Here is a 60,429-nt window from a genome sequence, read left to right on the forward strand (position 1 = left end):
GTGAAATCACGTTCAGCTGCCTGATGAACATACTAATTGCGTGGCTGTGCTGACTGCCTGTGCTGGTCACTCTGGCCCTGGGAGAGCCCCTGTCTGATGTAGTAGCTGGTACGAGGTGTGGGATCGCGCCGTGAGCCATTCCTTTGCTCTGAGCACGGGCCTGTGCTCCCACCCTCAGCGGTGTCAGGCAGCATGAACGATCTCATCCCGGTGCTCGATATCCCTTGAATACTTCCTAACCGCCAGGGTGGTAAAGGACTGGAATTAATTGCCAGGGAGGTTGTGGAATCTCCGTCATCGGGGATGTTTAAGAGCAGGTTGGACAAACACCTGTCAGGGATGGTCTGGATAATATAGTCCTGCCCTGAGTGTGGGGGACTGGACTAGCCTCTCGAAGTCCCTCCAGTCCAATGAGTCTCTGACTGTGGGGAGTGTACTCTGGGGGGAGGAGAGACAGGGATTTCCCCTCCCCACTCTGCTAGCTGAACAGCGTTTGGGCACTGACCACGCTACCCTCCTCCGAAAGGCTGCCAACCCTGAACCATCTAAAATCATGAGTCGTTCCCCTGCCCCCCTAAGCCCCCATGAGATTGGCCCCCCCAAATCATGAGGCTTGTGAGAAAAGCTGATCCCTTATTTATAGTCTGTCTCCAGATGTGTCACGTGCCCCTAGGCTAGGGTTACAAGACAGCAAATGTGAAAAATCAGGATGGGAGTTGGGGGTAATAGGAGCCTATATAAAAAAAACAGCCAACAATCGGGACTGTCCCTATAAAATTGAGACATCTGGTCACCGTACCCTAGGCTGCCCTGGTGTCTGAGCAAGATGGTTCAGTGAGTACAGCACTGTGGCCCCCGCTCAGGAGCCCTCTCTGGCGGCCTGGGTCCAGCCTGGGGACTGTGCTGTGCTAGGAGCTGTATGGACACAAGGGAAGCAGCAGTCCCCATCGTGCAGAGCTTAGCCTCTAGAGCAGAGCGAAGGGGTGAGTTTGTGAGGTGGGAGCTGGCCCTGGCACTCCCTAGGCTCATCTCCCAGAGGGGCTCCCAGACTGCTACGAGACAGGTGCCTCTGGCCCAGCTGGGGTGTAACAGCTTGAGCAGCCGGCTGCTCTGTCTCCCCCGTGCTGGAGGAGGAGGGGCTCACAGCCAAGGGCGGCTGGGTGGAGAATTCAGACGCAAACCCTCGCCTGAAGAGTCAGGTGAGGCTGCGCAGGGCGAGTTACCCCCGACATGGGTCTGTTAGGTGTAAGAAGTATAAACTGTTTAATATGTTGAATTAGTTGTTTAATAAGGTGTTTATGAAGTAAATCACTGGCTTTAAAATAAGATCCAATATGGAGCATATGAACTATTGACCCCTGGACTCCATCTCTGAGAGGGGACTTGTTTACCATCAGGGGACAGGCTCAAACCAGTCCAAACCGGTTTTTCCCGCCAAAACCAGCCCTCAGCGTTCCATCTCCTCAGAACTTTTCCTGCTACAAAAGTGATATAAGGACGTGTTCAGGGCCTGCGCGGGGCTGTTCCCCCCAGCGACGGCCCATCCACGGTCGGGTCTTCCCAGTGCTCCCGAGCTGGAGAGTGATGAACCCCCTCGGTCCCGCCGTGAGCCTGAGGAACAGGAGGCCTGTCATCACCATTCCTGCCGTCCTGCATTCCTGGTGTCCAGCATCCCACAGGGCCTCCCGGCCAGCGACGAAACCCACCCATCGTCTGGACTTCCCAGTGCTCCTCCTCAACGGCTCTAAACCAGCCGGAGAGTGGAAGGTCCTGGGCCTCGCGCCGGCCCGTGGGATCCACTGCACCTGCACAGTGGGAAAAGGGTTCTGTGCTGGGGCATCATTTAGTGTTTTCCAGTTTCCAAGGGAGGGTTTATGGGCCTGAGCGTTAAGCTCCCAAAGCTAGTCACTTTTCATTGTATTAACAGAGTTTGCATTTTTCCCCTATTCTCCCAGGTTTCTGTACCTTTACCCTGACTACACTTACCTTTGTTTGTGCCAAACCACCTTGTCTCCTCTTTATTTTATTTACACCTCACAAGGAGGGAGGCTAAATCCACTGGTGATAGAGACAGGAGGGAGTCGAGTTTGTATCTTCTGAGAAAAGGGGCTTTTCCTTTCCTATTTCTCCCCTACCATTTCTAACGTTTTCCTTCGAAGCGTTGCTTTATTCCCCTTGAGGTAACAGGTCACTCTAGGAGGGCAGCAGCCCAGGCTCCGCGGTCACTGGCCAGGAGGCAGGGACAGAGCCTGCTGCTCCGTTTCTCACTCAGGTAACAGCCCTGGCAATGCCCTGGGTGCAACCAAACCCTAAATGCACCCCCAGCCGTGGGAATAGGGCCCCTGCCCAACGTCCCCCATGGAGAAGTGGGGAGGGGCTGACAATCTGACCCCACGTCACCCCCCAGCGGGACTTGTGTCTAATCAGCCGGTCGTGGCCCTGCCGAAGCCTCCATGAGCAAAACTGTCCAACTCGCAGGGAGACGTGGCCTTGGTTCCCCCTGGCATGGCTCTGTTACCACGGCGATGGCTGAGGCGGTTTCAATCAGCCCTGGTGAGAGGACTGCCTGGATCCCCCCGGCCGGCTCCAGCCAGAATGGCTCCGGTGTGGAGCAGCGGCACCTGCTGGAAGGGGCGCAGACGTTCCCTGCATGTGTGTGTCCCTCTCGCTCCCTGTGACCCTGCGAGTGTGTGTCCCTCTCGCTCCCTGTGACGCTTTGTGTGTGTGTCCCTCTCGCTCCCTGTCACCCTGCGTGTGTGTGTCCCTCTTGCTCCCTGTGACGCTTTGTGTGTGTCCCTCTCGCTCCCTGTGACCCTGCGTGTGTGTGTCTATCTCGCTCCCTGTGTCCCTCTCGCTCCCTGTGTCCCCACTCCAGTGCTCTCTCTGCACTGGGTGCTTCCCTGGCCCACTGATCATTACATACAGTTCAAAGCAAGTACAATTTATTAAACAGCAACCAATTTTTAAAAAATAAGGAAAACATGGGAAAAGTTAAAGAAAAACCCGTCACCCCGTTCTGTGGCACGGGGACATCACAACTAGCGTCTCTGGAATGTCAGGGCAGTTCACAGTCTGTTCCTCACATGTCCCAGGCCCCTGCCCAGACCCTGGCTGTGCTGCAGGGATGCTGTGGGTCGGACATTTGAACTGGTGGTGGCCACATGCCCTCAGGCTCTAGGTGGCAGGACCCTTCTTCCCAGCATCAGCCCCCCCTGTTGGGGTTACGATCCCCCTCCAAGTCTGGCCTGCAAGGCCTCTTGGCTGGGGATGTCTCTCAGCACTGGACCCGCTGCCCAGGGTCCCCCTTGCTCTGCCCAGCTGCTCCTGGCTCCAGACTTTTCCAGCTCCTGCTCCACTCTGCCTCAGCTCCAGCTCCAGCCACAGCCTGCCTGATGCTGCTGCTCTGCCTCCAGCCCCCCGCCCCCTCTCCCGGGGCTGCTTTTCTGGCCCCTCTGCCTCCGGTTGCTGCACACGCACAGCTCTCCTCCCAGCACAGGTCTGCTCTCTGAACTGCTTCTGCGTCTCTGCTCCCAGCACTGACCTGCTCCCTGGGCTGCTTCTCTGGTTGTTCTCTCTGTCTGGCACAACTCTGCTCCCCAGCTCAGCTCGGGCCCGGCCCTGCTCTCTCCTTAGCTTGGCCCCACTCTGTCTGACCCAGGCAATTCCAGCTCACATGGAGGATGGGACACTCCTGGCCTCATGAATCACTCATTGGCCTGCCCACCCTGTCAATCAGGCTGACCTGGAGCACTGGCCTCTCCCCTTTGCCCCCGGGGACTGTCAGTCTCAGGGTCCTGATTTCCCATCAGCCCTTCCCCTTTCTTTTGGCACTGGGAGCCAGCCAACCAAAAAACCCACTGAGTTTTAGTAAGGGACCAACATTTCTAATCTGCCCCGTGGGGTCCAGGGAACAGCTCTGCCTCTCCGCTCGAGCCAGTACTAATCAGCACAGCATTCTTCTTAGAGTGCCCATGACGGGTCATCCTCCTGGTTCCTTCTCCTGGCAACAGTAGCTCTTTCAGTTCACTAATGATGTTCATCCCTAGAATGCCTGGGACTCCTTCTCCTATATGGTTCCCTTCAGAGGCTTTGTCTTTCAGGATGAAGTTGCATTTTCCTGGCAGTGTCTGGCCCATGTAGTCTATGTCTGCTTTGAGGCATCCCACCACTGGGATTGCCAGTCCATTAACTGCTGTTAGATGTACAAACCATGTGCTGTGCATGGGTCAGCTCCTTCCTGGTCCACCAGGCCTGGACAGTGCTACCAGAACTCAACCAGTAAACCAGTGGGGTGGACCCTATGGATAGGATCCTGTTTGTGACGCCAATTATGTAAGCCGGGGAATGGTCCTGCTGTGTGGCAGAGTCCTTTTAACCCCAACAAGGATGGCCCAAGATACCTGGAGACTCCAACCCCCTGAGGTCCGACTGGCCGAGTCCCAGAACAGCAGGAACAGGAAGTTGCCTGACAACTGGGCTCCGCCCTGTTCTGGACTGTGTGCCTTGTGCTGTTTGCTACCCATTCCTGCTGCTTCCCACCCCCAGCTCATTTTCCTGGCATCCTGACCCAGCTTGATGCCTGGCATTTGACTGGTGGTTCTGATCTCCAGACCCCTGCCTCTGACCAGTGATATCCTGACCCAGCTGACTCTTGAGTCCTGTCTCCTGTTTGCATACTCTGACTACTGGGTAGGCAGGCTCCTTGAGATGATCCAATGAGCGACGGTGGGAGGGAATAAAGGAGCGAGTGATGGAGGTGGGGCCTTTTTTGGGGGAAGAGATGGAAAAGAGGCCAGGGACTTGAGGGAAGAGGTGGGGTAGGCCTTTGGGGAGAAGAGGCAGAGCAAGGGAAGGGTCTTGGGAAGAGGTGGGTCATGGGTGGGGCCTCGGGGATTCAGTTATGAGCAATTATAAAGGTGGAAACTCTTTTACCCTTTTTAAATATTGGCACAACATTGCCTTTCTTCCAGTCTTCTAGAACTTCCTCAGTGTTCCACAAGCAGCAAAGAGTCTTGTGGCACCTTATAGACTAACAGACGTTTTGGAGCATGAGCTTTCATGGGTGAATACCCACTTCGTCGGATGCATGTGTTCCAAAACTTACTGAAAATCAACAACAGTGAGCTCCTCAGTCAGCTCTTTTCAAACTCTTGGATGCAAATTCTCTGGACCTGCTGTGTTAAAAATGTCTAACTTTAGTAGTTGCTGTGTGACATTTCACTGAAATGCTAGTGGAAAGGAAAGAGTGTTGTCACCATAGAATGAGATTACATTGTCTGTTTTCCCCCCAGATACAGAACAGAAATGTTTACTAAACACTTCTGCCTTCTTTAATCATCCATAATGGAAATAAAAAAAATTCTACCTTTGCTATGTAATAAGGGCCAATTAGGATAACCAGATAGCAACTGTGAAAAACTGTGGGGAGTAATAGGTGCCTATATAAGAAAAAGTGCCCAAAAACGGGACTGTCCCTATAAAAACGGGACATCTGGTCACCTAGGACCAATACTGTTGTCAGGATTCTTTTTGTTCCTATGTATAACTAAATCCTTGCATGTCTATGTCTATGATTTGCTTGTCTCTGTCTAGGATTATGAGCACAGAATAAATTGTGGGCAACTAAAGAAAGTGTCTTCTATGGGGGTGGGGAAGAAGACAGCCTATGAACTGGGGTAGAATTTGTGTCTTTTTATATTGTAACAAACCATATGTTTGTATTTTATTTGTATTTTAGAACTGCTGCTACATTGGTAAATAAGTATTGGCTGCTCTTAATGAAACTGAATCAGACAACAGCCTGACAACAGAGACTAAACCCAGGTTATAACAGAGCAAGACTTGACCATTAACGTTCCAGGTACAAACGATGCGTGAGTGCAGGGGTGTCACTCCTGAGTGACACCAACATAACAGACAGTAGATTCAGGCCAGTAACTAGAGGCCAGGTGGGCCTCCCTGCCAAAAGTTTCCTCTTATTTGTTTAATTAAGAAACTCTCCTTCTATTGGCTGCAGTTATAGGTAGTTAATGAGAAACCCTGGAGATTGGGAAAGGTCACTGGCTAGGCCGTATAAGGCTCCTGCTCTTCTAGTTCCATTTCTGCAGCCACACAGGTCAGAGCAAACACCCAGCATTACATAAACTGAACAACCCAGTGCGGCCAGGCCAAGGCATCCCTCTGGCAGGAACGGAACCAGCACAATGTCCAAACTAGTGGAGTGTGTCCCCAACTTTTCTGAGGGCAATAACAAAGAGGTAAGGGGCTGGGTTCTCTCTGTGCCGTGTGACTCGTTTTGTGGAGATAAACTGTGTACAAGGGCCTTGGCTTGTTTGCTTTTCACCTGCCCTGGGTGCTGCTTTGTGTCGATTGCCTCTGGGCCAAAGCGATGGCGTTTGGGCCGGAGTTAATGCTTGTAGCTTGTCCTTGGGTGACAGCTCCTCTGACACATATCAGCGGCAGCTTACAGTGTGGCCCCCAGGATGCATGGCCCAATGACCTTACCTCCCCCGGCGCCTCTCAAATGCTCCCACGGGAATCCGGGGTGAGACTCCCTGACGTCCAGGGGCATGGAGCAGGCCCTGCGGTGCGCATGTCACAGCCATTCTTTCCAGATCACTTCTGCTGCCCCAAAGGGGAGACTCGCGGCTGTGGCTTGGGTCCCACATCGTCTGAGCTGGGGCTGAGCGAGGATGCCATCCCATACCCCCTCTCCTAGTTTCCCCAGTGCCATGAGATGCTGAGAAGACCATCCAGCTCCAGGGGCTTTGGCACAGAGCAGCTCGCTCCGGTTCTCCACTGAGGGCAGGCTTGTGCGCTTGCCATGCCCTGCCCTTGCTCCATTGCTGCTATGAGACGTTTCCTTCACCTGGCCAGCGCTGGCAAGGCCCAACAGCAGCTGGAATCCCCACTCCCTCCTGCTGCCCTCTGGTCCCAGCGCAGCGCTGCTCCTCCTCCCTGAAGCTCCCAGCATTAGTTACAGGTGGGACCGGGAGCACCGGCACTTCCCATTATAACACTCTGATTCAGTGGCTTATAAGTTTGCCAAACTTTAACCATTTGGGCTGAAATTTTCCATGTTGTCCTCAGCCTGATCTTCAGTTTGACTTTACATTTCACCCCGAACAGTTCAGTCGTTTCTGAGAAAATGTTCAGGGGAAAATACATCGGTTTGCCCATGTTAAAAAATTCTGATCCCTTTTCTTATGAGGAGCTCCAGAGACCCTGTGTGGAGTGGAGACTGGAACTGGCAAGGGGAGGAGAATTGGACTGGGATGAGGAGCCAGATGTGGGGAAGAGGCAGGACTGGGACAAGGACAGGTTTCAGAGGATGGGGAAGAAGGGTCTGTGACCTCTAGAGACAGGGCCGGCTCCAGACCTCAGCGCGCCAAGCGCGCGCGTGGGGCGGCATTTTCCCGGTAGGGTGGCAGGCGGCTCCGGTGGAGCATCCGCAATCATGCCTGCGGGAGGTCCAGCGGAGCCACGGGACCAACGGACCCTCTGCAGTCATGCCTGCGGGAGTCCGCTGGTTCCGCAGCTCCGGTGCACCTCCCGCAGGCATGACTGCTTGGGGCAGCCAAATTCCTAGAGCCGCCCCTGCCTAGAGAACATATCCCCCTTCTCCCCCCCCAGCTCCCCTGAGCCTGGGATCTCTGAGTCTCACCCTTCCTCTGCTGCCAGCAAAAATCTGTGAAACCCACTGGCAGAGTGGGTGTCTCTCCCTCCCAGTGCTCCCCTGGGCGCCGAAAGAGGCAGGAGTCTGGTGGAAAAATAGCATGGGATCATGTCATTGAAGGCGGTGCAATCCTGTGTGTGACCAGAAGGCTCTTTTAATGGTCCACAGGCAACCTTGTTTCTGGCATTTCCGAACTTTTGAGTGTTTGACTTTGCAGCATTAGCATTTTTAGCACAACTTCTGTGGGTAACTCTGATGTGTATTTGGTGTATTTGGTAAAGGGGGCATCATAGAATGAAGCATAGAATAATAGAATGTCAGGGTTGGAAGGGACCTCAGGAGGTATCTAGTCCAACCCCCTGCTCAAAGCAGGACCAATCCTCAACTAAATCATCCCAGCCAGGGCTTTGTCAAGCCGGGACTTAAAAACCTCTAAGGAAGGAGATTCCACCACCTCCCTAGGGAACCCATTCCAGTGCTTCACCACTCTCTGAGTGAAAAAGTTTTTCCTAATATCCAACCTAAACCTCCCACACTGCAACTTGAGACCATTGCTCCTTGTTCTGTCATCAGGTACCACTGAGAACAGTCTAGATCCATCCTCTTTGGAACCCCCTTTCAGGTAGTTGAAAGCAGCTATCAAATCCCCCCTCATTCTTCTCTTCTGCAGACTAAACAATCCCAGTTCCCTCAACCTCTCCTCATACGTCATGTGCTCCAGCCCCCTAATCATTTTTGTTGCCCTCCGCTGGACTCTCTCCAATTTATCCACATCCTTCTTGTAGTGTGGGGCCCAAAACTGGACACTACTCCAGATGAGGCCTCACCAATGTCGAATAGAGGGGAATGATCACATCCCTCGATCTACTGGCAATGCCCCTACTTATACAGCCCAAAATGCCGTTAGCCTTCTTGGCAACAAGAGCACACTGTTGACTCATATCCAGCTTCTCATCCACTGTAACCTCTAGGTCCTTTTCTGCAGAACTGCTTCCTAGCCATTCAGTCCCTAGTCTGTAACAGTGAATGGGATTCTTCCATCCTGAATGCAGGACTCTACACTTGTTCTTGTTGAACTTCATCAGGTTTCTTTTGGCCCAGTCCTCTAATTTGTCTAGGTCCCTCTGTATCCTATCCCACCCTCCAGTGTATCTACCACTCCTCCCAGTTTCATGTCATCTTCAAACTTACTGAGAGTGCAGTCCACGCCATCCTCCAGATCATTAATGAAGATATTGAACAAAACCGGCCCCAGGACCGACCCTTGGAGCACTCCACTTGAAACCGGCTGCCAACTAAACATGGAGCTGTTGATCACTACCCGTTGAGCCCGACGATCTAGCCAGCTTTCTATCCATCTTATTGTCCCATCCTCCAGATCATTAATGAAGATGTTGAACAAAACCGGCCCCAGGACCAATCCCTGGGGCACTCCGCTTGATACCAGCTGCCAACTAGACATCAAGCCGTTGATCACTGCCCGCTGAGCCCGACAATCTAGCCAGCTTTCTATCCACCTTATTGTCCAATCATCCAGCCCATACTTCTTTAACTTGCTGGCAAGAATACTGTGGGAGACCGTATCAAAAGCTTTGCTAAGGTCAAGATATCATCACTTCCATTTTACAGATGGGGAAAGTAAGGCACGGATGTGACCTGTCCAAGCCCATTCAGCAGGCCAGTGCAAAGCCAGGAACAGAGCCCAGGTCCCCCCTGTCCCAGTCCTGTGCTCTATTTGCTAGGCCACACTGCTCTGAAAAGAAGCCAGTGTACAAGATGTTACACATGTGACTAAAGACGTAGAAAAAATAGTCTACAGTTGTTTGAACTGCGAATCGGCATGTCATCATGTAATTAAGTATGTACAATGCATGGAGTATTGCAAAAAAGGATCTGGGGCTTTTAGTGGATCACAAACTAAATATGAGTCAACAGTGCAACACTGTTGCAAAAAAAGTGAACATCATCCTGGGATGTATTAGCAGGAGTGTTGTAAACAAGGCATGAGAAGTCATTCTTCCGCTCTACTCAATGCTGATAAGGCCTCAACTGAAGTATTGTGTCCAGTTCTGGGCGCCACATTTGGGGAAAGATGTGAACAAATTGGAGAAAGTCCAGAGAACAGCAACAAAAATGATGAAAGGTCTAGAAAACATCAACTACGAGAAAAGAGTGAAAAAATTGTGGTTTTTTTCCCCCCCATCTGAAGAAGAGAAGAGAAGACTGAGAGGGGACATGATAAAAGGCTTGAAGTATGTAAAAGGTTGTTACAAGGAGGAGGGTGATAAATTGTTCTCCTTAACTTCTGAGAACAGGACAAGAAGTAATTGGCTTAAATTGTGGCAAGGGAGATTTCTTAACTACCAAGGTAGTTAAACTCTGGAACAAATAGCGTAGGGAGGTTGTGGGATCTCCGCCATTGGAGTATAGAAGAGCAGGTTGGACAAACACCTGTCAGGGATGGTCTAGACAACACTTAGTCCTGCCTTAGCACAGGGGACTGGACTAGATGACCTCTTAAGGTCCCTTCTGGTCCTACCTTGCTCTGATTACGCTGAGCAGCTACTTTTCAGTCCCCGGAGCAGGCTGTGATTTGGAGCTGGAGGGTGATGTTAAGGGCTGTGCTCTGAACGTGAATGATTCCTCTGTGAGCTGAAGTTTGGCTCTCGGCTCACTTTTAGGTGTGCATTTGAAGCATTAATAAACCCAGCCATGTCTCTGCTCCTTTCTGTAGCAGACTCCGTGCTGGGCTGCCTATTGAGAGGAAGCGTTAATGGGCTGGACGTAGCTCTGAATGGCGGAGCCCCCTTCTTCAGCTGTGCTCTCTTGCAGGTAATCGATGGCATTGGCGAGGCCATCTCTCAGACACCGGGGTGCGTCCTGCTGGATGTGGATGCCGGCCCGTCCACCAATCGGACAGTCTACACCTTTGTGGGGAGTCCAGATGCCGTTGTCGAGGGGGCTCTGCGTGCAGCCAGAGTGGCTTTTCAGCTCATTGACATGGGCAAGCACAGAGGTGATCAGAGTGGTGGTGGGGCAGGAGTACGTGCTGCTTGGTGGGGCTCAGGGGAGTGAGCTGCAGCACAGCCTAGTGCCGAAGGTCTCAGCTGTCAGGTCCAGCATGGATCTGGCTGAGGTGATTTGCCAAACCCAACACAGAGCAGCACCTTCAGGCCCAAACCGGAGCAGCCATGAGTGCAGGCTGTGCTCGAGTCAGGGAATCTACCTGGGAGCACTATTCAGATTGCTATTGGACGGCTCTCCCTCTCCGGTCTCATGACGTTAAGGGTTTTTCCTCCCCGTGATGTACAATGGCAGCTGTTAGGGGAGCCGTGCATTCCCTGTAGCAAGAGCTACATTGCATAAACACAAAAGGCCTTCACTATTCAAACAGAGCCTCCCCATGTCCTGTGGGAGGCCAACAAATCTACCCAGGGAGGTGCAGGCTGTGATAGGAGCAGAGATTCCACAGCTCCCTCTGACGGCCCTGAACTTGTGGTCGTTTTCTTTTTTGCTGGAATAAACAAGGCAGACAGTTGAGCAAATACAGTATAATCGGTTAGTCCTGTCACGTCAATGGCCCTGACGCAGGAGGGGGGTTAGTCTAGTCCTGAGATCATAAGGAATGAATAGATAAAGTTTGGCCATATCTAAAGTGTCTCATCCTCCGCTCCCCTTATGCCCCACGCACCCCCATGCCCCTCCAGGCCTCTGTGCACATCTCTGGAATGTTCCTTATCCCCTTTAAAAGATTCCTTGTGCTTCTTACAAACATAACACTTTGCTTTCCTAGGAGAACATCCCCGAATGGGTGCCCTGGATGTCTGTCCTTTCATCCCAGTGAGGAATGTCACCATGGAAGAATGCATTAGCTGTGCCAATCTGTTTGGGCAGCAATTGTCAGTGGAGCTGGGTGTGCCTGGTGAGTTGGTGATGGGGAGGTGTAGTCGGTTGCGCCGGGGCTCGACCCTCCTGGGGCAGGAGGGGAGCCACACCGACTCCTTACGTGTCTGCTGTCACCGTGGGCAGTGTAGCAGAAAACGGTATAACAAGCTCAGGCCCTCTGAGGCAGGGGCTGAGCAGTACAATAGTTCAAGAAGCTCAGGCCCTAGGAAGCAGGGGCTGAGCAGCAAAACAGTTCAATAGGCTCAGGCCCTAGGAAGCAGGGGCTGAGCAGCCAAACAGTTCAATAGGCTCAGGCCCTAGGAAGCAGGGGCTGAGCAGCAAAACAGTTCAATAGGCTCAGGCCCTAGGAAGCAGGGGCTGAGCGGCAAAACAGTTCAGTAGGCTCAGGCCCTAGGAAGCAGGGGCTGAGCGGCAAAACAGTTCAATAGGCTCAGGCCCTAGGAAGCAGGGGCTGAGCAGCCAAACAGTTCAATAGGCTCAGGCCCTAGCAAGCAGGGGCTGAGCGGCAAAACAGTTCAATAGGCTCAGGCCCTTGGAAGCAGGGGCTGAGCGGCCAAACAGTTCAATAGGCTCAGGCCCTTGGAAGCAGGGGCTGAGCGGCCAAACAGTTCAATAGGCTCAGGCCCTTGGAAGCAGGGGCTGAGCAGCAAAACAGTTCAATAGGCTCAGGCCCTTGGAAGCAGGCGCTGAGCAGCCAAACAGTTCAATAGTAGGCGTATAGGCCCAGGTCCTTGCACCTGGGTGAGGGGGAAAACTGCCACCTGTGAGTGGGGTGGCAGGGGGGACACAGGCCCGCCCACTCCACTGTGTCCCAGCCCGGGGCCCTAGCAGCAGCTATCACTGCCGCTGGTCAGTGGGGTCCTGACCGCAACACACTGACATCGGGACCTCTGCTTCTGTAGCCGGACAGGGGTCGGCTACCCCCGGGCTACTGTCCATATCCCCCTCGGGGCCTACCTCGTTGGTCACACCGGATGCAGGCCAGTCTAACTGCATAGGTTACTCAGGACCAGGGCTTGGTGGCAGGTCCGGCAGCTCCTCCGGGAAGTCCGACCCGGCGCGGTCAGGCGGCTCCTCCGGGTAGCAGCAGGGACGGGGAAGCTCCGGTGGCTCCTCTTCGTACTGGGCGCGGGGGAGTTCCAGCGGCCTCTCTGGGTACCGGTCACGGGGAAGCTCCGGGGGTTCCTCGTCAGGGCAGCTGCCTCGGGCCCGGGAGGGTTCCCAGTCAGGAACTCCCGCCGGCACGTCTGCTCTCGGCGGTGGCTGGCCTCTGACTGAGCTCTGGCTGCCAGCTTTTCTACTTCCTGTCCCGCCCCTTGACTTCCAGGGGGCGGGGACAGGTGGTGGTAGCTCCGCCCACTTGGGTGTCTGGGAGGGAGCTCCCTCTGCTGGGCAGGAGGGGAGCCACACCGACTCACTACAGGAGGGGAGAGAATTCTGTCTGCATACACCTCTTCTCTGACCTCTTCAGTAATTCCACCATCTCCCCCTGTGCTCACATAGACACAATACATAGTTCCGCTCCGATTCTGCACTGGGACTGTCCTGCCATGACAAAAACAAACAAACCCCTTTTAAAAGAGTTAAGTTCGGCTAAAATGTCTGTCATTAAATTACCCCAGCAAGAGAAGTTTATGAGCTTTGAGATCTGTCACACATGAGCAAGAAGGGCCGAGGTTTTAAAAAATGTCACTAGTGATTTGGGGAGCCCAACTTGAGAGGCAATTGAAAGAGTCTGATTGTAGAGGCGGGCTGGTCAGCTCTTTCAGATCAGCTCACTTGAAGAGTCTCAGGACGAGAGGCACTCAAAATCACTAGTCACTTTTCAAATGTTAAGCCCTAATTAGTAGGCACTCTTGGGCGTCCTAGTAAAAATATATAGGCCCTGCTGAGAGCACTTTGTACATTACCTCTGTTCTTGGTGGCAGGGAAAGTGCCGAATCGTTAACTTGTGACTTGGCTAAGCAAATGAAGGAGAAGCTGGTTTCAGTGTATATTTGTGATTTCCAGGCCTACACAAACATAGTTATTGATTTAGGACCTGAGAACTTTTTTCGCTTTTAAAAGCTTCCATTTTCCCCTTAAGCTACGTGTGATTTCACCGGGGGCAGAATGTGGTGTCCATTGCCTTGGTGCATTATGTTAGAGCTGGCCTGTATTTGAACACCTTGGGAGATATCCAGGGCTTTTCCCAGTTTCCGCACCCACACTAACATGCATGTGTTGGATGGCTTCAGGTACAGTGGTCTGTCACGTATGAATTTCCTCTTGCAGTGTACCTGTACGGAGAAGCAGCGCAGAAGGAGAGCAGGAAATCTCTGCCAGCAATCCGAGCCGGGGAATATGAAGCCCTCCTTGAAAAGGTTAGAGTCCTCGTGGTGTCTAGGAACGGCGGGGAGGGAGCGGCACATGGAACCAAAGGGGTGCTGCTCACATTAAAGTGAGGGAGCCTCCAGGGATGCTCTGGGTGTTACACTTACAGTCTGCCAGCTGGGCGTCAGGTGGGCTTGTGCACTGGACCTGTCTTTGCCTGAGCAGGGGGTTTTGATAGTATCGCAGTGTTAGGGACCAGACAGCTGGCTTCAATACACTTCTCGTTCCAGACAAAACACTGTGTTAAGGCTGAGAAGAATGGCTGTCCTTGGACCTGGAGGGGAGGTTGACTAGAGAGTTTGACATCACCACTGAATCATAGGCGTGTGCAGCACATTTCATTAGGGTGTGCACCCAGGGAATTTCATTTATTTATTTATTTATTTAAAAGAAGAACATTTATTGAATACTCAGTCATAAAGGACATTATTTTTGTTCATCAAACAAACTAAAGAAACTAAAACTTAACTAAACTTATTTTTTTTAAATTAAGAACTAAACTTGACTTAAAAAATGAGACACAAAATATCAAATTTTTGCTGTAGTGATAACCAGGCATATCAAAGATACAGTCAATTTTCATGATCTTTACCTTTAACCATATAATGAGCTAACCCAAATTGACCAAAACAGATTAAGGTTTCTTCATCTTCCTGTCCTAGAGAATGAGACGTCGCTGACCAGGTGTTATGGAATTAAATTCCTCAATCACATCATTGTAATTTACTGACAAAGCCAATTCTTGTTCAATGTACAAAATCATGAGTGAGTTGAGGTGCTGTTAGGACATTGTACTTCTTAGTTTGTTTTTTACATGTGCTAGTTTTGAAAAGGCTTTTTCACATGAACAGCTTGTCTGCTCCTTTTCTTATCTTAACAACAAACCAATCCATATTTTTAAATTAAAAGAGGGTATCATACGATTGAATTAAAATGTAAAGCCACAGGCTTGTTATGCTATTTCAGCAGAGTACACGCAACAAAGATTACAAACACTGTAGACACTGCGCTGGGCATGCCAGATGCGGCCGCTTATATAGGTCAAAGAATTTTCTAGAATAGTAGTCGGAGAGGAGGGGAGGACCAGTGGTAATGTGGTGCTGCAGTAGTGGGGATGCATGCTGCGAGCGAACGCAGGCTTTCTGTATAGAGTATATCATGCGATTAAATTAAAATGCAAAGCTACTGTTTTTTTGAGATGTTAGGGCAGGCGTGGGCAAACTTTTTGGCCCGAAGGCCACATTGAGGTTCCAAAATTGTATGAAGGGCCAGGTAGGGAAGGCTGGGCCTCCCCAAACAGCCAGGCCCTGGCCCTTATCCAACCCCCACCCACTTCCTTCCCCCCAACTGCCCCCCTCAGAATTCCCGACTCATCTTGCTCCTTGCCCCCGAGGCCTCCCCAACCACCACCCCGGGACCCCACCCCCCACCAACCCCACCACTCCCTGTCCCCTGACTGCCCTGACCCCTATCCACCCCCTCCACCTTGCCTCCTGACAGACCCCCGGAACTCCCACGATCCAACTGAGCGCCCCCCCGAACCTCTGCCCCATCCAACCCCTCCCCCATTCCCTGTCCCCTGACTGTCCCCGGGACTTCCTGCTCCTTATCCAACCCCCCCGGCCCCCTTACCATACCGCTTACCCCCGCCTCCCCCCTCTCCCAGAGCCTCAGCGCACTGCGTCCAGGAGTGGCCCTGGACAGCACTGCAGTGGCGTGGCTCCAGTGGGACCAGAACTCCTGCCGCTCGGCCTGCTGGAGCTCGCAGCCCCGCTCCCTTACCATGCCGCTCCGAGTGGGAGGAGCTCAGGTCCTGCCAGAGCCATGCCGCTGCAGTGCTGTCCAGGACTGCTACTGGATGCGGCGCGCTGAGGCGCCAGGGGATGGGGAAAGGTGGGGGTGAGGCCGGGGGGAGCTCAGGCAGACCGGGCAGGACAAGTTTGCCCACCCCTGCATTATGGTGTGCCTGGGCACACCTGGCACATCCTGTACGCACACCTATGACCTGAATGGTGTTTTCCACTTTGCTCTGAAAATGCACAAGCCAAATACGGGTATTGTGACTGGAGGAGACTTTTACCTTAAAAACTTTAAAATTCCTTGGGGAAGGGGAAGGCCTGGGTCTTAGTTTGCATCCTGTACAGCGTCAGCACTCAGTTATTAATGGTAATCACCTCCTCAATACTTTTCTCTTCTTGCTTCTGCTTTGGAAAACTGTGGGAAATATGCATGTGCCGTTGTGTGTGAGAAAGTAGGCAGCTTCCCATTGCCTCACCTGAGCAGAGGAGAGGCGGGAGCTGGCTGGGTGATGTCTACCAGGGCTCTGAGACTCTGGAATTTGCTGCTTGCCTTTGTCCACAATACAGTGTTGCCAACACTTGTGATTTTGCAATGAGCCTCCTGGTATTTGGTGTGTCTGTTAAAGCCCCAGCTCCTGGAAGCATCTGATGAGGTGAGACTCTTGGCTTTCATTTTCTAAACAAAGGAAGTTTCTAGCTCTCTTGATTACAGAGAAAAATGAACATGTGATCTGAGTGCAGCCGAGGTCTGAGAAGCCAGAGGGCAAATAGAAAGAACCTGACATTTCTTATTCAGTCTTTTTATTTTTAAATCTCATGATTTTTAAGGCCATCTCACCACTCTGGGGGTCCTGACTCATGATTTTTAAAAGTTTGGGGCTGGCAATACTGACCGTAGCACCCATATGGTGACTTTTTAGGCTTGCGGCAAAAGGGTGTTTGGAGGGCTGAGGTTGCCTTTCCTAGGCCATGCAGGGGTGGAAAGGAGTTTCTGGAGGTGGCCAGCGGAGCTGCTGCTGAGCTGGTCCTGTTCATGCTGCTGAGATTGTGTTGTATTGTTAAGGTGTGTCGGGGCTTCTAGGGCCAGATTTTTACAAGTATTTAAGTGCCTAAAGATGCAGAAGCACCTAATGAGATTTTCAAATGAGCCTAGGTGTCTTTGGTGCCTAAATGCATTTAACAAGCTGAGCCCTAGAGCCTTGCAAAGGCAGGTTACTGGTTGTTTTAAAAATTGAAATAAATTAAAAAGTCAGTGAACTTGATAAGCCTGAAATGCTTGGGTTATTTTAAGCATAAAAGAGGTTCTTAAAAGTGCTGGACCAGCCCTGGAGCAAGTGGAATATCAACTATTTTTTGTGATATTTCTAGCACTTTAGACTGCTAAGAAAGGGTGAAATCCCATGCTGAAAGCTGGTGATTGGTTACCTTTTCCAGAGCTATTTTTGCCTAATTGCAGTACCTGGAATTGGCATTAGGGGACAGGTTTCAGAGTAGCAGCCGTGTTAGTCTGTATCCGCAAAAAGAACAGGAGTACTTGTGGCACCTTAGAGACTAACACATTTATTTCAGCATAAGCTTTCGTGGGCTACAGCTCACTTCTTCAGATGCATAGAATGGAACACACAGACAGAAGATATTTATACATACAGAGAACATGAAAAGGTGGAAGTACGCATACCAACTGGAAGAGGCCAATGAATTGAGATGAGCTATCCTCAGCAGAAGAAAAAAAACCCTTTGAAGTGATAATTGAGATGACCCATAGAAGGTGTGAGGAGAACTTAACATAGGGAAATAGATTCAATTAGTGTAATGACCCAACCATTCCCAGTCTCTGTTTAAACCTAAATTAATTGTATCTAATTTGCATATTAATTCGAGTTCAGCAGTCTCTCTTTGGAGTATGTTTTTGAAGTTTCAGTGTAACGATTCTCATTAGGAGCTGGCTGTGCTTTGTTGATACAGTTCTGGAAGCAGGGAAAGTCCAGCTCCCACCTTGTGAGTGGCCATGGCTGTGATATGTACAGTATAACCTCAGTGAAACAGGCACGTAATCGTGCCCTGTGGGTTTGCCGGATTCAGATTACAGCTGTATGAATAAGGGATTTTTCAGTTTGCCAGCCATTCTGAACAATTGGGGAAAAAATAGTCTTGGGTCGGTAAATTATCAATGAATTGAATATATATATATACGCATGCACGCATGCACACCCACACACATACACAGATCATTTTGGGCCAAACCAAACATTTTGTTTAACCTGAAACAAAACTTCTTGTTTTGATTTACAGAATTTTTTAATGTTTTCAAATTTTTCAAAATAAAATCAAGGGAAATGTAGAAACAAAAAGCCGACTTAAGTTGAAGGTTTGAATTGTGGTGTTGGGATATTGCATACTTAGCACTGGCTGATCAGTACTGCCCATCCTAGGAGCTTTGCTGGCTAACTCTTACAGTTCTAAAGAAACGTTAATTGACAGGAAAGCTCCCTTACTTTCAGCATAAACACCCATGTTTTAAATGCCATTTTATTTTGGAGGAAATGAAGAGAATGCCCAGTAATCAGAGACCTCTTAGCCTACATTTGTCTTTGCTCGGTTTCATCTGCTATTAACAAATGGAGATGAATAAGCCACTTCTCCAAGTGGTGGTACAAGCTCTGAGCCTGATTCTTCCCTCTGACTCCCCAGTTTCACCCAGGCATAACTGTCTTCATTCCAGTGGAGTTACATGGAATAACACCTGGGTGACGCATGCCACAGTGACCAAGAGATGTTCTGCAGGCAGTGCCTTCATTGCCACAGTGCAAATAACCAAGTCTTTGGTTCGCTGACAAAACTGGAGGGGAAATTTTGTTTAATTTTGAGTTTTATTCAAAGGTCTTCCACATGGTACATCAACTCATCTAGATATTTGCCTAGTTTACAACAGGCTACATAAAAAGCACTTAATGAAGTTAGTACAAACTAAAATTTCAAACAGACAATGACTTGTGTATACTGTGCTCTATATACTATACACTGAAATGTAAATACAATATTTATATTCCCATCAATTTATTTCATAATGATGTGGTAAAAATGAGAAAGTCAGCAATTTGTCAGCAATAGCACGCTGGGACACTTTTGTATTTTTATATCTGATTCTGTACGCAAATAGCTTTTAAGTGAGGTGAAACTTGGGGTAGGCAAAACGAATGAGGCTCCTGAAAGGGGTACTGTAGTCTGGAAAGGTTGAGAGCCACTGGGCTAGATGGACCGTTGGTCTCACACAGTATAGCCATTCTTAGTAGTATGTTCTTATGAATTTGTTTGTGTTCGGTTATTTTTCTATACAAAGTCACTGAATATTTTGGTCAACCCAAATTGGAATTTTTCAGTGAAAAATGGTTGTCCAACAATTTGTGGTACAATTGGTTTTACAAATCTCGCCCCTCAAGCCTGTGCCCCCTTCTGAGATGAATCTAGTAAAACCAGAAGGGTAAACCCAGGGGAGGAGCCTAACCCGGTGCCCAGTGAAGTCGTTGGCCAAACTCCTCCAGAAACCAGGCTTGGCCCTGCCCCAGGACAGTGTTTTCCAGGGTGTGAGTGAAGGATTGTCTATGTGCTGTTATGCTATTGCTGAGATGCCCATTCATCTCCCACGGCCAGAGTCTGAGCCCTATGCCCCACACATACACACAGCACCTCACACAGCCAGAGGGCTGCCAGGATGCCCCGGGTCAGGCTCTGCTCCCTGTGGGGGCATTTCTCCTCTTTTTGCAGTGCCCCCCTGCCTGACACCAGCCAAGCTGGAGCCAGGATGATGGGACAAATGAGCAGGAGCTGGTGGCATCAGTGACTTGCTTCCAGAGAGCTGGGGAAGACAAGCGAGCTTGGGTTTGGGACATCTCTTGATGTCTTCCACTCCAGACTGGATGCCTGTTGAAGAGATTGGCTTTAGCCAAGCACAAGTCATTGGGTTCAATATAGGGGTAACTGGGAGAGTTCTTTGCCCAGGTCACACGAGATGATCTGATGGTCTTTTCTGGCCTTAAGCTCTATGGATCTGTGAAACAATGGCTCCCCATTCACTCTGGTTGCCCCATTCACCATTCGCCCCTGCATCTCCCCAGTCCCCCGTCACTACGTTCTCCATGGTGTGAGGGATGGCTTGTACTTCCCCACCAGACTTGTCCCACAGCCCGGGGTGCCCAGAGGGAGTCAGCAATGGTTGGTTGCTGGTAAGACATGTCGCCCACGGAGCTGTACAGAACTTGGCAGCTCTGTGAGCTCCTGTTTTCATTTCCTAATGGTTTCTTAGAGTCTCCCATAGGGGCTGAAATGTCTCTTGTTTGGTGTCAGCCAAGAGGGGGTATTGGGAGAAATTGGAGGAAAGGTTAATAAAGCTGGTTGTGCTGGGTCATGGGGAGAAGAGGGAGCACTTCTGAGTTGTTCAGGAATTTCCCAGATGCTTTGTGTGCGCTCAGAACATTTTCTTTTGGTTAGGCAGCCGGTGTGCTGTGCTGAGGCTGCTGAGGACTGTGCCCAGCATGGTGGTTCCATTGTGACCTTGTCCTTCCTCTCTCTCCCAGTCATTTGTTTGAGCCACATGTTGTTTTGCCTTGTGCTAAGATTGGGGCTCTTGGCTCCAGTGGAACACATACACTAACACACAATACTGGAGACTGGGCGTTGAATAGCTCTGAGTGAGGAATGCACCATGGCTCCTGTGCTGATTCCCAAGAGCGAGAATTGTAAATCAGGACTGGATGTTCTAGAAAAGAACTGCTCTAGCTCAGCCACAGGTTTCTGAGCTTCCTGCCAGAATGATGGGCTGAGGTTCTCCAGTCCGCATTACACAGAACGTTAGACTAGAGATCCTAATGGCCATTTCTGGCTGGACAGTCTATGTATTCTGAATTAACTTGCAATCAGCTCTCTGGAGTGACAAATAAACCCGGCTGACCTTAAATGATGAGGAGTTTCTTTTCAATGGATTTTGTTCCTTTCTTTCGCTCTCTTCTAAGCTCACAAAGGCCGAGTGGGTTCCTGATTTTGGCTCTGCATCCTTTATTCCAAGATGGGGAGCCACAGTCACTGGTGCGCGCACATTCCTCATTGCGTACAACATCAACCTCCTGTGCACAAAGGAGCTGGCGCATCGGATTGCTCTCAACATCCGGGAGCAGGGCCGCGCGAAGGACCAGGTAAGCTCATTAAGCTTCTTATTCAGAATAATCAGGCTTCCCTGGGAGAGGACACTGGATAACTAGAGCGTTGGCTCAAAAATAAACAATGAATAAATCCCTCTCCCACCTGCTCCTAGTTCCACAATTCTCCAGATTTGAGTTGTCCATCTTTGCTGTCCCAAAGTAAGGGAGACTGGTGCCAGTTTGTGTTACAGGCTACACCTGAATTGAGCCGTACAAAAATTACAAACTGGGCTTGTACAGGTCTACTACCCCCTCAGCTATTTTCATGCTGCTGAATTATGGTTCTAGGGGAGGAGGAATTTCGGGTTCTTAGATCAGAGTAGCTGGGTAAATGCAACCTTTATTATAGCAACATAGGCTTGTTTGAGCAGGCAGCAAATGACCTTTGAGGTGAAGAGCATATGAGGCTCTGATTAATGTAAGGTGGTTCCTATATTTCTTGACATATCTACCCATTTATAGTATATGATGGTGCTCTCTGGCTAAGGGCAGGCATGATGTCCTTGCAGGTGTGTACTTGGTTCCCGTGGGGGTGGTGTCTGTTGTTACGTTTCATCAAACTCTGTACATGGGAGTGGAGTATCTCATGTTCTAAGTGTGTCAGTTGAGTCATCCCCCAGGGCCATCCCAGAGCCTTGTCTGAGGACCCATCTACTGTATCTGGGAAAGAAGGGAAGCTGCTTATGACTCTCCCCAGCACCCAGAGCTTCTTGGCACTTTATAGAACTGCCTTGTCAATCTCTCACGTGACCCAACAGCCTGAGAGCAGCAGGGGGCACTTGCCAAAGTGGGGGCCCAGCTGAGCTCACAGGCAGGAGAGATTTCAGGATGGGCTCCCTTGTCTGACAGTGGGAACTGAGTGCTCCAAAGGATGGGAGTGTATCTGAGCAGGCAATTAGAGGGATCCATCTGGAAGGATATTGAGGGTGGGTTTCTGGGGCTGAGCAGTGGGAGGCTGGACGCCAAGGCTATCATCATAAATAAAACAGGATGTATTTGTTTGTTTGTTTGATTGATTTATTTTTTGTTGGGAGGAACATAACTGGTTTCTCTGGCCAGGTTGCTTTCAGCATAAAACACGTGTTTGCTGGAGCTAGGCCGTGGGTCTGTCTACACTGCACTCAGAGGGGTGACTGCAGCATGTGAAGACAAACCCAAGCTCGCTTTGATCTAGATAGTGTGGGTACCAATAGCAGTGTAGCTGAGCAGCATGGGTTAGTCACTGATATACACACCCATGGTTCCACATGGCCTTTATAGTCTGTGATGCTGCCACTTCACTGCTATTGTTCTCTAGCAAGATCAAAGCTGCCTCACACCTCCTAGTGCAGTGTGGAAATACCCTCAGTCAGTCTGGCAGGAGAGCTTAAGGTCTTTGTTAGCATAACATGTGAAAATGCACTGCGGAGTATTGTACTGGAATGCATAGTATGGGCAGAGCAGGCATAACAGGGAACCACTGACCCCAAATTAAAAAATCTAGTAAGAGAACCAAAAAAGTGCCACCATGGCTAAACAACAAAGTAAAAGAAGCAGCGAGAGGCAAAATGGCATCCTTTCAAAAGTGGAAGTTAAAGTCTAGTGAGGAAACTAGAAAGGAGCATAAACTCTGGCAAATGAAGTGTATAAATATAATTAGGAAGGCCAAAAAAGAATTTGAAAAACAGCTAGCTAAAGACTCAAAAAGTAATAGCAATTTTTTTAAAGTAAATGAGAAGCAGGAAGTCTGCTAAACAACCAGTGGGGCCATTGGACGATGGAGATGCTAAAGGAGCATTCAAGGACGATAAGGCCATTGCGGAGAAACTAAATGAATTCTTTGCATCAGTCTTCACGGCTGAGGATATGAGGGAGATTCTCAAACCTGAGCCATTCTGTTTAGGTGACAAATCTGAGGAACTGTCCCTGATTGAGGTGTCATTAGAGAAGGTTTTGGACCAAATTGATAAACTAAACAGTAATAAGTCACCAAGACCAGATGGTATTCACCCAAGAGTTCTGAAGGAACTCAAATGTGAAATTGCAGAACTACTAACTGTGGTATGTAACCTACCATTTAAATCAGTTTCTGTACCAGGTGACTGGAGGATAGCTAATGTGATGCCAATTTTTAAAAAGGGCTCCAGAGATGATCCCGGCAATTACAGACCGGTAAGCCTGACTTCAGTACAGGGCAAACTGGTTGAAATGATAGTAAAGAACAAAATTGTCAGACACGTAGATGAACATAATTTTTTGAGGGAAAGTCAACATGGGTTTTGTAAAGGGAAATCATGCCTCACCAATCTACTAGAATTTTTTGAGGGGGGTCAACAAGCATGTGGACAAAGGAGGATCCAGTGGATATAGTGAACTTAGATTTTCAGAAAGCCTTTGACAAGATCTCTCACCAAAGGCTCTTAAGCAAAGTAAGCTGTCATGGGATACAGGGAAGGTCCTCTTATGGATTGGTAACTGGTTAAAAATAAGAAACAAAGGGTAGGAATAAATGGTCAGTTTTCAGAATGGAGAGAGGTAAATAGTGGTGTCCCCCAGGGTCTGTACTGGGACCAGTGCTATTCAACATATTCATAAATGATCTGGACAAAGGGGTAAACAGAGAGTGGCAAAATTTGCAGATGATATAAAACTGCTCAAGATAGTTAAGTCCCAGGCAGACTGCGAAGAGATATAAAAGGATCTCTCAAAACTTGGTGACTGGGCAACAAACTGGCAGATGAAATTCAGTGTTGATATGTACAAAGTAATGCACATTGGAAAATATAATCCCAACCATAGCTATAAAATGATGGGGTTAACACTGTTACCATTCAGGTAAGAGATCTTGGAGTCATTGTGGATAGTTCTCTGAAAATATTCACTCAATGTGAAACAACAGTCAAAAAAGTGAACAGAATGTTGAGAATCCTTAAGAAAGGGATAGATAATAAGACTGAAAATATCATATTGCCTCCATATAAATCCATGGTACGCCCACATCTTGAATACTGCATGCAGATGTGGTCGCCCCATCTCAAAAAAGATATATTGGACTTGGAAAAGGTTCAGAAAATGGCACCAAAAATTATTAGGGGTATGGAACGACTGCCATATGAGGAGAGATTAATAAAACTGGGACTTTTCAGCTTGGAAAAGAGACGACTAGGGGGGAGATGATAGAGGTCTATAAAACATGACCGGTGTGGAGAAAGTAAATGAGGAAGTGTTATTTACTCCTTCTCATAACACAAGAACTAGGGATCACCGAATTAAATTAATAGGCAACAGATTTAAAACAAACAAAAGGAAGTATTTTTTCCTACAACACACTGTCAACCTGTGGAACTCCTTGCCAGAGGATGTTGTGAAGGCCAAGACTATAACAGGATTCAAAAAAGAACTAGATAAGTTCATGGAGGATAGGCCGATTAATGCTATTAGCCAGGAGGACATGGATGATGTCCCTAGCCTCTGTTTGCCAGAAGCTGGGAATGGGCGACAGGGAGTGGATCATCTGTTCTGTTCATTCCCTCTGGGGCACCTGGCATTGGCTACTTCTGGAAGTCAGTATACTGGGCTAGATGAATCTTTGGTCTGACCCAGTATGGCCATTCTTATGTTTTTATGTTCTTATCTGTGCCCACAGTCTTAGCCTGTAAGTTCTTCAGGGCAGGGACCTGCCATTTCTATTAGTATGCAAGGTCCCATGCAAACCTATGGAGCAGAACAAATAACTAGAGGAGAGTTGGTAAGGGTCACAGTCCCACTCCGTTAAATCTGTACAAATAAATATGAAGGCAACTTTATCTGTTATTAGTAAGGGCTCTTCTTCCTTCACAGTACAATATCTGGCTGCTGCTACTTCTGGGTCATCAGCAAATCCAAATATTTACAGCTGTGGGCTAGTGACCTCCAGTTGTGTATCAGTCAGTTCCCCTCATCTGCAGAATGCTTTCTCTCTTGCAGGCTTATTCCCAGGGTTGAGTTGGCTCATCAGCCATCACAGCTCTGAAGTGTGTTGTTCTTTTCAGCCTGGGCGTTTGAAGAAGGTCCAAGGCATGGGCTGGTACTTGGATGAGGAGAATATTGCCCAGGTTTCTACAAACCTGCTGGACTTTGAAATCACCTCCCTCCACACGGTCTATGAGGAGGTCTGCAAAGATGCACGAGTGAGTTGCACAGGTGCTATGCAAGTTTGAAGCAGCTTTAACCAACGCAACCAGCCTCCTTCAGAGAAGTAAAATTACAGTCAAAGTGCCTCTGGCTGGTGGAGCAAGAGAAAGTCCTCACACCTATGCCATGAGAGCTTGTCTTGTAAGAGGTGTGTGTGTGAATACACAGGGAGCCACAACCTACCCTCCATACTTAAGGCATTAAGGGAGCAGGAATGTGTGCCTCATGAGACATGCCAGCTGCTGCACCGTCCCCTCCGGGCTGGCAGTCATGTGGTGTGGGACAGCAGCATGTCCAAGTTTGCTGGCCTAGGCTTGAGATCTATGAGCATATACAGGGAACACCCTGGACGCCAAGGTTATTTGTGGGGTCCTCTCTGCTTCTGTACCCTACCTTCAGTGCCTTTTGGGAGGGAGTCCAGATGGCCTCGTTTGGTGAGTTGCCAGCTAATCTCTCCTCCTCCCATGTTTTCAGAAGGTTGCTATATGGCATACACCCACTTCTTATTCCTTAGGGAGCCAGCCAGCCATCCCACTTCCTCCCACCCATGTATGGCCTTCCATGGCATTTCCCCATAAGCACCAGGCACACTCAGATATCCACCCATCGGAGTGAGGGGCATTGTGGCAGCAGGCCCCCGTGGTGATATTAAGGTCCCACTGATGTAGAACTGGGGGAGGGGAGGGGAGCAGATGACCAGCTGTGCAGATCCTATGTGCTGCGAATGGGAGTGAGGAGTCAGTTGGCTGGGCCCAAACAGCAGCAGGAAGGACCAGCAAAGTGAGATCTCTGACTATGAGTCCTAACCCCTAGACTGGGAAGGTCCTGCTCGAGTCTGGTGCACCCCTTGGTGCGGATCAGGAGTTGGGGGCAGTGGGAGAGGTAGCCAGGCAGTGGGACTGTAATGCTAAAGGGCTGTTAAATTCTAGTCCTTGTTTGCAGGAGCTGAGCCTGCCCGTGGTGGGTTCCCAGCTGGTGGGGCTTGTCCCTAAGAAGGCCATGCTTGATGCAGCGGAGTATTACATTCAGAAAGAAAACCTCTTCATCCTGGAGGAGGAACAGAAAATCAGACTGGTAAGGCCAGCATCCATTGACATCCCTGCTCAGAAATCTTTCCCTGGAGGGAACTGCAAATGATCACAGCTGACCTGGCAGCTTCTTGCCTGTGGAAGGGTGTGACAGCTTTCCCCAGGGTGTAACCTTGAACTCGGCTATTGCTGAGCCTTCTGACATACCAATCCGGGCACCTTCTTACACTGTGAGGCTGTGACAAGCCTCAGGCTGCTCCCAGTCCTGCACTCACACAAGCATCTACACAGGCAGGGACACACCCAGATGCAGTTACCTGAATGCTTCTCCTCAGCGACTCATGAATTAACAATGGAGAGGTTCCAGACAGCTCCCCACCAGCTCCACTGCCTAGGACCCCAGAGCTGTACTGTCTTGCCCTGGTCAAAGGCCTGACCAGTATAAGTTTATTACCCAGTCCTCCCCGCTCTCAGTGTGGAAAGGACCATGCACCAGTTTCTGTTCCTGAGCAGATTCCCCAAGCACTTCCAGCAAAACACACTGTTTTAGGTAAAAAAAATAAAAAACAAATTTATTAACTATAGAAAGATAGATTTTTAAGTGATTATAAATGCTTTGCTTACAGATCAAAGCAGGTTACCTAAGAAATAAAACAAAAATGCAATCTAAGCTTTATAAACTAGATAGGTTTTGAATCAAGCAGTGTCTCACCCTGTTAACTAGTACAAGCAGATTACAGCTTTTACATACACAGGCTGGAATTCTTCTGTCCCACGTGGGACTTCCTTTCCCAGTTCAGTCTTCGTTCCTAAGGTGTTTCCAGGTGTTCAGTTGCAAGGGGAGTGAGGCCAAGTGATGATGTCACTTCACTTGAGGGGAGGGATAGCTCAGTGGTTTGAGCATTGACCTGCTAAACCTAGGATTGTGAGTTCAAATCCTTGAGGAGGCCATTTAGGGAACTGGGGTAAAAATCTGCCTGGGGATTGGTCTTGCTTTGAGCAGAAGGCTGGACTAGATGATCTCCTGAGGTCCCTTCTAACCTTGATAGTCTATGATTCCCCTCTTTTATAGCTTCTTCCAGCTGGCTGGGAAGATCTTTGCTCATGACAATGGTGATCTGCTCCACTACCCCCCTGCCCCTGGTCAAGCATCTTCCATTACCCACATGATCCCTCTGGAAAACCTCCACTGTAAACAATTCCTGAGATAGTCCCTGGGTGTGTAGATTCCCCTTAATAGGGCCATTAGTACTGTGTAGCTTCTTCATTGCTGTACCTGAAAGGCTGGTTGTGGGTGTTCCCAGCCTCACAACATATTTCAGTAACACACAAATAGCAAAACTTCATAGCTTCACATACAATGACAACACATACAACCAAACAGGATATTAATGTTCAACAGATCAAGACTTTTAGAATGATATCTCACAAGACATACTTTGTACAAAACAGCCTAATTATATGACAGTAGTGAATATGGGGGTACCAGGGTGTTCTTTTGGGGCACAGAGGGTCAGGCAAAAAGCAATGGAGCAAAATCAGATCCATCTTGTCCTTTCCCACCAGAGAATATGAAGGATTTGGAGGTTCCTATTTATTCCCTTGCTCAGAAACCAAACCAAGTCCCTGAGGCAGATAAAACTCCCAGTGACATTCTGAAGAAGGACTTATTCCTGCGAATGAGACAGCATTAATTGGGTTAAGTTCCAAAAGGATGTTCAGTGACTTGGGAGGTTGGAGAAGTGCTGTGTGGGAAAGCAACCTGCTTAATGTCCTTAAGGAAACTATTTCTGTATGTATTGGGTTCATTAAAACTCTACAGGAGCTTTCCAGAGCCTTACCCGAGAGGGAACTGTTTCCTTAGCCCATGGGATAATTCATTTTCCACGTGGTAGGCATGATGATGTATGGCTTCCCCTCAAAAATAATATAGAAAGGGTTTTAAAGACACAGTGCTGTATTTCAAATGCCATGCCACACTTCATTAGAACCAAAAAGGACCAGTTTTGTTTAGCTTGATATCACACTTAGGGTTAATGTCTTGATAAGGCATTTTGAATAGGATGGGTGAAAAGCCCTAGATAAGAGTTAGTTAATTATGATGATGATTGATGATGGTGACGGACAGCTCAGATGGATATCAGAACATACTTATGGCTGGAACCAATTGTAGGTTACTAGCTTTGATACCGTTCCTTGTAAAAATGTAAGTTTGATTTTTAGAAACGTGTACATGACCCAAGTGAGGCCAGTCCTTACTGGCTGGATATTTACATCAAATCACTCGCTCAGAATTCCCGGCCATCCGATGAGCCTTGGAACTGAATATTCTCCCCCAGAAGCGAGCAAGGCGAATATGTCGACTCTGCCTTGATGAATTTGTCTTTCTTCATTTCAGGTAGTCAGCCGGCTGGGCCTGGATTCCTTGTCTCCATTTAACCCCCAGGAGCGCATTATTGAGTATGACACCTTGTCCATTTTCTTTGTCACTCTCCTTGTTTGTACCACACACGATTGAGGGAGCCCGGGTGCCTGCTCATGAGTCTCTGAGAATAGCTGTTGACTCAATTTGCTGTTGCTCTGTCAGATCCCAAAGTAGCACAATCTTCCTGGGATGCCATTCGGAACTCATTTGTATCCCTACAGGGTTTAAAATGCTCCTGGCTGCCCAATGAAACGTTGATTTCAACAACATTTTTGATGGGAAAAAGTCGAAAAGAAACTCTTTGATTGTCTCATTTTGTTTCAATAACCCTGAAGTGTTTCATTTAGATAAGGTAAAAATGTTTCGGTTCAACTTTATCACTTTAATTTTGTTTTGAATTTAAGATTTTAATTAAATATAATGTATGTTACATTTAATACTTGACATATTTATATATAACATATCTTAAAAATAAAATGAAACACTGTCAAAATGACACATTTTTACCTTATCGAAACAAAACAACCTGACTTTATTGAATTGCAACTTTTCATTTCCCAAATCAAACTTTTTCAGAATTTTGAGTTCATGGGTAATTTCAAAATTTTGGCTTTTTGTTCCAATTCAGAACATTTTTTTTTGAAAATGTCAAAATTTCCCATGGAACAGAAATTCCAGTTTCTGCCCAGTTGTAGTACTGGACAATGAACTGCTGGGTTTAAACAGCACCATCAGGAGCACCCAGAATTTGCTTAGTGATCAGCATATCAGGTTTAACATGACACTGCATATCCAGCTGCACTCTCACCTGTCGATCGCAGTGCAGACACACCTGCTTCCCTTCACCATAGAATCTAGCACCTTCCATATAAAATCATTAGCAAGAGCAAAGTTCCTAGAGGACTTCCTGGAGTCTCTGGCTTATTGTGGAAGGGCTGTTTCCAAGAGGAAGGGTTTGCAGTGTTTCCTAGAGCTGGTCAGACTCCTGAGGACTGTTCTGTAGCTGGATACCCTCCACTGGCCTCCCTCCTGCCCTCGCCCACCACTGGCCATTGCAGGCTGAGCCCAGCTGCTGGCTCTCCCCTGAGAAGAGCAGCAGGGCCATTCCCTGTGGGATTGGAGAGGATGCCCTGGCAAGTGGCAGTGCCCAGTCCCTTCTCTGCCCCTGAAGAACAGCTCCTCTCATTCCAGGGCACTGCTGCCAGCTCAGAGCAGTGGAGGGGATTTTTAAAGGGGAAGAGTTGGATTTTTGTGTGGCTGGTTCATGCGATGCAGGAGAGAGGAGCAATCCCTCCTGTCAGAAATATCCCCACTAAGGCAGGGGTTCTCAAACTTTTGTACTGGTGACTCTTTTCACACAGAGAGCCTCTGAGTGCGACCCCCCCCCCTATCAATTAAAAACACATTTTTATATATTTAGCACCATTATAAATGCTGGAGGCGAAGCAGGGTTTGGGGTGGAGGCTGACAGTTCGCAACCCCCCATGTAATAACCTCATGACCCCCCTGAGGGTCCCGACCCCCAGTTTGAGAACCTCTGCACTAAGGGCTCCCCCATGCAGGCCCTGGAATAAGCAGCTCTCCTTCAGGACAGGCTGCTGCTGGTTTTGATTTCCCAAACTGGGGTGGAGTTTCTCTCGGCAGATACAGCCCCCAAAGGCCCATTGAATTCAATGCGGCTCCTGACTGTGATGGTCTAGGCCTGGGGGACCCGGTTCAGGTTTCTGGTAAAGGCATTATCGGGGCATGCTGGGAAGAGGCGTCGGAGCATGGTTGGAGCTGCTCAGAGAGCCTGGCTTCCCTGCATTTGCTTGACACTAGCGGCCTGGAGCGGGACAGGGCTGAGCTCATCCTGATTTGCTGTTGGCAGGTACCTGGTGCAGAGTGATCAGGCAGATGGAGGTTTGGTGTCCAAGTCACTCCACACGTTCGTGCGTGCCGTTGGCGCGAGGTCAGCAGCTCCCGGGGGAGGATCGGTGTCTGCAGCAATGTCTGCTCTGGTAGGTTCACGCTTGGTTCTCCTGTGATACAGCAGGGTGACTGCTTCGCAGCGGGGTGGAGAGCCTGCGCTGGGTGGGGTGGGAACCCACTCTGAGTCAAACACTGACATTGTCCACAAGTGAGTAGTGGGAGAAACTATAGCCCGTCTGCCAGGGAGCATTGGCAGTAATGGGCTGGGGTCACTACCTAGGAGTTTCTCTTAACAATGCAGACCAGAACTGGCTTGAGCTCCCATCCAGAAAACACACTGCCCCGGGTGACTCTAAGAGGCCATACCTCCCCTCTCGCAAGACCCGAGTCTTTCCCCTCGACACACATTTTCTTTTGTTATACGGCGGGATCACAGCACTAATTTGGGAAAACCCGGCAACGATTTTGCCTCAGTTCCCCTCCTTGCAGTGTGAAAGTCCAATGGATGAATGCCCCTTTAACACACTGCTGCCCTTTCCCCTCCATTGCACCCCCTTCCAGCTAGTTGTCTGAGGTCAGCAAAGTCCCAGAATTCTGGAGTGTGGTCACATGGTTTCATCCCCCCCCCCCCGAAAGGGGATTGAGTAAGGTGTTTGCTGCTGCTCACTTGCTGCCACTGTTGTCTCAGCTGCTTGCTGCCACCTTTGCCACGGTTCACCGCTGTCTCTGCTGCCTCCGCCCCTGCAGCTGCTCCCTTTAGCTGCCATGCCATGTTCTGCAGTTCCATCACTTGGCCTGCTCCTTAGGGACTTCACCAGCTAGCGGGGAACCGCTCTGCAGCTGTAGCCCCTGCGTTGTCTTTCACCACAGCACTGTCCCCAGATTGGTCAAAGGCTCAGCCCCTAACCCTGCTCATCAAGGATTTCAGCTCTTGTGATCACTTACAGTAGAACCTCAGAGTTCCGAACCCCTCGGGAATGGGGGTTATTTGTAATTCTGAACAAAACGTTATGGGTGTTCTTTCAAAAGTTTACAACTGAACATTGACTTAATACAGCTTTGAAACCTTACTATGTAGAAGAAAAATGCTGCTTTCCCCCTTTTTTTTTTTTTTTTTTAGTACTGTATTTTATATTTAACCCAGCACTGTACTGGCTTTTTTTCTTGGCTCTAGTGCTGCCTAATTGTGTATGTCCAGTTCTAAAGGAGGTGGGTGTGTGGGTGACTGGTCAGTTCATCACTCCAGTGTTTATAACTCTGAGGTTCTATTGTAATAGAAACAAAGGCTCCCAAGTGAGTCTGATCAGCTCCATCTTTAAACACTGCAGGGAGAATGCAATGGTGTCCAGAACTCTTTAAACAGAGTTTACACATCTAGACAGAAACACTTGGTCCTACCCCCTCGGAATTGGCTTTGGCATCATTACCTGTGTTTAGGATGTGAGGGTGACCCCTCCCCCCCCAAGTAGGGCATATTAAGTGCTGTTTTGCTGCCCTTTACTCATACAATAAGGAGAACAACATTTCATTACCCCGTGTCCATCACTATAGTGAATTTTAATCCAAATCAGCCAAAATCAATCACTTTGTTAAAGCAGCTCCATCTGCCGAGCACCTTGGCTAGAGTGGATGTGTCTGTGCAAACGTAGCCTGATCCTGAGGTCTTTTCCCCCAGTCCATCACTAGATGGCAGCTCATTCAGACCCTGGCGTTCATCGCCTTTGACAAATAATATCTTTGCATTTGGGCCAGTGTAGCCACCTGGCTGAGGTCACGAGGAAGCCCCACAAGCCAGGTGCATGTGACAAGCAGGCGCCCCCTTTCAGCAGCTGTCGGGCAGTGCAGTGTGCACTCTGGGTTGGTGGGCCTCTTGGCAATGGCATGTGGAAAATCAGCCTCCTCGGTGGCCCGGTGAAAGTGACATGTGGTAACTGTTGGACTTGCTCGCCTTTACTTCCCCTCTGCTTCTGGGATGGTCTCTCTGCTGGCTTCACATTCAGCTCTCTTCCGAGTAGCGCTTCCTGGATGGTTCTTTAGTGCCCAAGTATCCCTCGTCCTTCATGGAAGTGTCTCGCTGCACTCTCCCTGGGCAGGTTGGGGGCTCTTTGCCCAGTGGCGGGCATGGTGGCATGTGTGTCGCGGGAGGAATGGCAATGGCAATCCACTCGGGTTAATGTCTCTTGTGGCTGGAGGAGAGCACATGCATGGAGCTTTCGCCATGTCTCCTTGCAGGGGGCAGCTCTGGGCTGCATGGTGGGGCTGATGTCCTACGGGAAGCGTCAGTTTGAGGCGCTGGAATTGGTCATGAGGAAGCTGATCCCTCCGTTCCATCAGGCCATGAATGAGCTGATCGTCATGGTGGACACGGACTCTCTTGCTTTCAGCAGTTACATGGTGAGTGAGGTTTGTAAGAACTGCACAAGCTGCACGCTTCTCCATTTCTCACCCCTTTGTATCTGCGGACTGCTCGCAAGCCTGCTCTCTCTGGTCATTCCCACAGCGCGTAATGCTAAGCACTGATGCTCTGGGTAAAGCTAAGGAGGTATGCTGGGACTCTCTGCAAAATTTTGGCTGCCTTGATAGTTGCCTGTGGTAAATTTCCTACTTAGCCCTGCTTAGATGGAGGGCTGAGCTTGCCAACGTCTCCTGTGCATAGACACAATGACAGGTAGAGAGGACCAGATCCTCAGCTCATGTGAATCCCTGCAGCTCCATCGAGATCAGTGAGCCTGGGCAGATTTCAATTAGCTGAGGCCCTAGCTCTGAATTCTGAAATTAAACAATGCGATAAGCCAGAGTTCAGGAAAGGTTCATTGTGTCTAACTAAGAACAGCCCCAAAGCCAAATTAATATAATAAACCGAATCTATCTGGATGATATTCCAGTGACCTTACAGGATACATCAAAGGCGGATCCTAAAATCTCTCTGGATTTAGCTGTCCTGTGTGTGCCGAGAGATCAGCTCCACGGGTCAGGCTGTGAGGAGAGAGGCAAGCAAAGACCCCTCCTGCACAGCGATCCGTACAGGGCATACCAGGGTGCTGCTGTGTAACAAGAAGAGACCCACAACAGAACGAATGAGCACAAGCCAGTTGAATGGAAAGGTGACGTGGGCCGGGACAAGGGGCAGAGAAAGCACCGCACAACATTTGAGCCTGTCCCTTACAGATCCACGGCCTGCTTGAGTGTCGGTGCCCAGGGCTGCTCCCGGGACCCTGCCCCCCTAGTTTTGCACTCTGGGCTCCCACAGGGCAGCGTCCTCAGTGGAGGGTGTCTGGCGTGTCCCTTCAGCCAGCGGTGTGATAGAAACACACCACCCTGATGGAAACGTTCCCCCTTCGTGCAGACAGGCCCATGCTGGGGTCAGGCGGTAGGGAAGGGCGAAGGCTCAGGGAGCTGTACTTTACCTGGAATAGTTCTTCCACCTCCAGCATCCTCAGTCTGAGGCCTGTTTGTTTGTTTCTCAACAGGACGCAATGAAGCTGCCTAAGAACACGCCAGAAGAGAGAGAAAAGTTTGTATTGTGTGAAGAGCTGAAACACTAACACTGGTGTTGATCCCCTGGGGTAGCCCATGAAATCACTGGAATGAGCTGAAGGCCAATGGCCTGACCCAGAGTTACTGAAGTCAATGGACGGGCTCTCATTGGCTTCAGTGGGCGATGGCTCAGGCCTAACTGTGTGTATGTGAGAGAGAGAGAGAGAGAGAGGAGATCCTCACACCATATGGCAGAGCTAAAGTTTGGTTTTCCTCAGGCTTCTTGTGGGAGCAGCAGGCTCAGTGAGTTGCCCTGAATGGTGGGCGTTTGGGTGGATTTTTTTGGACATGTGTCCTACTTTCAATGTTTGTGAATCATTCTTTGTGTACGCCCTGTCTGCTTTGGAAAGGCATATTGTTAACTCAGCACAGGGTGGATCATTTTTGGATGAGCAAATAGAACCTAAATCCAACGTGTTTGCACGGTGGTTTGCCCAGCCCAGTGTCCATGGTGCGATATCACTCCTTCCCACAGTGGTTTCTTTGCTTGCCTTTTGCAGTCAGGTTGACAGTATGTCTTGCCTTTCGCAGGCGCACAGCTGCTATGCAGCAGGGGCTGAAGAAGGCTGTAGGTGTCCCCTTCTCGCTGGCGGAGAAAGTGAACGCCTTGTGGCCCATGTTAAAAGAGATGGCTCAGAACGGGAACCCCGCCTGCAAATCAGATCTCCAGGTACTGGCCTAGGCACTGGCAGCGGGCTCAGAGTCTCTGGCAGCTCTTTAAGAAGTTTGACCCAGCTGAAGCGCAGAATGGAAGAAATCTGCCTTTGAGCACTGGGAGGTCCAGATTCTCATTTATGTTGTTAGGAAGCAAAAGGTCTGTTGATCGCAGGTACTTGTATGACTCCCCTCACCAGACTGTCTGAGCAATTATGATCTGTGATGCAATCCTCACCTCCCCCCTGGAAGGTTTACCACCATGGTACAGGTGGGGAACTCAGGTCTAGAGAGACTAAGTGACCTGCCCAAGAAATCTGTGGCTGAGCAGGGAACTGAGTCTAGGTCCCCCAAGTCCCAGGCAAGTGCCGTGAACACTGGCCCATCCATTTCTCTGCCCAAGCAGTGGAAAAACCCTGGTGGTGGCTGTAACTTTTCTGACTTGCCATAGAAATGCAGTGCCCCGAAGTCTGTCCCACATCCCCTGCTGTCTTGTACCAGCAAGGTCCACCAGTGGACAGGTTGCCAGAATGAGAGGGGGAGGAGCTGCCAGTGACTCATTGTGTGAGTTAATAATTGGAGATATACCTATCTCCTAGGACTGGAAGGGACCTTGAAAGGTCATCGAGTCCAACCCCCTGCCTTCACTAGCAGGGCCAAGTACTGATTTTTGCCCCAGATCCCTAAGTGGTTCCCTCAAGGATTGAACTCACAACTCTGGGTTTAACAGGCCCATGCACAAACCACTGAGCTCTCCCTCCCCCTCTAAGTTTGGGCAATCACTTCAGCCAACGAGTTCAAAGTTACACACTGATTTTAGCTGCCTAAATTTTTGGCAGGTTTTGATGGCCAGAACCAGTGGCACCTTTAGAAAATGTTGACCGCAGCGCTCTTTGCCCTAGTTTCCCCATCTGTTGGTCTGAGTATCAGTATCTGGACACGATCCACTTCCTGGGCCAGGTCTTTGTGGGTGTAAATCAGCCTCAGGCTGTTGAGGTTGGAGGAGCTGTGCCAATTTACAGCAAGGAAGGGCAGCCCGGCATACGTGAGCTATACAGGAAGCTCCTCACACCTGCCTTTAACACTTGCATTCAGGTGGCGGCTAAAGCGCTGGAAGCAGGAGTGTTTGGTGCCTATTTCAATGTGGTGACTAACCTGAAAGATGTAACGGATGAAGCCTTCAGGAAGGAGGTAAGTCGCCCCTCCAGTCATCCCCCGGGCTCTCGCTGCAGGTATAGGCTCTGGGATGGGGCCAGGAACGAGGGGTTCAGGGTGCAGGAGAGAAATCCGGGCTGGGGAAGGGGGTTGGAATGCAGGTGTGTGTGTGGGCTCCAGGCTGAGGCAGGGGGTTGGGGTGTGGGAGGGGGTTTGGGCTCTTGGCTGTGGGGGTGCAGGCTCTGGGGTGAGGCCAGAAATGAGGGGTTCAGGGTGCAAGAGGGGACTGCGGGCTGGGGCAGGGGGTTGGAGTGCGGGGGTGAGGACTCCAGCCGTGGGTGCGGGCTCTGGAGTGGGGGCAGGATCAGGAGTGCAGGAGGGGGCTCAGGGCTGGGGCAGGGAGTTGGGGGGCAGGAGAGGGTGCAGGTTCCGGGCAGCGCTTACCTCAGGCGGCTCCCAGGAAGCTGCCAACATCTCCTTCCGGCTCCTAAGCGGAGGCGCGATCACATGGCTCTCTGCACTGCACGCGCCTTCAGGCACTGCCCCCTCAGCTCCCATTGGACGTGGTTCGTGGCCAATGGGAGCAGCTGAGCTGGCACTGGGGGCAGGGGCAGTGCACAGAGCCCCCGTGGCTGTCCCTCCATCTAGGAGCCAGGGGGAGATGCTGGCAGCTTCCTGGGAGTCGTACAGACCCAGGTAGGGAGCGTGCCTTAGCTCCACTGCGCCGACTGGACTTTTAACTGCCCGGTCAGTGGTGCTGACCGGAGTCACCAGGGTCCTTTTTCGACCAGGCATTCCAGTCGAAAACCAGACACCTGGCAACCCTACATGTGACTGACATCACTGCTGAGCTTGTCCTAAAGCACAAACCATTAACTGCCAGGGAAACCTGCTGGGAGAGGGCACTGGCCCATTCAGCTGTTACAATGGATTGGGCGGGAAGCTCCCCTTTGGCCAGTGGGCTCTCACTCCTCAGGCTGGGAGCGTGGGGCAGGCTCTGGAAATGTCGCTCCCCTTGTGCCACATCCACACCTGACAAGGGACTCCACATGGGATGAGGGCTATACACAGTGTAAGAGGGGGGACCCCCGGGAGGGGGGCTGGGGAAGAGGAAATAGTTCCGCTGTCCTTTCAGTGGGAAATGATTCGCTTTCTTTTTACACACAGATGCACGGCAGAGTGTCCAGCTTCTTGGCGGAGGCCCAGCAGAGCGCGGCGTTGGTGCTGGAGCTGCTGGAGAGCCGGGGGCAGTGAGAGAGGGGGGGCGCTCGTTGGCAGCATTAGCACTGAGGCCTGGCTTGACTGGACCCTACTGCACAGAATACAAACCTGAAATGTTCTCACTCCTCTTGTGGTCTTGTTATGAGGTAGCTGCCCTTGCTCAGACAGACTGTGCTCTCTGGTCCCATAACGGGCCCACAGCTGCGGCCATCCGGCTCCGGTGCTGCCGCACCTAATGCAGACTTCACCCGTGGCCTGTGGCCAGTTCTCCGGGTCAGTGCTCGTGGTGCGAAGGGACGTCATCCTTGGAGGGGAGCAGATCAGTGGGCAACTCGAAGCTGCCCCGAGGCTCCCTGTGGGATGTCCAGGGCCGGCGCTTCCATTAGGCGACCCTAGGCGGTTGCCTAGGGCGCCAGGATTCAGGGGGCGGCATTTTGTGCGCTCCGCACGGGAGCTACCGGTTCCGCTCCCATCACGCTGCCGAAGAAGGACCTTCTGCCGACGTGCCACGGGAAACAGCGGCAGGCAATTGAGCAGCTCAATGACTGCCGCTGTCGCCTGCGTCATTTCGGTGGAGGCTCCCTCTTAGGTGGTGTGATCGGAGTGGAACCGGAAGCTCCCGTGCGTCCCGTGGTCGCCCCCCAAATTCTGCCTAGGGCGCCAGAAACCCTGGCGCCGCTCCTGGGGATGCCTTTCCCTCTGCCTGCTGCCTGGCCTGCCCATCCCTGCAATAGCATGGCTCCCATGCAGCGGCATTGCCCTGGGTTCTCCCTGTAGCACCAGCCTTCCCCCTGCTGCAGCTGTGGGGTGGGTTCCCACATGGAGCAGGCAGCACAGAGTGGCTGTGCCCTGCCCTGCCCCTTCCCACCCCATCCCGCACCCCACCCCAAAGCTGTGGAGTCTCCATCATCTGCACAGGTGAGGCCTTGGAGGGCCAAAGGGATGGGACTGGGCAATGGTGCCACAGCTCTCCCCCTCCCTGCCTGGTGCCTGTCGGCCTGGTTTGCCCTCTGGAGGGGGAGGGGCTGCAGCAGTGAGGCTGGGCTCTGGGGGAATAGGTTCATTTCTCCCCCTGTGGCCTCATAGGCTGCATTTTAGGGCTTTTCTGGGGGTTGGGGGGAGAGTCTCCCATGCAGCACGTGGGCTCTGCCGTGCCAGGACAGCGGCTCTAGCATTGGCAGAAGCCAGGTGGTATCTCTGGCTGTTCCCGTACACACGGGGCCCCACCACCAGTGTGGCCGGGATCCTCCTGTGAGTTGCTACCTTGGATGCTCTGCTGGTGAGGAAAGGCCTGGCAGCAGAACTCCAAAGAGCCAGACTGCCACCGAACCAAGGGCGACTAGCACCAGAACCTCCACAGACGGGCTGATGCAACTCCTGGGGAACTGCTGGCTTTGCAGACAGGCCCTGTGGTCTGTTTGTAGGGCAAATCCATCCCACCAGTGGAGCAATTTGGAAGGAAAACCTCATCCCCATTGCCCCTTCCCCCTTCCAGCAGGGCTTTCCACAGGAGAGAGTGATCCTGCTCAATACTTCCTATTCTGGACAGCCCACGGTACCGGATCTCAGTGAGGACAAAGATAACACAGCCAACCCTTGCCAAGAGGGGATGGTTCAGTGACTGGTAGGAAGTTTTACAAAGAATGAAAAGCCTCCTCTTTTCTTTTAGCTTCTTGTAACTCAGAGCTGCCCTGTTGTCTGACAACAGCCAACTTCCCCCAAAGTTTGGGGAGGTATTTTGAAGAAGGAAGAGCTGGGGACAATAACCATGCATCCAGTGGATTCTCTTTCACTGCCTTAGTGATTTGGTTTCATGGGTCTTATAAGTAAAGGGAGAGTGACTGTGGTACTTTACTTTCCATAGACTCCTTGCTTTCACAGAGTTCGTCATGGTTGCAGACAACTTTGAAAAGAATGACCCAGTGCACCATTGTGCTATAATGTAAGGCACTTACTTCAGAGCGGCCATACAGGGTCAGATCAATGGTCCATCTAGCCCAGTATCCTGTCTTCTGGCAGTGGCCAATGCCAGGTGCTTCAGAGGGAATGAACAGAACAGGGCAATTTATCAAGTGATAAATTTCGTCCACTCCCAACTTTTGGCAATCAGAGGTTTAGGGACACCCAGCACATGGGATTGTGTCTCTGCTGCCCATCTTGGCTAGTAGCTATTGGTGGACCTAACTGCTATGAACTTATCTAATTCTTTTTTTAACCCCATTATAGTTCTGGCCTTCACAGCATCTACTGGCAAATAGTTCCACAGGTTGACTGTGTTCTGTGTGAAGAAATACTTCCTTGTGTTTGTTTTAAATCTCCTACCTATAATTTCATTGTTATGAGAAGGAGTAAATAATGCTCCTTATTCACTTTCTCCACACTAGTCACAATTTTATAGACCTCTATCATATTCCCTCTTACTCATCTCTTTTTCAACCTGAAACGTTCCAGGCTTATTAATCTCTTCTCATATGGAAGCTGTTTCACACTAATAATTTTTGTTGCCCTTCTCTGTACCTTTACCAATTTTAATATATCTTTTTTTGAGATGGGGTGACTGGAACTACACGCAGTATTCAAGATATGGGCGTACCATGGATTTATATAGAGGCAATATGATATTTTCTGTCTCATTATCTATCGCTGTCTTTATGATTGCCAACATTCTGTTCCCTTTTTTTACTGCTGCTGCACACTGAGTGGATGTTTTCAGAGAACTGTCCACAATGACTCCACGATCTCTCCTTTGAGTGGTAACAGCTAATTTAGATCCCATCATTTTATATGTAGAGTTTGGAAAACATAATCCCATGTGCATTACTTTGTATTTTTCAAGAGTGAATTTCACCTGACATTTTGTTGCCCAGACCCCTGGGTCCGATACACACCTATCACAACACATGGTGTACCTCCTCCAGTGCCCTAACTGCCCCAATAACAATGGTGTGGGTGCAACCAGACAATCACTGCACTCCTGGATGAACTCCCATCGCACTTCTCACAAAGCGATCACTATATCCAACCTCTGAGTCCTCATCCTCAAAGGAAACCTGCACAGCACTTTCCAAAGGCGCCTGGTACTTACATTCATCATTTTGCTAGACTCTAAAAACCATGGTCTTACTAAAGACACTGGATTTTGGTTTATTACAATAATCTGTAACCTCCTAACCCCCTCTTTTTGTCCTATGACTACTGGGGTGTTAACGTGTTACTACACCTTGAATGGTCCTTCAGAATATGTGCTAACTACTTATGCTAAAATATCTGTTCTTCTTTGAGTGATTGCTCCTATGCATTCCAGTTAGGTGTGTGCGCGCCGCATGCACCTTCGTCGGAAGATTTTTACCCTAGCAACACTCGGTGGGTCGGCTGGGCGCCCCCTGGAGTGGCGCCGCTATGGCGCAGGATATAAACCCCTGCCAACCCATCCGCCCCTCAGTTCCTTCTTACCACCCGTGTCGGTCGTTGGAACAGTGGAGCGCAGCTTAGCTGACCTCCACTTCGCTAGCTACTCGTAGTTTCTCTCGTTAAGTATATAGTTCAGATGTTTATAGTTGTAGTTAACTTTATTTGTTTGTAGTATAGTGTATTTATTTCACAGGGGTTCAGGGTTTATCCCCTTCCCCTCACCCGGTGCCGGGTCCGATGCTCGGTCCACAGGGTTTTATAATGCTCAGCCGGCCACAAGCCAATGCCGACAAGAGATCCTCTCCTAAGTGCCTCGAGGAATCTCACCTCACAGATAAGTGCTGCATTTGTGAGGCCTTTAATCCGAGAACAAAGGGGAGCAGGACTTTCGTCTCAAACAGCTCCTGAGGGAGGCAGCTCTTGCTCCTCCGCTCTCGGCACCGAGCGCTGGTTAGTCTTCAAGGCGCGCTCCCTCGGCACCGGATCGCCAAGGCCTCTCGGCACCGGCCGTCGCTGGTTCCGACGTCCACTCGGCATGGATCCCTCTCCTGGAGGATGAAGAGGCACAATATCCTTGCTGCGTCCGAGCTGCCTGCTCCACAGCCGAGCGCTATGCTCAGTCGGATCGCCCGGCACCGATGTCTGCCGCGGCACCGACAATATCCACACCATTAACTCTGGCCAGGCAAGAGCCGTCGAGTCTGGTGCTGGAAAGCTCCCCGGTACGAACCGTGGTCGAGCTCGCTATTAAGCTGCGTCTGAGCCGCCTGCTCCGCAGCCGAGCGCTATGCTCAGTCGGATCGCCCGGCACCAATGTCTGCCGCGGCACCGACAATATCCGCACCGTTAACTCCGGCCAGGCAAGAGCCGTTGAGTCCAGTGCTGGAAAGCTCCCCGGTACGAACCGTGGTCGAGCTCACTATTAAGCTGCGTCGGAGCCACCTGCTCTGCAGCCTGACCGCTCTACTATGTCGCACTGCCCGGCACCTGTACCTGCTGCGGCACCGACAGTATCAGCACCGTCGACTCCGGCCACGCAAGAGCCATCGAGTCCAGCACCTGAACGCTCCCCGGTGCGAGCTGTGGTTGAGCTCACTATTCCCTCCATGCCAGAAACATTTCCACGGCGAGGGAGTTGATGGCAAGGGCAGAGCCTGCGCTGCTTTAATCCCCGGCACCGCCGGTGCGGGTTATATTGTCTATCGGCGAGCCTGTCTTCCTCACAACCCTGCGTCGGCACCACAGAGCGGCACCGTTCACGATCGCAGTCCTGCAGATGTTCTCGGTCCTGACGCCAAGCCCGGTGCCGGCACCATTCACGGTCCTGGCACCGTTCCCCATATCGGTACCGGTCGTACCCGCGGCACCAATCAGCGTCCTGTTCCCCGACCTGGTACACTCGGTGCCGATCCAGCTCGAGATCTCGGTCAGCCTCCCGGCATCACTCCGGTTGCAGGTCCCATTCTCGCTCCCGGTACCGGTAGGCCTCACGGTACCGATTCCTGGTGCCACATCCAGCGCCATGAGCTGGAGAGGGAGACTCTGCCCAGGGCTTTAACTTCTCCATGGCCATCCGTTCAGATGTGCACACCAGAGTCTTCTGGGTGCTCCAGGCCAGGACCCTGACCCCCATCAGTGGCTGCACTGTACATCTTGGGCATGCCATCAGGCCAAAGGCCTAACTGTGATCCCATCGCGCTCTGTTCCGTCAGAGCACTGGGTACCAGGGGCGACAGTTAGCCGTTCCCCTCCGACCGGTACGGAGGAAGTCCGGTTCTGCCACCGGATTCCCACATCCCACCGGATCAGCAGGTCGTCCAGGAGCGTAAGCCCACACAGGACCCACTTGCCCCCGGCCTTCTTCTCCTTCCTCCCCAGATGAGGCGGTGGCAGAAGCGTACTCCTTGGGCCCTCCCCTAATTGGCCTGGGGGCCCATCAGGACCTCCCGAGAGGGGTGGCATTCACTATGAATCTCCAAGTGGCCACTATCCCGCCCATAGGCACGGGAGTCGAATGCATGTGCATGGTATCCTCCAGGGGCGACAGGCACCTATATGTACGTCTTTCCCCCTGCTTCCTTGTCATCTAGTCCGTCAATCAGACGCAACGCCATGGCCTACAGGTACCAGCCCCTAAGTCCAAGGGGGCTAGGCAAATGAACTTCCTGGGCCATAAGATGTACTCGGCAGGCACCCTGCAACTTCGCGTAGTGAACCAGCAAGCCCTGCTTGGCCGTTACTATGGGCGGCGGTGAGAGAATTTACGGAGTCGGTTTCTCAAATCTCCCGTCAAGAGTTTGATGCCCTCCTGGAAAAAGGGCCGAAGTGGCGAAAGCTTCCCTCCAGACCTTGTTGGATGTAGCGGTCTCCACAGCCACGACTCTGGCCTCGGGTGTTGCCATGAGGCGCATTTCATGGCTCCAGTTATCGAGCCTTCCCTCACAGCTGCTGCACACTATACAGGACTTGTCCTTCAATGACAAAGGCCTGTTCTCAAACTGACCCTAGGCTGCAAGGCCCAAAGGACAGCGATGTCACTACTCCCTCTCGGCATCTACATGCCGATGTCTCACTGCTGACCTCTGCGCCACCCTCACCGCCCTTACCCTGCGCCTAGACAAGGACAGAGCTTTGCCAGCAGGCGACGCTGAGGCAGTCATAGGCGTTGGTCGGGACCCCAAGGGGCCAAAATCAGGGTCCTCCTAACACCAATCGGGCAAAAGCCTATCCCTCCTCATCCCTCTTAGGGACCCCTCTCACGAGCAATTCCTCGTGCAAGAGGTGCGGGTGCGCCTCACCATCGGAGCTATAGAGGAGGTTCCAAGGACGAAGGGACAAAAGGTTCTAGCCCACTAGTTTCTGATCCCCAAGGTGAAGGGAGGTCTCAGATCTATCCTACACCTGCGGGAGCTCAACAAGTAATGATGTAACTGTCATTCCAATTTACGGTCCTCCCGGTTGGCCTCTATGCAGCCCCCTGTGTAGTCACAGTGTCTAGCTGTAGTCGCCGCCCTTTCCGCCACCGTCGGAAACACGTGCTCCGTATCTGGATGATTGGCTCATTCCAGGGGCCACCGGGGCCCAAGTTACCTCTCGTGTGGGCGTCGACTAGGTCCTATTCCTGCGTTTAGGCCTCATGATCCATATAGCGAAATCCACCCTGATTCCCACTCAGGGAGTAGACAACTGAGGCCACCCTGGACTTCAGTATCGCACAGCCTGCTTCCCTACGCCTTGATTTCACGTGAGGGTAACCATTGTACAAGGTCTACAGACCTTCCCGGCAACTTTGCGTTGAACTTGCCTAGGTTTCCTGGGCCACATGGCTGCCTGCACGTGCGTAACCGAACATGCCAGGCTTCGCCTCCGTACACTTTAATCGGGACTCACATCGGTGTACCACCCGGCCAGAAACAGCATGGTCATGGTTGCCTCGATCCCCCCAAGTGTCCTAGGCTCCCCCGACTGGGAGTCGACGCCCTCCCTGATGTGTGCAGGGGTGCTGTTCCATCCACCTCACCCTCGGTGTCCCTCATGATGGACGCCCCATCTCTTGGCTGGGGTGCTCACTTGGGTCAGTTTCCCACTCCAGACCTTTGGTTGGCTCAACAGCTGCCCTTGCACATCAATGTCCGGGAGTTGGGAGCAGTCCGCCTTGTATGCCAGGCGTTTCAGCAGCACCTACAAGGCTGTTGTGTCTCGGTGTTCACAGACAACACAACGGACACCCGTTGCATAAACAAGCACGAAGGAGCACGGTCCTCCTCTCTTTCCAGGGAGCTATCCAGCTCCGGGACTCCTGCACAACTCAATCGACGGACCTAGTAGCGTCCTTTCTCCTAGGGGTCCGGAACACTCTGGCGAATTGCCTCAGCAGTTCCTTCCTGGCTCTCAAGTGGTTGATTCCTCCGGATGTTATCCATTACGTTTCCGGAACTTCGCTCTCGCGGGAACAGAACGAGAGAGAAGTTCTGCTCATGCCAAGGCCTCTGCCCGGGCTCGATCTTGGCTGCTTTTCTGATGCCGTGGACGAGCCGTCTGCCGTCCGCTTTCCCACCGCTCCTGCTGGTTCGCAAGAGCCTGCTAACACTCTGCAGGGACAGAGCGCATCTGATCATGATCGCTCCAGCGTGGTCCAGGCAGCACTGGTACACCATGTTACTAGACCGGTCGGTAGCCAAATGATTCCCCTGCCTCTTTGCCCAGACCTCATAACGCTGGATCACGGCAAACTTTACCACCTAGACCTGCAATCCCTGCACATCGCCGCATGCCTGATGCGGGCCTAAACTGAGCCGAGTTACGTTGTTCTCCCTCGGTTCTACAGGATTCTCCTGGGTGGTAGGAAGCCTTCCACTCGGTTAACGTATCTGCCCAACTGGCAGTTTTTTCTTTTGCTGCTACGAAACACAAGGTTTCCCCCACAGACATTCCGATCCATTTCCTCTTGGACTGCCCATGATCTTCTAACAGCAGCGCCTGGCGCAGTTCATCATTAAGGGTGCACTTGGCAGCCGTCTCTACCTCCCTCCCAAGGGAGAGTGGCCGCTTCATATTCTCACATGCTGTGGTTTCTAGGTTCCTCAAGGGCTTGGGGCATTTATGCCCCCAGGTTCGCCACCCCACCAACTCCTGGGTCTTCAGCCTGGTTATAAGCAGACTTATGCCTGCTCCATTCGAGCCACTGACAATATGCTCGTTGAGATACCTGTCCTGAGGGACAGTTTTTTCCTTGTAGCCTTTGCATCGGCTGGACAAGTCTCCGAGTTTCGGGCTCTCACAGTGGACCCACGGTGCTCTATGTTGCGTAAGGACAAGGGGCGGTTGGGACCACGTCCGGCCTTCCTCCCTAAGGTGCTGTTAACCTTTCATATCATCCGGGATATCTTCCTTCCGGTCTTCTTTCCGAAGCCCCATTCATTCCGACGGGAGCACATTTGCCCTCCCTAGACGTCCGTAGGGCGCTCGCTTTTTATGTCAAGCGAACAAGCCTTTTTGTACGCCCCCAACTCTTCATTGTATTGGCAGACCAAATAAAGGGCCTACCTGTCTCCTCCCAGAGCTTTCCATCTTGGGTGACGTCATGCATTTGCACCTCCTGTGACTTGGCCCATGTTCCGTCGAGCCACCTTACTGCTCGTTTCACCAGGGCTCAGGCTTCTTCTGCTGCCTTTCCGACTCTCATACCCTTCCAGGGGCTATGTCGTGCTACTACCTGGTCCTCGATCCGGACCTTTGCTTCTTTGGTCTACTGTCCAGAGATGATGCAGCCTTTGGCTCAGCAGTTTTGCATTCTGCAACATCTAACTCCGACCCCACCGCCTACATAAGGCTTGGGAATCACCTAACTGGAATGCATAGGAGCAATCACTCGAAGAAGAAAAGACGGTTACTCACCGTTGTAACTGTAGCTCTTCGAGATGTGTTGCTCCTATCCATTCCAGACCCGCCCTCCTTCCCCACTGTCGGAGTAGCCGGCAAGAAGGAACTGAGGGGCGGATGGGTCGGCAGGGGTATATATCCTGCGCCATAGCGGCGCCACTCCAGGGGGCGCCCAGCCGACCCACCGAGTGTTGCTAGGGTAAAAATCTTCCGACGAACGTGCACGCGGCGCGCACACACCTAACTGGAATGGATAGGAGCAACACATCTTGAAGAACAACAGTTACAATGGTGAGTAACCGTCTTTTCCACCATGTCCCTGGATTCCGGATTAGGGTTTGTATTGGCCAGGGCATCACTGGTTCATGTATTCAAACCCCAAACCAAACCCACCTGCAGCTACAGGCTACTGCATCGCACCTTGTGCAGCCAAAGCAGTGCAGGACCGGCCCAGCTCTGCTGGGAACCCAGGTGTTCCTACAGTCAGCGTCAGAGGGAGCAGGCCTAGCACGAGCCACAGCTCAGGGCACTCGGGTGGGACGGAGAACTCAGCTCAGCACAGAATGTCAGAGCCGCGATGTGGCACCTCGACACATCTCACAAGGCAGCCGGGATCCCAGGGACCTCTCCAGCACCTTGCCCAGCGCCGCGCCCAGCCTGCGGTCAGGCATGTGCACACGTCTTCGCAGGGCGGGGCCTTAGCATCCTGCTGGGGACGTGGTCCCACACATGCTGCCGCAGCCCCGGGGGTCCTGGGGTGCAGTTAGTGGCTCTTCTACTTGGCTGGGCTCAGGCGCGGGGACTGGCCCCTAGAATCACGTGGCGAGTGTAGAGAAGCCCAGCATCATGGGGGGGCGGGGTGCAGAGGTTTGGAGCTGAGAACTGGACTCAAAGCCCAGCCTCCCCCCCGCAGTGTCAGGGGTTGCAGGTCAGGCTGTTTCAGTGTCTTCCTGCACAACCTGTCTCTGCCGGAGCGATTCCTTTCCAAGGTGAAGCAGACTCCTGGCTGGTAACAAATAGTGTGCAGTGGGCTCATTGTTTAGTGTTGTGAGGTGCCCGTCTGCCAACTGGGCCTGGCCACTGCTTTCTCTGTGCCCAGGGCCTTCTCATCACACTGGGCATGCTCGGGGGCCAGGGCTGCAGCCCTCCTGCCTCCTTCCTGCTGGCTAGGCCTGGCCGGGAGTGTCCCCAAGCCTGCCAGGGCTGTTCCTGAAGGGGAGCTCGTGGGCTTGTGCTTCTCTCAAAGGTCAGACCTTCTACCTTCACACCCCTGCCTATTCCTCAGTGCCTGAGCAGTCCTGCCCCCACCCCACCCCATGCCTGCTGCAGGCCTGGCTAGGAGAGCTGGCATCAGACTCCCTAGCGCTATCTGCTACGGGCGAGCAGAGAAACAGTTACTAGCCCCGGCCGTCCCTCCGAGGAGCCACCGGAAAATGATGCCAAAGTCTGGGTCAGGAGGTGGAGGGCACCACGTACAGGTGACACGGGAGCAGCCAGAGTGTAACTGGCCCGGCAGCAGGGCTAGCTCCTGTCTTCTGAGACAGGCTGTGGGACGGTAACTGCTGTGAATGCAGACGGCAGTGGGAGAGGGCTATTCTCACGGTATCTAATACACGTCAATCCTTGTCCCTTTCAGCATGGAAGTGGATCGAGCAGCAGTTCTGACTCGGATTAAGAAAGCGCCTCCCACTGGCCTGGCTCACATCTGTGGCACAGCAGCAGCAGAAACCAAATACAATTTAAGAACATCTGTTAGTTCGCTCCAGTTCACTCTTCTGCTGCCCTTTGCTTCCTCTTCTAAATGAACCTCATGTAACCGTGTGACTAGCAGGGGCGGCTCCAGACCCCAGCATGCCAAGCGCGTGCTTGGGGCGGCATGCCGCGGGGGGCACTCTGCCGGTCGCTGGGAGGGCGGCAGGCAGCTCCGGTGGACCTCCCGCAGGCGTGCCTGCGGAGGGTCCGCTGGTCCCGCGCGGCTTCGGTGGACCTCCCGCGGTTTTGGTGGCCATGCGGGACCAGCGCACCCTCCGCAGGCACGCCTGCGGGAGGTCCACCGGAGCCGCGGGACCAGCGACCGGCAGAACGCCTCCCGCGGTGTGCCGCCCTGCTTGGGGCGGCGAAATGTCTAGAGCTGCCCCGGTGACTAGTGATTCTCTTTTATATGGTTTGTTCAATTTCTGACTGGAAGCATTTTAAGCTCATGACCTGGCTCGTTTCCCCCCTGTCACTGAAGAGATTTCCCCCTCTTATGTAGCCCCTCTGCCAGGTGGTATCAGCAGCCACCAGGGCCATGGTCGATACCTGGGGGTTCCTCTTCACAATGCTCACCAGAACTGGCGTGAGCCCCGAGCCAGATATCTGCGAAAACTACACATCACCAGTTCTCTGGCTCTCAATCAGCTCCTAAGTCCAGTATAGTGAGAAGTTATTTAAAAATTCTGCTCACTATACAAAATGTTCTCTTGACCCCAAAGGGTCAGCCATGTTACCAGGTCAAAACACCACGCTGCCAGATAGTCCGTTAGTATCTAAAACTAAAGTTTTATTATAAAGACTAAAGAAAGAACAAGAAGAGGGTTGTTAAATGGTAAAGCAGTTACATACATGCAAAGACTTCAGAGTCCATATATCAGGTTCTTAGCAGTATTGGTCAGTTTGCTGGCTTGAAAGTCCCTCTGGAACACATCCACAGCTTGGATGGGTCATTCAACCCTTTGTTCAGAGCTTTGGTTTGTAGAAGAGTTACTCCAGAAGTAAGAAGCAGAAATGAAGACAAAATGAAGACTATGCAGCTGCCTTTTATATCCTTTGCCATGTGGCTTGTACTTCCTTTGTCCCAAACACAAGCTGCCCAGCATGTGGCATGGAAAAGCCTTAGAGTTTTCTGTGCACAGGCATACCATGTCTTGCTGACTCATAAGGTGTCTTCCCTGGTTCCTTTCAAGGGGTTCATCATACAGCTGATGGGCCATCAAACAGGCTAGGCGGTGCTGATGCCAATCTGTCTGGGGGTCACCCAGAAACACAGGACAAGTTTGGAAATACAGATATACCCCACATCCCTGTAACTCATAATACAAAGGTGATACAAACATATAAACAAGAATATAATACTTGGCAAATTATAACATTTCTGCAGATACCTCACATGGCATATCTTGACAGACTCATTGCAGTTTTATAATATCGGTATCAAAAATATTATAAATGTTCTCCCATATTCCATACAACATCACACTGGGTAGATATGGGGGTTCCACGGTGCTGCTTTGAGGCACAGAGTGCCACAGTTGCCAAGGGCTGCTTTGTGGCCAAGATGTCACTGCAGTCTGCCCTGAACATTATGGACAGTTTGGCCAAGATGATGGCCTCTGCGACAACTATGAGGAAGGCTTCCTGGCTGCAAAACTCAGGGATCACTTTGGATGTCCTTGCTAACCAGATCTTGTTTTCAGATAAGACGGATGAAACCCTGCATTCCTTTAAGGAATACTTTAAGGATTTCTGGGTTACCTTAAGATCCTTCTGAGTGCACATGCTGCCCAGGCAGAGATGCCACTATGGGGCACGGCAACAACAGCGTATAGGCCACAGCATCCCTTCATGCAGCTCTTTCCTCCGAGACAGCGAGACTATCCCAGGAAAAGGAAACAGTCAAGTTCGGGGCTTGGCCGATCATCTCGCCCTCCTCTGGTGCCTGCTAAGATCCCATTTTGACTCCTTGGTGCAGAGCACTATTCCAGTTGTACCTCCATTCCTTTGGGGACAGGCAGGTTCATTTTTACCATGCCTGGGTCTTGATCATCTGCAACAGCTGGGCCCTAGACACTCTCATATCAGGCTACTCTATCCAGTTTCTCTCCACGGCTCCTCCACATCCTCTCTCCTCGTCCCTCTTCAGGGACCCCTCTCACGAGACACTGCTCATTGAGCAGGTCAGCTCTCCCTTGATGTTGGAAGTGGTGGAGGAAGTCTTGCCAGAATACTGGGGTCACAGCTTTTACTCCTGGTACTTCCTGATACCAAAATCCTAGGGAAGGATGAGACCCATCCTCAACCTTGATGAATTTGTTGAGGCCATGAAGTACATGAGATTCCATATGGCCACTCAATTGGCTGTCCTCTCTGCACTGTCTCAGAACAATGGGTTTGCTGCTCTGGACCTTCACAACGCTTATTTCCTTGTGGCCATTCTACCGAGTCCTGGGAAGTTTCTTTGTTTCCTGGTAGGAGAACGCCGTTTTCAGTGCACAGTTCTCCCTTTTGCCCCCTGAGTTTTCACCAAATGCATGGCAGTGATCATATCTCAGGAGGAAAGGAATCCACATCTTCCCATACCTCAGTGTCTGGTTGCTGAAGGGGGGCTCCAGAGAGGAGGTTCTTGCCCATGTCAACACTATATTGCATTTGCTCAACCATCTGGGAATCATTTTAAACACCAAAAAGTCAACATGGGCTCCCACTCGAAAAATCGAGTTCATTGGGGCACTGTAAGATTCCATGAGGTTGAGAGCATTCCTACCGACTGATTGCACCAAGGCAATTCAACAGCTTTTCCCCAGTCTGCAGTCTCAGCCCTCCAAAACTGTCTGCGTGTGCCTGAGCCTGTCTGCTTGTACGCAGGGGGTCCAGTTCACCAGTCTGCACCTTTGCCCCCTTCACATATTGCTTGGGATGGTTATGGCCCTGCCCTGCACTCCCTGGACAGATTGGTACACCTCCCACCATTAGTCCTGGACTCCTGGTGCTGGTGGATGTCCCCGCGCAATGTTTGTCAAGGAGACTCGCTCACTCATCTCTCTCCAACCAAGATGGTGGTCAGTGACACCTCCCTTCTGGTTTGGAGGGCGCATCTGGACTCACTGAAGTGCAGGGCCTGTGGTCAGAATATAGACAGCTGCAGCAGCACAGGAGCCAGCAAACAGAGCTGTAAATGGGAGAGTTTCAGTGGGAGTTTGCGGGGGAGACTAAGAGACCTAGGCAGAGGAATAGACAGGCTAGTGAAAGGAGTGGGCGGTGTTCTGCCAATGTTCTGGTGCCTGTTGGGGGTTTGTTTTGCTGTAGGTGGTGGTGGTTTGCTTTGATTTGTGTTTCCTGGACTAACAGGTTTTAGGTGGGAAGGCTATGACCGATACAGAGGCAGCAGTGGAAGACACAATGAGGATGACTGGATGTGGAAGCTGCGGCATGTACATGATCCTGGAGGGGGTACCTGAAAAGAGTTTCATCTACATGAAGTGCCGCCTGATAGAGCTGATGGAAGAAAAGATCCGAGGACTGGAGATGCAGGTGGAAACTCTGGTCGAGTTTAGAAGGGGGTTCGAGAAGATGATGGAGCAAAGACATGTTGAGGCTGAAGGGAAAAGCTCAGACTTGCAGATGGAAGCAGGAGACTGCTGGGTGAGGAAAATGGACAGTGGAAGTATGTGACTAAGAGAACCAGGCAGAGGAAAAGACAGGCCAGTGAAGGAGCAATAGAGCTCAGGAACAGGTTTGCAGAGTTGGAAAATGAAGAAGGGGCACAGCAGGTGGTCGCTGAAGGTGAGAGGGCAAGGAAGAAGAGAAGAGCAGCTAGTCCTATAGGAAGAGGGGAAGAGTCAATGGAGACAACACCAAATATGAGCCCCAGGAGGATACGGGATGGGTTACGGAGGATTGCAAGGGACAATAGAAATCGAGAGGACTTGCAGCCAGAGGGAACAGGAGATAGACTGATGAATTGCACCATCACCAGGAAAAGGAGGTTTACGTGATTGGAGACTCCTTACTGAGAAGAATAGATAGGCCTGTAACTAGAGCTGATCCAGAGAACAGAAGGGTGTGCTGTCTGCCGGGTGTTAAGATACGTAATGTGGACTTGAGGCTGAAAAGGATCCTAATGGGCGTGGGAAAGAATCCACTGATTGTCCTTCATGTGGGAACAAATGATACAGCTAGATTCTCACTGGACCGTATCAAGGGAGACTATGCCAGGCTGGGGAAGACACTTAAGGAAATCGAGGCTCAGGTGATCTTCAGTGGGATTCTGCCTGTTCCTAGAGAAGAGCAACAAAGGTGTGACAAGATTATGGTGATCAACAGCTGGCTCAGTCAGTGGTGCTATAAGGAGGGCTTTGGGATGTATGGCCACTGGGAAGCATTCATGGACAGAGGACGGATTAAGGAGGGAAATAGACTTCTAGAATGGAGGCTGGCATAACTGATTGAGAGAGCTTGAAACTAGGAATTGTGGGGAGATGGTTGGGAGATGTCCAGGTAATCTCCACGCCGGAATTTAACATTGAGAGGTGTAGCGGGGTGGCTACCCGCTCCTGCCCTTTTGGGCTTTAAAACAGCCCTGGGAAGGGGCTTTTTGGCTGGGCTGATTGGGGAAGTGGCTGCAGCTGGAGGCCACGCCCCAAACTGAACAGTGCTTATAAGAAGGCAGGGAAGCCAGGAGCAGTCAGTCTCTCTCTGCTTCCAGAGAGAGATGGGCCTGGCTGCTTAGAGGCTGAGAAGGTACCTATGGTGAAGCAGGGCTGGGGAAGGGCTGAGGAGCTACGGAAGCTCCAGCCTGGAAAGCCCCAGGCTGCGGCCTAGAAAAGGGCAAGAGGTACTGGGGGTTGCATGGGACAACCCAGGAGTAGGTAAAGCAGCAGGTCCAAACCCCTTTTGCCTGTGATGAGTGGGCCGATGCTGCAGTCTGCCCCAGGGTGTGGGGCTAGACCATGACTGTCAGTGGCCACTACTGAGGCAAAGTGGGGATAGTAGGGTGGGGGTTCCCCTGGGAGGAGGAGACCCAGTTATAGTTAAAGGGGCACCGGGTCCAGGAAGGGACACGGGGCCGAGAGCAAAACAGGTGGATCACCAGCCTGCAGAGGGTGCTCCGGACTGGAAGAAGAGCTAATTCCCGGAGTAACCAGTAGGAGGCGCCGCAGGGGTGAGTACCGCCCTGTTACAAGAGGGAAGAAAATGAAGAAAGAAAGGATACACCCGTGGGTATGAGAATGGACATAAGGAGGAAGGGTAGTGTAGATACCATTCTAATAGGTGATACTGGTGGTAGAATGTCTGTGCCTAACCAGGTAAAGAATGTCAGTGAAGCCAAACAGCAAGAATTAAGATGTTTGTACACTAATGTGAGGAGCCGAGGTAACAAAATGGAGGAACTAGAGCTACTGGTGCAGGAAGTGAAACCGGATATTATAGGGATAACAGAAACATGGTGGAATAGTAGTCATGACTGGAATACAGGTATTGAAAGCTATGTGCTGTTTAGGAAAGACAGAAATAAAGGCAAAGGTGGTGGAGTAGCATTGTGTATCTATGATGAGGTAGACTGTAAAGAAATAAGAAGTGATGGAATGAATAAGACAGAGTCTGTCTGGGCAAAAATCACATTGGGAAAGAAAGATACTAGAACTGAGATAGTGCTTGGGTTGTGCTACAGACCACTGGGATCTGATTTGGATATAGATAGAGACCTCTTTAATGTTTTTAATGAAGTAAACACTAATGGGAATTGTGTGATCATGGGAGACTTTAACTTCCCAGATATAGACTGGAGGACAAGTACTAGTAATAATAATAGGGCTCAGATTTTCCTAGATGTGATAGCTGATGGATTCCTTCACCAAGTAGTTGCTGAACCAACAATTGGGGATGCCATGTTAGATTTGGTTTTGGTGAGTAGTGAGGACCTCATAGAAGAAATGGTTGTAGGAGACAACCTTGGTTCGAGTGATCATGAGCTAATTCAGTTCAAACTGATGGAAGGATAAACAAAAATAGATCTGGGACTAGGGTTTTTGATTTCAAAAGGGCTAACTTTAAAGAATTAAGGAAATTAGTTAGAGAAGTGGATTGGACTGAAGAACTTGTGGATCTAAAGGTGGAGGAGGCCTGGAATTACTTCAAGTCAAAGTTGCAGAAACTATCAGAAGCCTGCATCCCAAGAAAAAATTCATAGGCGGGAGTTGTAGATGAAGCTGGATGAGCAAGCATCTCGGAGAGGTGATTAAGAAAAAGCAGAAAGCCTACAAGGAGTGGAAGATGGGAAGGATTAGCAAGGAAAGCTACTTTATTGAGGTCAGAACATGTAGGGTAAAGTGAGAAAGGCCAAAAGTCATGTAGAGTTGGACCTTGCAAAGGGAATTAAAACCAATAGTAAAAGGTTCTATAACCATATAAATAAGAAGAAAACAAAGAAAGAAGAAGTGGGGCCGCTAAACACTGAGGATGGAATGGAGGTTAAGGATAATCTAGGCATGGCCCAATATCTAAACAAATACTTTGCCTCAGTCTTTAATGAGTCTAATGAGGAGTTTAGGGATAATGGTAGGATGACAAATGGGAATGAGGATATGGAGGTAGATATTACCACAGCCAAGGTAGAAGCCAAACTCGAACAGCTTAATGGGACTAAATTGGGCCCAGATAATCTTCATCCAAGAATATTAAAGGAACTGGGACATGAAATTGCAAGCCCATTAGCAAGAATTTTTAATGAATCAGTAAACTCAGGGGTTGTACCGTACGACTGGAGAATTGCTAACATAGTTCCTATTTTTAAGAAAGGAAAAAAAAAAGTGATCCGAGTAACTATTGGCGTTTTAGTTTGACATTTGTAGTATGCAAGGTCTTGGAAACAAATTTAAAGGAGAAAGTAGTTAAGAACATTGAGGTCAATGGTAATTGGGACAAAATACAACATGGTTTTTCAAAAGGTAGATCGTGCCAAACCAACCTGATCTCCTTCTTTGAGAAGGTAACAGATTTTTTAGACAAAGGAAACACAGTGGATCTAATTTACCTTGATTTCAGTAAGGCATTTGATATGGTTCCACATGAGGAATTATTAGTTAAATTGGAAAAGATGAGGATCAATATGAAAATTGAAAGGTGAATAAGGAACTGGTTAAAGGGGAGACTACAATGGGTCATACTGAAAGATGAACTGTCAGGCTGGAAGGAGGTTACTAGTGGAGTTCCTCAGGGATCAGTTTGGGGACCACAAGGGAAGAGGCAACTCTAGATTTAATCCTGAGTGGAGCGCAGGAGCTGGTCCAAGAGGTAACTATAGCAGGACCGCTTGGAAATAGTGACCATAATACAATAGCATTCTACATCCCTGTGGTGGGAAGAACACCTCAACTGTCCAATTACTGTGGCATTTAATTTCAAAAGGGGGAACTATACAAAAATGAGGGGGTTAGTTAGACAAAAATTAAAAGGTACAGTGACTAAAGTGAAATCCCTGCAAGTTGCATGGGCCCTTTTTAAAGACACCATAATAGAGGCCCAACTTCAATGTATACCCCAAATTAAGAAAAACAGTAAAAGAACTAAAAAAGAGCCACCGTGGCTTAACAACCATGTAAAAGAAGCAGTGAGAGATAAAAAGACTTCCTTTAAAAGGTGGAAGTCAAATCCTAGTGAGGCAAATAGAAAGGAGCACAAACACTGCCAACTTAAGTGCAAGAGTGTAATAAGAAAAGCCAAAGAGGAGTTTGAAGAACGGCTAGCCAAAAACTCCGAAGGTAATAACAAAATGTTTTTAAGTACATCAGAAGCAGGAAGCCTGCTAAACAACCAGTGGGGCCCCTTGACAATCAAAATACAAAAGGAGCGCTTAAAGACGATAAAGTCATTGCGGAGAAACTAAATGGATTCTTTGCTTCAGTCTTCACGGCTGAGGATGTTAGGGAGATTCCCAAACCTGAGCTGGCTTTTGTAGGTGACAAATCTGAGGAACTGTCACAGATTGAAGTGTCACTAGAGGAGGTTTTGGAATTAATTGATAAACTCAACATTAACAAGTCACCGGGACCAGATGGCATTCACCCAAGATTTCTGAAAGAACTCAAATGTGAAGTTGCGGAACTATTAACTAAGGTTTGTAACCTGTCCTTTAAATCGGCTTCTGTACCCAATGACTGGAAGTTAGCTAATGTAACGCCAATATTTAAAAAGGGCTCTAGGGGTGATCCCGGCAATTACAGACCGGTAAGTCTAACGTCGGTACCGGGCAAATTAGTTGAAACAATAGTTAAGAATAAAATTGTCAGACACATAGAAAAACATAAACTGTTGAGCAATAGTCAACATGGTTTCTGTAAAGGGAAATCGTGTCTTACTAATCTATTAGAGTTCTTTGAAGGGGTCAACAAACATGTGGACAAGGGGGATCTGGTGGACATAGTGTTAGATTTCCAGAAAGCCTTTAACAAGGTCCCTCACCAAAGCCTCTTATGTAAATTAAGCTGTCATGGGATAAAAGGGAAGGTCCTTTCATGGATTGAGAACTGGTTAAAGGACAGGGAACAAAGGGTAGGAATTAATGGTAAATTCTCAGAATGGGGAGGGGTAACTAGTGGTGTTCCCCAAGGGTCAGTCCTCGGACCAATCCTATTCAATTTATTCATAAATGATCTGGAGAAAGGGGTAAACAGTGAGGTGGCAAAGTTTGCAGATGATACTAAACTACTCAAGATAGTTAAGACCAAAGCAGATTGTGAAGAACTTCAAAAAGATCTCACAAAACTAAGTGATTGGGCAACAAAATGGCAAATGAAATTTAATGTGGATAAATGTAAAGTAATGCACGTTGGTAAAAATAACCCCAACTATACATACAACATGATGGGGGCTGATTTAGCTACAACGAGTCAGGAAAAAGATTTTGGAGTCATCGTGGATAGTTCTCTGAAGATGTCCACGCAGTGTGCAGAGGCGGTCAAAAAAGCCAACAGGATGTAGGAGTCATTAAAAAGGGGATAGAAAATAAGACTGAGAATATATTATTGCCCTTGTAGAAATCCATGGTACGCCCACATCTCGAATACTGTGTACAGATGTGGTCTCCTCACCTCAAAAAAGATATTCTTCTTCGAGTGATTGCTCCTATGCATTCCAGTTAGGTGTGCGCGCCGCGCGTGCATGGCTCTTCGGAAGATTTTTACCCTAGCAACTCCGGCGGGCCGGCTGGGCGCCCCCTGGAGTGGCGCCGCTATAGCGCAGGATATATACCCCAGCCGGCCCGTCCGCTCCTCAGTTCCTTCTTTCCGCCCGTGACGGCCGTTGGAACAGTGGAGCGCAGCTTAGCTGACCTCCACTTCCCTAGCTACTCGTAGTTTTCTCTCGTTCTGTTTATAGTTGTAGTTAACTCTGTTTGTTTGTAGAATAGTATAGTGTATTTATTTTACAGGGGTTCGGGGTTTATCCCCTTCCCCTCACCCGGTGCCGGGTCTGATGCCCGGTCCACAGGGTTTTCTAATGCTCGGCCGGCCACAAGCCGCTGCCGACAAGAGATCTTCTCCTATGTGCCTCAAGGGATCTTTCCTCACAGATAAGTGCCGCATTTGTGAGGCCTTTAATCCGTGAACAAAGGGGAGCGGGGCTTTCGTTTTAAACTGCTCCTGAGGGAGGCAGCTCTTGCTCCTCCGCTCTCGGCGCCGAGCGCTAGTTAGTTTTCAAGGCGCGCTCCCTCGGCACCGGATAGCTGGTACCGCCAAGGCCTCCTGGCACGACCGTCGCTGGCTCCGACGTACCCTCGTCATGGATCCCTCTCCTGGAGGATGAAGAGGCACAATATCTTTGCTGCGTCCGAGCAGCCGCCTCTGCAGCTGAGCGCTATGCTCAGTTGGATCGTCCGGCACCGGTGTCTGCCGCGGCACCGACAATACCCGCACCATTTACTCCGGCCAGGCAAGAGCCGTCGAGTCCGGTGCTGGAAAGCTCCCATGTACAGACCGTGGTCGAGCTTGCTCTGAAGCTGCGTCCGAGCCGCCTGCTCCGCAGCCGAGCGCTATGCTCCGTCGGATCGTCCGGCACCTCTGTCTGCCGTGGCACCGACAATATCCGCACCATTAACTCCGGCCAGGCAAGAGCCGTCGAGTCCGGTGCTGGAAAGATCCCCGGTACGCACCATGGTCGAGCTCGCCCAGAAGCTGCGTCCGAGCCGCCTGCTCCGCAGCCGAGCGCGATGCTCAGTCGGATCGCCCGGCACCGATGTCTGCCGTGGCACCGACAGTATCCACACCATTAACTCTGGCCAGGCAAGAGCCGTCGAGTCCGATGCTGGAAAGCTCCCCGGTACGGACCGTGGTCGAGCTCGCTCTGAAGCTGCGTCCCAGCCGCCTGCTCCGCAGCCGAGTGCTATGCTTAGTCGGATCGCCCGGCACCAATGTCTGCCGCGGCACCGACAATGCCCGCACCATTAACTCCGGCCAGGCAAAAGCCGTCGAGTCCAGTGCCGGAAAGCTCCCCGGTACCGACCGTGGTCGAGCTCGCTCTGAAGTTGCGTCCCAGCGCCTGCTCCGCAGCCAAGTGCTATGCTTAGTCGGATCGCCCGGCACCAATGTCTGCCGCGGCACCGACAATGCCCGCACCATTAACTCCGGCCAGGCAAAAGCCGTCGAGTCCGGTGCTGGAACACTCCCCGGTACGGACTGTGGTTGAGCTCGCTATGAAGCTGCGTCCTTGGTGTGAGCTATGGTCGAGCTCCCTATTCCCTCCACGCCGGAGACAGTGTCCACGGCGATGGAGCTGATTGCAATGACAGCGTCTGTGCTGCCTCAACCCCTGGTACCGCCGGTGCGGGTTACATAGTTGATGGGCAAGCCTGCCTGGATCAGACCACCCTCCGTCGGCACCGCAGAGCGGCACCGTTCATGATCGCGGTCCCGCAGATGTTCTCGGTCCCGTCACCGATCTAGGTCCCGACGCCGCTCACAGTCTCGGCACCGTTCTCTATGGTGGTACCAGTAGTACTCACGGCACCGGTCAGCGTCCCGTTCGCCGGTCCAGGACACTCAGCACCGATCCAGCTCCCGGCACTGCCCCAGGCACCGGGACGCCCGTAGCCACTCCTGATCATCGAGCCTCGCACCCTCGGTCGACCGCCCGGCACAGCTCCGGTGGCAGGTCCCGTTCTCGGTACCGGTCTGTCTACCGGTACCGATCCCCGGTGCCGCATCGAGCACTGTCAGGTACAGACGGAGACTCTACCAAGAGCTTTTCAGCTCCTCCATGGCCATCCAGCCACGCATCAGTGTCGTCCCGTGCGGACACTTCATATGCGCAGTACTCTGTTTTCCGATGTGCCCTCCAGAGTCTTCCAGGAGACCTATCAGTGGTCATTCTGGACGCCTTGGGTGTACTACCACGCCAGAGGCGTACCAGTGATCCCATCTCGCTCCGTTCCCTCGGAGCTCTGGGTGCCAGAGGCGACAATTAGTCGTCCCCCTCCGACCGGTACAGAGCAACCCCCGGTTCGGCACCGGGCTCCCAGATCCCACCGGATCAGGAGGTCGTCCAGGAGCTCGAGCCCACACAGGACCCGCTTGTCCCTGGCCTTTCTTCTTCCCCCTCCCCAGATGAGGCGGGGGTAGGAACATACCCCTCCGGCCCTCCTCTAATCGAAATGCGACCAGCCCCTAAATCCAAAGAGGCTGGGCGTGTGGTCTTACTGGGCCGTAAGATGTACCCGGAGGGGGCCCTGCAACTTCGTGTAGCGAACCAGCAAGCCCTGCTTAACCGCTACTGTGGGTGGCGGTGGGCATATTTACAGAGTCGGTTCTTCGGAACTCCCGTCAAGAGTTCGATGCCCTCCTGCAGCAAAGGACGGAGCTGGAGAGAGCTTCCCTCCAGGCCTCGTTGGACGCAGCTGACTCCGCTGCCATGACTCTGGCCTCGGGTGTTGCCACGCGGCGCGTTTCATGGCTCTAGTTGTCGAGCCTTCCCTCGCAGCTGCGGCAAGCTATACAGGACTTGCCCTTCAATGGCACAGCCCTGTTCTCTGAAAACACTGGCCCTAGGCTGCAGAACCTAAAGGGCAGCAGGGTCACTTTGCTCTCTCTCTCTCTCGGCATGCACACGCCGGTGATTCAGCGCTGACGTTTCCGTCCCCAGCCTCCGCTCTTACCCTGCGCCTTGACAAAGTCAGGACTTGGCCAGCGGGCGTGGCTTACACGGTCGTGGCCATCAATCCGCACCCCAAAGGAGCCGGAATTAGGGTCCTTCTAACCACCAATGGGGCAAAAGCCTACCCATCCTCGCCCCTCCTAAGGACCCCTCTCACGAGCGATTCCTCTGGCACGAGGTGCGGACGCTCCTCTTCATCGGAGCTATACAGGAGGTACCTAAGGGCGAAACCTAATCCCCTAAGTGAAGGGAGGTCTCAGACCTACCCTAGACCTGCGGGAACTCAACAAGTCACGATGCAGAGTTCCGCATGGTACCCAGGGCGACCGTCATCCCATCCTGGGATCCCGGAGACTGGTACGCCACCCTCGATATGAAGGGCGCGTGTTTTCATGTCACCATTTCTCTTCCACACAGAAGGTACCCTCAGTTGGGGCCTACCATCGTTATTCCCAGTATACGGCCCTCCCGGTTGGCCTCTATACAGCCCAGGGGCATTCAAAATGCATGGCTGTAGTCACCGCCTTTCTTTGCCACCGTCGGATACACGTTCTCCGTATCTAGACGAGTGGCTCATTCGAAGAACCACCGGGCCCAAGTTACCAGTCATGTGGGCATCGACACGAACCTATCCCTGTGTCTAGGCCTGATGATCAATAGTAAAATCCACTCTGATTCCCACACAGGGAAGGGAATTCATTGG

At 51.0% G+C, this 60,429-nt stretch overlaps 1 protein-coding gene across 4 annotated transcripts; it reads left to right on the forward strand.

Annotated features, from left to right (window-relative positions):
- The first annotated feature begins 2,108 nt into the window (after positions 1-2,108).
- On the forward strand, positions 2,109-37,153 carry FTCD (formimidoyltransferase cyclodeaminase). 4 transcript variants are annotated; one of them, XM_045032549.1, is made up of 15 exons: positions 2,109-2,272; positions 5,738-5,860; positions 10,508-10,691; positions 11,469-11,597; positions 13,856-13,944; positions 20,763-20,942; positions 24,959-25,096; positions 26,043-26,174; positions 28,527-28,588; positions 30,424-30,553; positions 32,697-32,858; positions 33,935-33,978; positions 34,533-34,671; positions 35,751-35,846; positions 36,978-37,153. In XM_045032549.1, exons 3-15 carry the CDS (start codon positions 10,676-10,678, stop codon positions 37,062-37,064), a joined length of 1,404 nt encoding a protein of 467 aa, XP_044888484.1. In that variant the 5' UTR covers positions 2,109-2,272; positions 5,738-5,860; positions 10,508-10,675; the 3' UTR covers positions 37,065-37,153. The 4 variants fall into 4 exon arrangements, with proteins under 4 accessions (XP_044888484.1, XP_044888485.1, XP_044888483.1 ...); XM_045032550.1 differs by lacking the exon at positions 2,109-2,272 and having other exon boundaries at positions 5,129-5,860; XM_045032548.1 differs by lacking the exons at positions 2,109-2,272; positions 5,738-5,860 and adding an exon at positions 5,984-6,257.
- Positions 37,154-60,429: the final 23,276 nt, after the last annotated feature.

The sequence above is a fragment of the Mauremys mutica genome, chromosome 10 (assembly GCF_020497125.1).
Source record: "Mauremys mutica isolate MM-2020 ecotype Southern chromosome 10, ASM2049712v1, whole genome shotgun sequence".
NCBI classification, from domain to species: domain Eukaryota; kingdom Metazoa; phylum Chordata; order Testudines; family Geoemydidae; genus Mauremys; species Mauremys mutica.

Coding starts and splice junctions, on each gene's coding strand:
- FTCD (XM_045032548.1), top strand. CDS start 6,204: ATGTCCAAACTAGTGGAGTGTGTCCCCAACTTTTCTGAGGGCAATAAC. Junction 6,258..10,507: donor CTGAGGGCAATAACAAAGAG/GTAAGGGGCTGG, acceptor GCTCTCTTGCAG/GTAATCGATGGCATTGGCGA. Junction 30,554..32,696: donor CTGCAGCAATGTCTGCTCTG/GTAGGTTCACGC, acceptor GTCTCCTTGCAG/GGGGCAGCTCTGGGCTGCAT.